The following is a 66,618-nucleotide window of genomic DNA, read 5'->3' as shown; positions in this document are numbered from 1 at the left end:
GATCCCCTAACAAAAGTCAGGAATATTGCTGGAAGAAGGAAGGATTAGGCCAGGCTTGGTGGCTCATGCCTGAAATCCCAGCACTTCGGGAGGCTAAGGCAGAAGGGTTGCATGAGCCCTGGAGTTTGAGAGCAGCCTGGGCAACAAAGCAAGATGCTGTCTCTATAAAAAAAATACAAAAAAATTAGCTGAGCCTGATAGTACACACCTGAAGTCTCAGCTACTCGGGAGGCTACAGTGGGAGGATCTCTTGAGCTCAGGAATTCGAGGCTGCAGTGAGCCATGATTACACCACTACACTCCAATCTGGACGACAGAGTGCAACTTCATTTCAAAAAACAGAAAATTAAAAAGAGGAGCGATTATTGTGAGGAGGCAAACAATAAATTTTTATTGCAGTGGATAAAATTATGTTTTATGCTTAATAACAGTGGCATATATTTATTAAATTATTACTACATTGCTACTAAAGCACTGTTCTAATGCTTTATATTCTTTTTTTTTTTTTTTTTGAGACGGAGTCTCGCTCTGTCCCCGGGCTGGAGTGCAGTGGCCGGATCTCAGCTCACTGCAAGCTCCGCCTCCCGGGTTTACGCCATTCTCCTGCCTCAGCCTCCCGAGTAGCTGCCCGCCACGTCGCCCGGCTAGCTTTTTGTATTTTTAGTAGAGACGGGGTTTCACCCTGTTAGCCAGGATGGTCTCGATCTCCTGACCTAGTGATCCGCCCGTCTCGGCCTCCCAAAGTGCTGGGATTACAGGCTTGAGCCACCGCGCCCGGCCTATATTCTTTAACTTAGTCGTTCATAAGTGAGTCTTTCATTGTGTTCTAATACGTAACGAAAAGTCCTTTTTTTTTTCTGAGATGAATCCACATTGAAGACCTTTGTCAACAAAATACAAAATGCTTGGGTGTAAAATAATGAAAAATGCTGCCGTGAGCTAAATGTGTTTCCTTCCTTTTTTTGAAACAGTGATTCCAGGGCGAATTTCTACTCATTAATAAGATGATTACTTCTGAAAAAAAACTTTCAAATAAAATTAAACACAATTTTTTAGCTTTTGGTAACTTTTTGCTGAGTATTTTTGCTTAATGCCCAGAATTCTGTACGGTTTCCTCCCAAGGAAGGAAGAGGAAATGGTGGGTGGTGTGGTGGTAGCAACTCGACCTCAACTAAGTCAAATTTCATCAGGAGGCTGGAAGTGGTGAAGAGCCCATGTTAGAGATCTTCCAGTTTGACAAGTGGTGGGGAGTTGTGTTTGTGGTTTCGTGGCAACTATGTTTTTTATAAACATCTTTTTAAAAATGTTATATTTTCCCTATGGATGCACCCCAGTCCTCTGAAAGTTGCCCATTTGTGTGTGCACTTATAAGGAGGTGAATCAAAGCTACTTGCTAATACCCTTTTCCTTTCATTCATTCATTTCTCAAATAGTCATTGAGCAGCTCCTACTTGTTCAGGCCTTTGCTGATGACTAGAGATGCTGCAGGAAACACAACAAAGGCTCTGGAGCATGGTGCTTTCTTTCCAGTCGAGGGAGATTTAAAAAACCAGGCAGGAGGTGGAGAGGAGCTCTTCTGGAATGCAAAATGTAAGGCAGTGCCGAAAACACTGTGTATCAAGATAAATAATATTTTGATGCAATTATTTTTAAGAAATAAAAATCAATGCAAAAAACTCCATAGTGAATAAGATGTCCAAATTTATATTTATAACATGATATTTGTGTGACAAATGCAAAGAAGAAAATAAAGCAAGATGGAGGTAGTGTGATGAGAGAGCAGTGCTATTTTGGATGGAGAGGTCAGGGAAGATGGCTCCAAGGAGGGGTCCCAGGAGCAGAGGGCTGGATCCCTTGAGGGGGCCAGCTGGGAACACATGAAGAGAAAGCGCATCCCTGGAGAAGGATCAGCAAGACATGTGCACAGAGGTAGGAGAGGAGGGTGGCCAGTGTGGCTGGAACCTAGTAAGGAAAGGAACAGTGGCCCACATTAGCTGGGAGCGGTGGCCAGGGGCCAGTTCATTCAAAGTTTTGTATATTGCCAGAATATTTTGAATATTTCCCTAAAACTGCCAATGAAAAGTAATTTTTATCTTGAATTATCTCAGGATTTGCCTCAGTTTTCTACTTTGTTTTAACCGTCTTTGGGACTCCTTCCTGTGTATGACCTTGAAGGATGCTTGTAAAGTTCTTCAAACATTTTTCATATCTACTGTCTTAGTCCATTTTGTGCTGCATTAACAGAATAAGAACAGATTTATTTCTTGCAGTTCTGGAGGCTGGGAACTCCAAGGTCAAGGGGCCTGCATCTGGCAAGGGCTTTTGTGCTGCATAGTCCCATGGTGGAAGGTGGAAGGACAAGAGAGCAAGAGAGGGTCGAACTCAATGTTGTAACAAGTCCACTGTCTCATCACTAACCCACTCCCAAGATAACAACATGAATCCAGTCATGAGAGCAGAGCCCTCGGGTCCTAATCACCTCTTATCAGGCCCCAGCTCCCAACGCTGTTGCACTGGGATTAAATTTCCAACACATGAAATTTGGGGGACACATTCAAAGCATAGCATATAGTTTAAAAAATGTTTAATGCCAACTCTTAAAATGAGTTATGCTAAGTGCGGCTATGGAAGAGCACATGAGCAGAGCTATCAGGAAATCAAACTTGCCATGGCTCAGAAGTCTGAAACGGCCCGGGCGCGGTGGCTCATGCCTGTAATCCCAGCACTTTGGGAGGCCGAGGCGGGTGGATCATGAGGTCAGGAGTTCAAGACCAGCCTGGCCAACATGGTGAAACCCCGACTCTACTAAAAATACAAAAAATTGCCTGGGCGTGGTGGTGCATGCCTGTAATCCCAGCACTTTGCGAGGCTAAGGCAGGCAGATCACGAGGTCAGGAGTTCTAGACCAGCCTGACCAATGTGGTGAAACCCCGTCTTTATTAAAAACACAAAAAATTCGCCAGGCATGATGGCACATGCCTGTAATTGCAGCTACTCAGGAGGCTGAGGCAGGAGAATCGCTTGAACATGGGAGGTGGAGGTTGCAGTGAGCTGAGATTGCACCACTGCAGTCTAGCATAGGCAACAGAGCAAGACTCCATCTCAAAAACAACAACAACAAGAAACAAAAAAAAAAAAGAAGTCTGAAATATTTGAGACCTACTATAAGGACTTACTATAACAGCATTTAAAATACTGGTTCTTAGCCTGAGATTCAGAAGGCTGTGAGTAAAATACAAACATGTATACGCTATGTGAAATGTCATATGTGCTAATCAATACTTTTCTGGAGACTTAGTACGAAGTTTTCATCAAATTCTCAAACAGGTCCAATGACTCCCAAAAGGTTAAGAAATACTGGTTTTGCTAAAGAGTAATGATTCTCTTTTTTATCATTTCATTCCTCTGCTTCCCTGAAAATCCATGGCTTGACGAGGACAAAGTTGTCTCCAAAGATGCTTGTAAGGGAATAACCTTTATTAGTTCATTCAACAAGGCACTGGAAGCAGCAGCAGACAATGATGACATCTGCTTCCCAGCAGAGCTGGAAGAATAAATGGCTTAAGTCCAGTAAAGTGCTGAACACAGCACCTGACATGGCAGCCAGCTCTCAACACATATCTGCTACCAATGATCATAAACCTCACAAAAGTTCTAGCTGTGTATAGTCTGAGGCACAGAGCAGCCTAGAGACCAATATTCTAAAAGAGGAAACCAATGAGGAAGAGAAAAATTCCAGCTGCCTGAGCTAGAACACCAGCACAGCCTGTACTGCTGGGTTTTATCAGCAGCATTTGGAGAAGCAGTTAAGTCAGATGGGCCTCATGGGAGACAGCCCCTCATCTTCTACTCCTTCTACTCACCAGCTGTGGGACCCTGAACGAAGACAACTTGGGGTTTTCATTTGTAAAATAGGAGGCATTATACCCTCTAACTTCTAACGTTGTTGTGAGTCCAAAGTGAAAGAATGCCTACAAATCTCTCAGTGCATGCACGGTCATGTCTTAGAGCCGCTATTTTTTATTTTTCTTCCCCAAATGAGAAAAGAACACTGGTTTGAGCCTTTCTAAACTCGCTGGTGTTTCTGCTGTTCTGCATCTGACCTTCTGTCCTTTGCTGTGAGAAAGAACTAATCCCAGCACTCATTCCCGGGTCTCTCACTAGCCACGTGACCTTGAAGGAGTCATTTGATCTTTCCACGCTTCTGCTTCCTCACTAGTAAATGGAATTCTAATAGTATTAACCAGTTTTAGTATCTGCCAAAACTAGGCTTTTGACCCCTTTCTCAATGAATCTGTACTTTCTTTTGGTTTACTGAGGAAATGTACTCATACATTGAGTGTGCCAAAGACTTCTAGGCACTGATGATACAATGTGGAATAAAATGAAGTCCTGGCTGGGCTTGGTGGCTCACGTCTGTAATCCTAGCACTTTGGGAGGCCGAGGCAGGTGGACCACCTGAGGTCAGCCTGGCCATCATGGTGAAGCCCCATCTCTACTAAAAATACAAAAATCAGCCAGGCATGGTAGTGGACACCTGTAATCTCAGCAACTGGGGAGGCTGAAGCAGGAGAATCGCTTGATCCTGGGAGGTTGAGGTTGCAGTGAGCCGAGATCACATCACTGCACTCCAGTCTGGGCAACAGATCGAAACTCTGTCTCAAAAATAAAAAATAAAAAAATAAAATAAAAAATAAAAAATAAATAAGATAAAAACGAAATCCCTACCCTTATAGAGCTTACAGTTATTGTGGTTAGCATAGAAATAAATCATAAATCAATCAGAGACCAACTAATTAAAGGGATTTTTTTAAATTCCCATTAATCACAGTAACAAGTACCCCAAGCTGACATATAGCCCTTTAAGTTTTCACATCCACATATTTTCTGGGCAACTCTTCCCAAGTAAAAAATATTTTCAGCATTTTAGTTTCATGTAGGTCAACAGGGCAACATCCAATCATAAAGATCTGCCTTCTTGGCAATGCAGAAATTTTCCCATCATATATATGTACAAATACATACACACACACATACATACATAATGACAGAGTCATGCTCTGTTGCCTAGGCTGGAGCGCAGTGGCATGATCATAGCTCACTGCAACCTTGAATTCCTGGGCTCAGGCAATCCTTCCTCCCACCTCAGCCTCCGGAGCCACCGGGACTACAAAAGCTTACCACAACGCCCGGCTAATTTTTCTAATTTTTCTTTCAAGATGGGGTCTCACCATGTTGTCCAGGCTGACCTGGAACTCCTGGGCTCAAGTGCTCCTCCCATCTCGGCCTCCCAAAGTGCTGGGATTATAGGCACTTTCCCATAATATTTATAATAATTAAAGGAACTAGATAGGCAATCGCCTAAGAGCCGACAGACAATCATGGATTTTTAGCAAGGGATTTGTGTTCTTATAGATAAAATACAGCCTGTCTCTTGGAACGGGCATAACAACGTCACTGTATGTTTTATAAGAACTATTGTATCGTCTATTAATGATACTTGATTGTTAATAAATTTTTTTTAGCCTGGGCTTCAGGAAACCGTGAATGAAATACACACACGCACAAACTGTATGCAAAATTTCACACACATGCCATCTACAATATGCATGGCAACACCAGAAAGTTCCAGGCCTTAGGGAGGGTCTTACTTCCTAGAATCTGCTGTAACATCACTTCACAGGATTTGCTGTAAGTGCTTGAGTCACAGTTGGCGCTCAATAAAGATGCGTTCTCCTTTTAAACACAAAAATGTCCATTAATACGGCAGATTCCGTTCTTAGGCATCATTAATCGCAGAAACAAGAGGGCGGCCCTTTTTCCCAAGGCGCTCTCAGTCCAGGGATGTGCCCGCTCCGCAGCCACATAAGCTGTCGTGGGATAGGGTCAAAGAGGTCAAAGCGCGGTGGGTGCGCACGGGCCGCCCACGCCCTCGCTGCCCTCCCGGAGCGTGGGCAAGTAATTCCGATTGTGCAGCAGAAACCCAGGGTCTCACGGGAAAAAGGAAACCCGCCGGCGCCCAGCCTCCAAGCGACGCTCTCCATGACAACGGCACTTGGCAACGGCCCCGCCCCACCCCGCTACGTGGGGACTAGCGTGCTGCCCCGCCCCGCTACGTCGCGACCAGCGTTTGCGTCACGGTGGTGCGCCGGAAGTGGCTGAGGATTGCGCCAGAAATCCCGGAAGTGGCAGCTTTAGAATTTTGCTGCTGGCTCTGACTCCCGTCCTGCGATGGGTTGTGACGGGGGAACAATCCCCAAGAGGCATGAACTGGTGAAGGGGCCAAAGAAGGTTGAGAAGGTCAGTGATGTGGGCGGGCTGTTGGGGACCGGGGGTGGTGGGAATTTGACGACCCCAGGAAACGAGAGGAAGTAAGAAGAGGGAGCCAGCGGGATTCCAGACCTAGCTGCGGTCTTTTATTCCATTCACAGGACTCAAAATTAACAACAGTATTAAGAGTGGACATTCAATGAGTGCTGACTATTGCCATTCACTGGACAGTAATCTTAACAGGGGATATCGCATGTAATTATCACAGTAGCCCTGTGGCTACATACTGTCATCTTCATTTTCAGGCATGGAAGTTGAGGCTCAAAAGGAGAAAGTTGCAAAGCTAGTAAATGGCAGAGCTAGGATTTGAACCCTACCTGCGGCTAGTAGCAATAATACAAATACCTAGTGTATATTGAGTTTTGTATACACTAACTTCATTTGCTCAGAGAAGCCTTCCCAAACTGTTCCCTTACCACATCCTTTTATAGACTGTCTTATCACCCTGCACACGGCTGTTCGTGGTTGATTTGTATCAGTCTTCCCCGCTAGACGGTAAGTTCTTGATAGCAGAGGCTGCCCCTTTTTTTCTCTGCAACTAGCATAGTTCCTGGCACAGTAAATATTCTGAATAAATAAATGAGTGAGTAATCCCTAATCTCACAAGCAATGGAGGAAATTATAATCATTTCTTTGCTACTGACAGGGACACTGAGTCCAGGGATATTAAAAAGTGACTAAGATCACACAGCTGGTAGGTAGTGAAGCCAGGATTCCCATCCACTTATTTGGAATTTCAAAGTTAGCACTAGTAATTACTTTTTAATGATAAAATATTTGTAAAGCACCTAGTAGAGTGCCTGGCACACGTGGAGACTTCATGTATTCTGATTCAGGAGCCAGAGAGTTTGTTTTAAAAGGTAAACCCCTTACGTCACAATTGCATTTGAAGCATTCCAGTGACTTCCCATCACATTAAGAATAAAATCTCATCAGGCGCTGTGAGCAGACCCAGCCTGTGTTTCTGACCTCATCTTCTGCCCCTCTCCACCTCTTTCATACTGTTCTAGCTAAACAGGCCTCTTGTTCTTCAACTTGGAGTGTGAATTCATCCATCTGAAATATTCTTCACTGAGACTGTCACATGATGAGTTTCTTTACTTCATTCAGTTCTTTACTCAGATGTTATCTGTCCACTGTAGCTGAAATGTGCCTCACTTCCAATATTGTTTCTTCTCTTCTTTACAGTGCCTACCACTGTGTTATTTGTTTGTTGTCTCTTTCCCACGTAGACAGGAACCTTGGGTGTCCTGTCTGTAACCCCTACCATGTGTCTGCCACGTAATAGACACCTAAAATACATGTGTGAATGTGAGAATGAATGAATACCCAAGAGGATGAAGTGTATCCTCTGATCATACCTACATTTAAACAGGCTAATGCTGGATAATTAGCATTCGTGAGTGCTTTTTTGGCTTTTACCAAAAAAGTGTTCAGCTCAGTTTTGTTTTCTTGTGCCCTGGGCTGAAAAAGAGTAGCTTAATGAAAGGCTTCACAAGAAACAGGTGTCGGAAGAGGGTAGAAAAGAAGGAAGAACGATTCAAAAAAGCCAGAATGCCTAGGCAGGATGGATTTTTGTTGTCACTATTCACACAACAAATGCTTAATAAGTGGTTACCATATATACATTGTTGTAGGCCCCAGGGATATAGCAGTGAACAAGACAGAGTCTAGCCCTGGTGGAGCTTACATTTCAAATCAGTATTGTGAAATCTGCCCTGGTTCCTAACGCAGAGCACCTAAATTCCTTGTAATGTCCTGGGTGACAGAATCATCTTTTGTTCTAATAAGGCAATTCTTGGTGAGCTCCTGGATGGGGACTGGTCACCAGAAACACCAAACCAAGATTAGAAGCGTGGAACTTTCAACCCCACCTCACCCCCATCCTTTAGGGAGGAGAGGAATTGGGCATGGAGTTAATAATCCATCATGCCTACATGGGGGGGTCTCCATAAAGAAGTTGAGGGTTTGGAGATTTTCTGGGTTGCCAACCACATCCACATGCCAGGAGAGTTACTCACCCCAGCTCCATGGGGACAGCCCTGCACTTTGGACCCTTGCAGACTATACCCTATGTGCTTCTTTATCTTGCGATTTATTTGTGTCCTTAAAATGTATTTGTAATAAGTCAGCAATGGTAACTGAACTGTTTTCCCACATCTGTGAGACACTAGCAGATTATCAAACCTGAGTGGGGGATTGTGGTAGCCTTTGATTTATAGACAGAAGCACGGGTGACAACTTTTGAACTTGTGATTAGCATCTAAATTTGGGGTAGGGGACAGTATTATGGGACTGAGCCCTTAACCTTTGGGATTTGAGGCCATATCCAAATAGATGGTATCAGAGTTGAGTTTAATTGTGAGACATCTGGCTGCTATCAGAGAATTGCTTGGTGTGGGGAAAATCCCATACATTTTGTCAGAAGTGTTCTGGAAGTATTGAGTGTTGTGAGTGAAAGTATAGAAAAAACACTTGTCTGGCCGGGCGCGGTGGCTCACGCCTGTAATCCCAGCACTTTGGGAGGCCGAGGTAGGCGGATCACAAGGTCAGGAGATCGAGACCATCCTGGCTAACACAGTGAAACCCTGTCCCCACTACAAATACAAAAAATTAGCTGGGCGTGGTGGCGGGCACCTGTAGTCCCAGCTGCTCAGGAGGCTGAGGCAGGAGAATGGCATGAACCCAGGAGGCGGAGCTTACAGTGAGCCGAGATAGCGCCACTGCACCCCAGCCTGGGCGACAGAGCGAGACTCCGTCTCAAAAAAGAAAAAAAACCAAAAAACACTTGTCTTTTCAGTACAGATATGTAAAAACTTAAAAGATGAAAGACCCTAGAAAAGAAGAGAGACCCTGGTAAAGACATTTTTTACTGCTTTTTGGAGGGAACCAAGTTTTAAAGGCCTGGATAAGGAGTGATTTGTCACTTTTCTCCCTGTCCCCAACTCTCTGAGGTGCTTTTTGAATATAACCTAACCTCTTGGTGCCTCGCTTTCCTTATCTACAAAAGTGAAAATACTAACTCATAGGGTTTTTCTGAGGATTAAAAAGTTAAGTCATGGAAACTGCTTAGCACGGTGCCTGGCACACAGTAAGCGCTTAAGCAGTTTTTACTTTAAAAATGAAATTCAGAGGGCCAGGTGTGTTGGCTTACACCTGTAAACTCAGCACTTGGGGAGAGTGAGGCAGGAGGATCACTTGAGCCCAGCAGTTGGAGAACAGCCTGGGCAACACAGGGAGATCTCTTCAGAAAAATAAAATAAAGTTAGCGGGGAATAGTGGCACTTGCTTGTGGTCCTAGCTACTTTGGAGGCTAAGGAGGAGGATTGCTTGAGCCCAGGAAAATTGAGGCTGCAGTGAGCTGTGATTGTGCCACTGCAGCCCAGCCTGGGCAACAGAGCAAGACCCTGTCTCAAAAAATAAATTAATAAAATAAATTCAGCGGGATTGTTTTTGTTGTCTTTTTTTCTTTTCTCTTCCTATTTTCTTCCAAATGTGCCGTCCTGTTAAATTATTCAGGTTTGGCATTTGAAGACTGGGGAAGAGTGGTGCAGTCTAACAGTGAAGACTGGGGAAGAGTGGTGCAGTCTAACAGTGAAGGGAAAATAGGAATGGGAAGGAGTAGGACATGGAATATGATGTATGTGGAAATGTCATTCGAGGGCCAGGGAGGGTCTTATGTCTGGATTTTCATACTGTAGATAAAGTTTGATGTATCCCTTAGTAAATAAGCCCCAAAACACTTATTTCTGTTAAATTGAACATTTTATGAAGTGTTATGTAGTCTTTGTTCTGAACTTTTTAAAAAAAATGCTTGTCGTCTTAGTTCTTAAGTCTTTAAAATCTGCCATAACTGAGGGGGCTTTCCCATTGTTAGAAATTAACACACTTTGTTTTTCTCTTTTGTACTTTTGTATGGCCTCCCTAATTTATTATGAAGATTCAGATGTTAATATTTGTATGTGGCTTGCATGAATAGTTTAATAATTTTATATAAACTCTTTTTCTTTGTACATGTCATATGTAGATGGGCCTTTATTTGATGTAGTATCAATTACTTGTGACTTTTAAAATCCTGACTTCAGCCAGGCACAGTTGCTCATGCTTGTAATTCCAGCACTTGGGGTGGCTGAGATGGCGGATCAGTGGAGTCCAGGAGTTTGAGAGCAACATGGCAAAACCACGTCTCTACAAAAAATACGGAAATTAACCAGGCGTGGTGGTGTGCACCTATAGTCCCAGCTACTCCGGAGGCTGAGGTGGGAGGATTGCTTGAGTCCGGGAGGTGGAAGCTGCAGTGAGCAAAGATTGTGCCACTACACTCCAGCCTGGGCAACAGAGTGAGACCCCGTCTCAAAAACAAACAAAACCCAACTTCCTATGTCATTTTCATTATCTTTGATTTAAAAAAGAAAAATCATTACAGTGTGGTATTACCGAATATACTTTTATATGTAGAATTGTGAACCATGTGTCTTTCAGAGATGAAAATTAATTGAATTTTTTTGTTTTTTATTAGGTCGACAAAGATGCTGAATTAGTAGCCCAATGGAACTATTGTACTCTAAGTCAGGAAATATTAAGACGACCAATAGTTGCCTGTGAACTTGGCAGGTATGGTTTTTACAGTTAATGAAGATGAGTTTATGAAGTGATTTTGAGGAGAATTTTGATGTGTAAATGCAGTTTTCCCTTCATCAAGCGTGAATTATCCCAAGTAGATTTGTGAGGCATAGGCTATAGTTCCCTGTCTCTGAACATAGTTCTGCACTCTTCTAGTCAGTTTGGTTTATTTAATCCATGGTTTGAAAACTCAGGGGCCGGGCCGGGCCGGGCGCAATGGCTCACGCCTGTAATCCCACCACTTTGGGAGGCTGAGGAGGAAGGGTCACTTAAGTCCAGGAGTTCGAGACTAGTCTGGGCAATATAGTGAAACCACACCTCTACAAAAAAATAAAATTAGCCTGGCATGGTGGCATGTTCCTGTAGTCCCAGCTGTTCAGGAGGCTGAGGCAGGAGGAGCCTGTGAGTCTGGGAGGTTGAGGCTGTAGTAAGCTATAATTCCACCACTGTACCCCAGCCTGTGCAAGAGTGAGACCCTGTCTCAAAAAAAAAAAAAAAAAACAAACTCAGGGGCCAATAGAAGCTAAGTTATAAGCATAAACACATGAAGGAGCCATGCGAGGAACAGGAGGGAATGGCAGGGAATGGAGAATACTGGAGAGTCTGTGTCCTGTCCAAAGCGGGAGCTGCCACTCAGTTCCAGCCAGTTTTTACAGCTCAATGATGTGGGCCTAGTGATTCCACACCTTCTGGTTTTAATTTTTAAAGAAAAATAGGAAATGTGTGCTTATACATTAAATTTCCCAATTAAAAAAATCCTTGTTCAGGTTACATTCAGCCTTCTAACTGCCAGTTTGCCACCTTTGATTTAAACTAATTTCTGGCTGGACACATTGGCTCATGCCTGTAATCCCAGCACTTTGGGAGGCTGAGGTAAGCGAATCACCTGAGGTCAGGAGTTTGAGACCAGCCTGGCCAATATGGTAAAACCCCGTGTCTACTAAAAATACAAAAATCAGCCAGGCATGGTGGTGGGTGCCTGTAATCCCAGCTACTTGGGAGGCTGAGGCAGGAGAATTGCTTGAACCAGGGAGGCGGAGGTTGCAGTGAGCCGAGATTGCACCATTGCACTCCAGTCTGGGCGACAAGAGTGAAACACTGTCTCAAATAAATAAATAAATAATTTCCTTCTTTGTATGCTCGGAAATAGTTGAAACGGTTAAATTTACTTTTTAATAATTCAGGGCATTTCTCTTATCAAATGTAAATGACTTTTGGATTGTGGTCAGTTTATTCTTCCTCCTTTGGTTATTTGAAAGTTGCTTGTTGACATAATATTCTAATACTTACTATTGCAGACTTTATAACAAAGATGCCGTCATTGAGTTTCTCTTGGACAAATCTGCAGAAAAGGCTCTTGGGAAGGCAGCATCTCACATTAAAAGCATTAAGGTAACACTAGTGATTCTGAAGTGCTGTGAGGGTCTGAAAAGTGGCTGAGGTTTATTTTATAGAATTTATACACGTTAAAGACTGAACTCAGAAATTTGGGATTCCATTCCCACCCAGGGTGGGTGGGAATATCTAATACACATATGATCTTGGGAAGTCACGTAAATCTCAAGCCACGAGTTCCACCATGCGTACTTCCTTCATTATAAATCTGTTGTGATTTCACCTGTGTGCTGTGCTGTGAAAATTTTGATGTTCTGTATTAATGTTGGGAGGCATTATTTTTGTAATTAAGATTCACCTTATTGGATTTTGGGTTTGGAAGGTACTTTTGTAGAATTAGAGAATTTTATGGATCACTGTTAAATCATGTGGTTACCATCTGGTGATTAGAGGTTCTGATTGACAGTTAAAGTTCTTCCATAAAAGTTGAAAAAACAAGTTTTTTTGATAAAGGAAGTTTCTTGAGAGGACACAGCTTTTTAAATGTGGTCAGTGGGAGAAAAGAAAGGTAGTGAAGAATTTGAGAACCATGAGGCTAGTCAAACCTTCGTCTCACTGTAAATGACTTACTTGAGGCCACGTGGCTAGTGAAGTACTTAAACCAGAACCAGATCCCTTAACTCCCAGTCTAAGGCTCTAGGTTTTGCCTTCTTTTTCTTTCTTTCGTATTATTATATTAGGCTTTTTGTTCCAATTCTTGGGATTGATTACAGGATATGTTCGTTTCAGGCAAATTTGTAATTCTGAAATGTAGCTAATGATAGTGCTGTAGAAATTATTCTGATTTTAGTGGTCTTTTACCTTGTGAAAGAGAATTTATTCCTGAAGAACCTGTGGTAGTATGAATCGTCTTACATCAAAAATGTGATGGACGATTCTTTAGTAGTTCATAAGTGCTATGATTGGGTTTTCACTTGCATGTGTAAGATGTGCCTCTCTCAAACCTTGTGACATCAGCACATTACCCATCTGATGAGAAAAAAATTGCAGTTATTGAAATTAATTCTTACAGTTCGATACTTAAAATACATGTAATATTCAGTTTTATATGGTTGAATCTTTAATGGAAAAAAATCTCCAAGAAATTACAACGGTAAAGAAAAAAAAGGATACAAATAAAACAATGCTAACACATAGGATTGTCACTACTGTCAATTGATAGTCCACAAATACTTGGAGCGGAGAACTCACTGAGACACGTGCTGATTCTCAGCCAGGAGAATTAGGTTGAATTTGGATGAATGGTGATTTGCCTTTGGAGACACTCAGCTGCTCTCTAGAGTGTTGAAGTCAAAATGGTCTCGTTAAATATGAAGAAGTGCCTTGAATGCGAAAGTAGAGCTATTGTATCAAATTCTTTGTAAAGTTGGAAATTCTTGAAAACCTGAATGGCTGTGTCTTGGAGTATGACAGTATTTTCTGGCTAATATTCTGCCTTAGCTTTTAGGCCATGGCCTCAGATTTTACTGTCTATTCAATGATTTATATATATATATATTTTTTTTTGTTTTGCTTTTTTCAACAATTATATAAATATAGATGGTCGGTAACATGAAGCAGCCTCAGGAGAGAAAGCATTCCGTTCTGGGTGGAAGCCATGCAAAACTTTCTCTTAGTGGAGTAATTTTTTATGTGAGAAGGTACTTTTCCTTAAGTTAAAAAAATTTGTATAGTAGAAATAACTAATTTACTTGCTAGTCAGTGAATTGAAAAGATCTTGTTTTCTGTTTTCTTTTCTTTTCTTTTTTTTTTTTTTTTTGAGATGGAGTTTCTCTCTTGTTGTCCAGGCTCGAGTGCAATGGCATGATCTCAGCTCACTGCACCTCCGCCTCCTGGGTTCAAGTGATTCTTCTGCCTCAGCCTCCTGAGGAGCTGGGATTACAGGCGTGCTCCACCATGCCTGGCTAATTTTGTATTTTTAGTAGAGAGAAGGTTTCTTCATGTTGGTCAGGCTGGTCTTGAACTCCCGATGTCAGGTGTTCTGCCCACCTCGGCCTCCCAAAGTGCTGGGATTACAGGCGTGAGCCACCATGTCCCAGCCTTGTTTTCTGTTTTCTATTTATGGTTTAATATTATATCTGTGTTTCTGGCCGGGTGCAGTGGCTCAAGCCTGTAATCCCAGCACTTTGGGAGGCCGAGACGGGCGGATCACGAGGTCACAAGATCAAGACCATCCTGGCTAACACGGTGAAACCCCGTCTCTACTAAAAAATATAAAAAACTAGCCGGGCAAGGTGGCGGGCGCCTGTAGTCCCAGCTACTCAGGAGGCTGAGGCAGGAGGATGGTGTGAACCTGGGAGGCGGAGCTTGCAGTGAGCTGAGATCAGGCCACTGCAGTCCAGCCTGGGGGACAGAGTGAGACTCCGTCTCAAAAAAAAAAAAAAAAAATTATATCTGTGTTTCTTATGGACCAGAGGAAAGTAACTATGGGGAAGAGATTTTGATGGGAAGGGCTAGAATAACAATTTGTTGACTTAGGTGGTTAAGGCAAAGGATGATCTATTTATCAGATGAATTGTTAAAATATTAATGGTTTTTCCCAGAATGTGACAGAGCTGAAGCTTTCTGATAATCCTGCCTGGGAAGGGGATAAAGGAAACACTAAAGGTGACAAACATGATGACCTCCAGCGGGCACGTTTCATCTGCCCCGTTGTGGGCCTGGAGATGAATGGCCGACACAGGTTAGTGACGCACCTGGGACAGATGATGTGGGAGGCTGGAGGAATAATGCTGGTCTTGGTAGCAGTGGTGCCATAGCTTAGCAATCATGTGGCTTTCTTTCTGGTGTCCTTGGTTTGGTAGCGTCTTAGAGGAAATGGTGCTCAGTCATGAGCACATTCATTTCCATCAGCCATTGCTACAGGACTTCCTGCAAGACCTAGCCTAGTCTGTGGCCTTCTGTTCTTGAGGTAGGGAAACAAAACCTGAAGTGAAGTGGGATTCTGAAAAGTTCTCATGTGACGCTTATGAAACCTGAGTTTAGTTCTTAGATCATCTTTTCCTGTGGGACAGAAAGCAAAGGGCAAATGTTTCCCATCAAGCAAATCCCATTTCCTTCTAGTTACTAATTTTTAATTTTTATTATGTTTTATAGTTTTATTTGTATCCTTTTTTTTGTTTTGTTTTGGTTTGGTTTGGTTTGGTTTTAGTAGAGATGAGATCTCACTTTGTTGCCCAGGCTGGTCTTAAGTTACTGGCCTCAAGTGATCCTCCTGCCCAAGTACCCCAAGTGCTGGGATTGTAGGCATAAGCCATCACGCCCAGCCACTAAGTTTTATTTTTGTAGAGATAGGGTCCCCCTATGTTGGCCAGGCTGGATTCAAATTCCTGGCCTTGAATGATCTTCCCAAAGCGCTGAGATAACATGTGGGAGCCACTGCACTTGGTCACAAATGCTGAAAGTTATGCAGTAGCAGGCAGAGTTATGGAACCTGTGGTTAATCAGTCAACCAAGGCTCAAAAAAATGGTAACCTACCTTGAATATGTAACAGATTCCCTGGCTATAGCACCAGGAATCTCATGGTTGAGATTTTGTGTAGCAAATGTAAGCAACCTGTATATTTTCCTCTTTCAAAAATATGAAGAGTTGAATGGGTTAGTACATGCTTTTTCATAGGATGTCTCACTAAGCAAAAGTGTTAAGCGCTTTCCCCCACATTTGAGAAGTACAGGTATACCTCAGATATTGTGCGTTCTATTCCAGACCACCACAATAAAACAAATATTACTGTAAAGCAAGTCACAGAAAATTTTGGTTTCTTAGTACGTATAAAAGTTATCTTTATCAGGGCACGCTGGCTCCCACCTATAATCCCAGCACTTTGGGAGGCCGAGACAGGAGGATTGCTTGAGGCTAGGAGTTTGAGACCAGCCTGGATAACAAGGTGAGACCCTGTCTTTACAAAACAAAATTTCTTTTCAATTAGCCAGCCGTGGTAGCATGCCCCATAGACCTCGCTACTTGGGAGGCTGAGGCAGGAGAATTGCTTGAGCCCAGGAATTCAAGGCTACAGTGAGGTATGATCATGCCACTGCAGAGCCTGGGTGACAGAGCAAGACCCTGTCTCAAAAAAAAAAAAAAATGTTTATACTCTAATCTTTTAAGTGTGCAATAGCATTATGTCAAAAAAAAAAAGTACCTATCTTGATTAAAAATTATTGCTTAAAGAATGCTAACAATCATCTGAACCTTCAGTGAGTCATCATCTTGGCCGGTGGAGCCTCGATGTTGCCTTGATGTCGATGGCTGCTAACTGATCAGGGTGGTGGTTGCTGAAGGTTAGCGTGGCTGTAGCAGTGTCTTACAGTAGGACAGCAATAGAATTTGCTGCATCGATTGACTCTGACTTTCACGAAAGATTTCTCTGTATGTAGCATGTGATGCTGTTTAATAGCATTTCACCCATAGTAGACCTTTCAAACTTGGAATCAGTTCTCTCAAACGCTGCAACTACTTTATCAATTAAGCTTATGTAATATTTCAGATCTATCATGTCAACAATATTCACAGCATCTTCACCATCAGCAGACTCCATCTCAAGAAACCACTTTCTTTGCTCATCCATAAGAAGCAACTCCTCATCCATTTGGGTTTTATCATGAGATTGCAGCAATTCCATCATCTTCAGGCTCCATTTCTAACTCACTCTCTTGCTATTCTACCACACTTGCATTCTTCCTCTACTAAAGTCTTGAAACCCTCCAAGTCATCCATGGGGTGGAACCAGCTTCTTCCAGACTCCTGTTAATGTTGATATTCTGCCCTCCTGTCATGAATCACAGTTGTTCTTTTTTTTTTTCTTTTTTGAGATGGAGTTCGGCTCTGTTTCCCCATCTGGAGTGCAGTGGCACAATCTCGGCTCACTGCAACCCCCACCTCCTGGGTTCAAGTAGTTCTCCTGCCTCAGCGTCCCAAGTTGCTGGGATTACAGGCACCCGCCACCACGCCCGGCTAATGTTTGTATTTTTGGTAGAGACGGGGTTTCACCATATTGGCCAGGCTGGTCTCAAACTCCTGACCTCAGATGATCTGCCTGCCTCAGCCTCCCAAAGTGCTGGGATTACAGGCATGAGCCACCACAGCCAGCCAAATACAGATGTTTTTAATGACATCTAGAATGGTGAATTCTTTCCAGAAGGTTTTCAATTTACTTTGCCTAGATCCATCAGAGGAATGGCAGAAGAAGGCTATGGCAGCTATAGCCTTATGAAATGTATTTTTAAATAATAAGACTTTAAAGTCAAAATTCCACCTTGATCCATGGGCTGCAGAATGGTGGTTGTATTAGCAGCCATGAAAATAACTTTAATCTCCTTGTGCATCTCCATCAGAGCTTTTATGTGACTTAGGTGCATTATCAATGAGCAGTGACATTTTGAAAGGGATCTTTTTTTTTTTTTTTTTTTTTTTGAGCAGTAAGTCTCAACATTGGGCTTAAAATATTCCGTAAGCCATGTTATAGACAGATGTGCTGTCATTCAGGCTTGGTTCTTCCATTTCGAGAGCACAGGCAGAGTAGACTTAGCATCATCCTTAAGAACCCTAGGGTTTTCAAACGGTAAATGAACGTTGGCTCAACTGAAAGTCACCAGGCACGTTAGACCTTAGCGAGAGTTGGCCTGTCCTTATGCTTTGGAGCCAGGCATTGACTTCTCCTTTTTAGTGGTAGAAGTCCTACGTAGCATCTGCTTTCAATACAGGCTATTTTATCTACTCTGAAAATCTGTTGTCTAATGTACCCATCTTTTTTAATGATCTTAGCTAGATTTTCTGGAGAACTTGCTGCAGCTTCTCCATCAGCACTTGCTGCTTCACCTTGTACTTTTATGTTATGGAGACGGCTTCTTTCCCTAAACCTCATGAACCAACTTCTGCTAGTTTCCAGCTTTTCCTCTGCAGCTTCCTCACCTCTCTCAGCCTTCCTAGAATTGAAGAGAGTTAGGGCCTTGCTCTGGATTAGGCTTTGGCTTGAGGATCTGTCACTGTGGCTAGTTTGATCTTCTGTCCAGGCCACTAAAACTTTCTTCCTATCAGCAATATGGTTGTTTCACTTTCTTACCATTCATGTGTTTATGGAGTGGTACTTTTGATTTCCTTCAAGAACTTTTCCTTTGCATTCACAGCCTAGCTAAGTGTTGGGTTCAAGAGGCTGGCTTTTGGCCTATCTTGGACCTGCCTTCCTCACTAAGCTTAATCATTTCTAGCTTTTGATTTAAAGTGAGATACGTGTAACTCTTCCTCTTATTTGGTCACTTAAAGGCCATGGTAGAGTTCTCAATTGGCCTAATTTCAATATTGTTGTGTCGCAGGGAATAGGGAGAACTGAGAAGGAGAGAGGTGGGGGAATGGCCAGTTCATGGAGCAGTCAGAACACACACATTTATTAATTGAGTTCACCATCTTTTATGGGTGTGGTTCCTGGCACCCCAAACAATTACAAAAGTAACATCAAACGTCACTGAGCACAGATCACCATAGCAGATGTAGTAATCATGAAAACATTTGAAATATTTGAGAATTACCAAAATGTGACCCAGAGGCATGACGTAAGCACATGCTGCTGGGAAGATGCTGACAGACCTGCCGGATGCAGGATTGCCGTGAACCTTCAGTCTGTAAAATAATCACAGTATCTGCAAAGCGCAGTGAAACAAGGTATGCCTGTATCCTTAGTAGCTGGTAGTCCAGACTGCCCTCTGGAATCTTCTATCAAACACATGACATATTGAAAGGTAGCATTTTTTACTACTTTCATTCAGGAAAGGCGTGGGGCAAAGCATCTCGAATAAGTAAGAACGGTTTTATTGAACCAGCAGTATTTAATCTTGAGCATTCTGGCCCATTGGTGTCCGTTTATTTAACAGGGGTACGTGGACACCCTCTCAGTGTGCCAAGGAACGTTGCATGTGGCAGACTCTGCCAGGGCAACTAACTGTCCTGTTCTGAAATGGAACAACTAGGGGCTTCATGAATTTGGAGAGAAGTACAGTTTAGGACCCAGGACCTTTTGCTTTTTTTTTTTTTTTTTTTTTTTTTTTGACGCAGAGTCTTGCTCTGTGCCCCAGGCTGGAGTGCAGTGGCGCGATCTCGGCTCACTGCAAGCTCCGCTCCCCCGGGTTCACGCCATTCTCCTGCCTCAGCCTCCCGAGTAGCTGGGACTACAGGCGCCCGCCACCTCGCCCGGCTAATTTTCTTGTATTTTTAGTAGAGACGGGGTTTCACCGTGTTAGCCAGGATGGTCTCGATCTCCTGACCTCATGATCCGCCCGTCTCGGCCTCCCAAAGTGCTGGGATTACAGGCTTGAGCCACCGCGCCCGGCCGACCTTTTGCTTTTAAATACTACACTCTTCTTCAAATAATCTGAATTTAAACCATTTAGGGCTCTCTTTAAACCACCACTGGGGTCAAGTAGGACATATTCTGGGGAACCAGACTCATTTACCTAACCATGTCCCACTTCTGTGTGTGTGTGTGCGTGTGCACGCGTGCGTGCGTGCATGTATATATATACACACACACATATACGTGTTTGTATTTGAGGCGAAAGTCACATAACATTGGCCATTTTAAAGTCTGTGTTTCAGTGGCATTTAGTGCACTCACAGTGTTGTACAGTCACTGCCACTGTCTGGTTCCAGAACATTTTTATCACCCCAAAAGGAAAACCCTCTGCCCACTACATAGGTACTCCCCATTTCCAGTCTGTTTCTGTCTCAATGGATTTACCTTTCCCGGATATTTCATATGCATAGGATCATACTATATGTAACCTTTCGTGTTTGGCTTCCCACTTGTTTTTAAGAAAACTGTAGCTCACCCCAGAAGAGGAACTGAGCAGAAACGAGCTCCACAGTGGGGTCTCGAGTAGGAGTCCCCTGCAGCCTGCTGCTCTGATTGTGGCTTCCTCTGTTGTTTCTCCTTTGGTTTGCTGGTCAGTCTCTTCTCCTTTTTCTCTTACCCAATGAATTGAGCTTTGCTTATTTTGACTTTGTCCATCTGTTATTGATAAGAGCCTCCACACTTGAAATTGATGATTGGATTAGTTTGTATATGGTCATCCCTTGATATATGTGGGAGACTGGTTCGCAGATCCCCTGTGGATACCAAAATCCATGGATGCTCAGGTCTTTGATATAAAATGGTACAGTATTTGCATATAACCTACACACATCCTCCTGTATACTTCAAGTCAACTCTAGATTACTTATAATACCTAATACAATATAAATGCTGTGTAAATTGTTGTTATACTGCATTGTTCGAGGAATAATGATAAGAAAAAGGTCTGTGCACGTTCAGTACAAATGCATTCATTTTTCCTCCCAAAGATTTTTGATCCGGGTTGGTTGAATTCACAGATGCAGAACGCGTGGGTATAGAGGACCAGCTGTATTTAATAAAGTTTGTATAATGAAGATTTAAATATATAGAAAAGTAGAAATAAACTGTTACTGTAATAAAAACATTGGGCCTTTGTAAAAAGAAAAATAGCTTCCTAATTAATAATTTGTAAGTATCTATAAAATAGGATTTTAAAAATTCTAAACAACATTCAGTGAATTTAGTGCAGCGTTATGAACTGGATTTTGGTTAGGCAAATCTGCGTCTGCTATAATCCCCGGGAAATTAGAGAAAAATTGTCCTGTGGCGTTTTTCAAGGAATGCCTAAAGTGAAATGTGAAAGTGCTTTATGCTGCTCTTCAGCCATGGTGGTGGCATTATTCGTTGTTTGATGTTTAATGCCACCCGCCCCCACCACACACCCACATCCACACTTCTCCACGCCTCTGCATATAGACATAGAAATCAACATATATTCTTCCCAAGCTATCATGGGGTCACATTACATGTTTTCATTTATTTATTTTTTTTTTTTTTTTGAGACGGAGTCTCGCTCTGTCGCCCAGCCCAGGCTGGAGTGCAGTGGCGCGATCTCGGCTCACTGCAAGCTCCGCCTCCCAGGTTCACGCCATTCTCCTGCCTCAGCCTCCCGAGTAGCTGGGACTACAGGCGCCCACAACCGCGCCCGGCTAATTTTTTTTGTATTTTTAGTAGAGACGGGGTTTCACCATGGTCTCGATCTCCTGACCTTGTGATCCGCCCGCCTCGGCCTCCCAAAGTGCTGGGATTACAGGCGTGAGCCACCGCGCCCAGCCATATGTTTTTAATAACATCTTTTTTTCCTTCTACTCTGTCTACCTGGGACATATTTCGCGACCTTGAGTACAGATTTACCTTCTTTTTAATAGCTGTTTGGATGTTTATAATTTATTTGACCATTTCTCTACTGAGGAACATGGAGGTGACTTACTCTTTCCTTTTTACCTTGCTATACTACACAACTTCCTAAACACACATTTGTATGTTTGCACACTTGTGGGCATGTTTCTGTAGGAGAAATTCTTAAAAGTCACACTTTATTTGGTACTGCCAAATTGGCTTCATAAAGTATTGTACTGTGTTGTATCCACCTGACAGCAAATGTGCCTGTGTCCTCAGTTTCCAGCTGGATACTTTCAGTCTCTTTTCTTCTTCTTTTTTTTTTAAAGGGACAGAATCTGTCCCTGTTACCTAGGCTGGAGTGCGGTGGCACTATGATAGCTCAGGCCATCCTCCCACCTCAGCCTCCCTAGTAGCTGGGACTGCAGGAGCCCACCACCACACTTGGCTAAGTTTTTTAAAAGGTTTCTTTTAAAGATAGATTCTCAGTATGTTGCCCAGGCTCATCTCAGACTCCTGGCCTCACGTGATCCTCCCACTTTTGGCCTCCCAAAGCGCTGGAATTTACACGTGTGAGCCACTGTGCCCAGCCCCAATCTCTTGAATTACTGCCCGATAGATAAAAAATTGATGTGTCATGGTTTTAAAAGGCATTTCCTTTAACATTTGAGGTTAAGAATCCTTTGGTCTTTATATATTTTTTGTGTGAACTGCATGTTAGTCCTCTTTGGCCATTTTTCTATTATGATGTTGGCTGTTGCTGTCTAAGACCTTTTTGAATATTCATAAAATAAGCTCTGAATCTTATATTTATTGAAAATATTTCCTCCCTGAGTTCCTGTTCTTTTGACTTTTTATGGTTGTGGTTTCAGTTTTGATCTTTTTTTTATTTTGGATATAACTGATTTCTCTCTTTTTTTTCTGGCCCTTTTCTATGAGAACGTACTGATTTTTTTTAATGGAGTGAAATGTAACTATTTTAATCTTTGTGGGTCGTGGCCTTTGTATCAACCGAATAAATGTGAGTTGATCATGTGATTAATAGTCATTTCCCCACTGGGTTATTTCTCCAGGTTCTGCTTCCTTCGGTGCTGCGGCTGTGTGTTTTCTGAGCGAGCCTTGAAAGAGATAAAAGCGGAAGTTTGCCACACGGTGAGTTCCTGACATATACCATTTGTTCCTTCTCCATAGCTGAGGAATCAGATGGTTTAGGGTTCTTTCCCTCCATTTGTTCTTTCTGAAATCAGCTCTCATAAGTTGCTTTTCTGCTTCCACGGCTCTTGGTTGCTGGAAATACAGACCCCAGTGACCTCTTATCACCTGACCACTGCCTGCCAGTCCGGGTCAGACCACCCGAGGGCTGTTTCCTGAACGTGCCACTGCCTCAGTTTCCTCTAGTGGACCTGCTGTCCTGAAAGGCCTGCTCCCCGTGAGCCTCAGTTCTATAGTTCTTACTTGTTCTGTGACTCCCTGATGCTAAATCTCCTTCCACTCCCCAAGCACCTGGTTATCTCACTCCTCCCATCGTCATGTAGTTGCATATGTGTGTGTCTGTTTCCCCACCGGACTTAGTTTTCGAGGGTAGGAAACAAGGCTTGTTCATCTCTTTATCCGCAGGACTTATTCTCTCCAGGGCATGTAGCGTGCCCTCAGTAAATACTCGCGTGATTGGCAAGTAACTAGACATGAGAGCTAGCCTCAGCTCACGTAGAGGAAATACTGATGCTTTGCTTTAATGGTGCTGCTGCTGCTGAAGCCAGAATGTGTGTGTGTCTTGGGTGTACTGGTTTTTTTTTTTTTTTTTTTTTTGAGACAGAGTCTTGCGCTGTCGCCCAGGCTGGAGTGCAGTGGCGCAATCTCGGCTCACTGCAAGCTCCGCCTCCCGGGTTCACGCCATTCTCCTGCCTCAGCCTCCTGAGTAGCTGGGACTACAGGCGCCCGCCACCGCGCCCGGCTAATTTTTTGTATTTTTAGTAGAAACGGGGTTTCACCGTGGTCTCGATCTCCTGACCTTGTGATCCGCCTGCCTTGGCCTCCCAAAGTGCTGGGATTACAGGCGTGAGCCACCGCACCCGGCTTGGGTGTACTGTTGACCCATCGAAAGCGTGCTGCTTCATTTAATGTCATGGATGCCAGCAGCTTCTGACTGTATTTTGCCTGTATCAACCCTGTTTGTATTTCATTCCCCTCCCCACTGTGTTGTTGCTCCCTGTTGTGAAAGCCAGCAGCTTTCACTAAGTGATGGTTAGGAGCCAGCGCCTCTTCGAGGCACTGATCTGTGGGATAGCATGCTGAAGAAGATCCGTGAAGGCCCTTGCCCTCCTGCATCCCACATCCTGATTGGAGAGAGAGACACTCAGCGAGATGAGCAAGGCAGACTCGATTGTGACCGATGCTAGGAAGGAAAGACATGAGGCCATGTGTCGGAGGGAGAGAGGCTGGCATCGTGGTGGTTGGCAGAGGCATCTCTGGAGGTTTGAGCTGAGACTTGCAGGGCACAAGGGAGCCAGCTGCGCACAGCCTGAGTAGCAGCCTCTTAGGCAGCAGGAACAGCATGTGCAAAAGCTCAGAAGTGATAGAGGACTTTGCGAGTTCAGGGAACAGAAGGTGTGAGAATGGAGGGCCGGCGAGGGGAATAGATGAGATTGAAGAGTTAGGCAGGAGTTATCTCGTGCAGGGCCTGGGGGCCACATTGGGGCTTACAGATTTTATTCTAAGAGCAGCAGGAAGCCAGAAGGCAGCTTTACGCCAGATGGGATGTGCATTAGTTTTATTCTAAAAATCCTAGCCGTGGAGGAGGACACTGGGTGGCTCCCGTTGTCTAGGCCCAGAGGCAGGCAGAGGTGAGTGGGGAAGAGGTCAGTGCGGGCGGTGGGTTGTGTCCACTTTGGGGTGACTGTGAATAAAGGCTTCTTAGAATGAGGAGTCTGTCTTATTAAGCTTTCTTTTAAGAAAAGAAATTCAAAGAAGACATTTGGGAATTGATTGATATTCAGCCAGAAGTATTTATTATGTCTCCCGTATTAAGATGATGACATAGATTCCAAGGGAAAGTAAGATGTGGATGACATGGTTCCTGCGCTCAGGGAGATTGCGGTCCTGCAGGAATCATAAGTTATAGGAAACATCGTGCTCTACTTTGCTTTTTGAGGCCAGGTACCAAATAGATGGTAAAGATACTGGCATTAAGGGGCCAGAGAACCTTCTTTAGTCTGCTGGTGAGAAATTGCTTTATAAAGGGAGGGGCATTTGTTCTGGGCCTCAAAGGAAGAGCATGGTTATTGGTTGCACTCCCAGGGATGGAGAGAGTGCTGGTGGTAGCGGTGCTGCCCTGGGGAGGCGCACAGCCAGGCACTGGGTGTCTCTGTAAGGCGTTGTCTGGCAGGACAGTGACGCCCATTTTGCTATCCTTCAGACCTTCTGCTTGCTTTGAGGAGAAATTCTCCCTTTGATCCTCACATGTCTGTAACACTCTTTTGACTGCCTAAGAAAGTAGACTTTAAGCTCAGAGCTTTAGCAGGCAGGATCTAACAAAACTGTTTGGTATTCTCTGCATTTTTATGGTAACTTTATATTTATGGCAAAGAGTACTGTTTTTATATATTTATCCTAGGAATATAAAGTTAACTGTTAGGTTGGGCACGGTGGCTCACGCCTGTAATCCCAACACTTTGGGAGGCCAAGGTGGGTGAATCACCTGAGGTCAGGAGTTCAAGACCAGCCTGGCCAACATAGCAAAACCCCGTCTCTCCTAAAAATACAAAAATTAGCTGGCTGTGGTAGCACGCGCCTGTAATCCTGGCTGCTTGGGAGGCTGAGGCAGGAGAATTGCTGGAACCTGAGAGGCGGAGGTTACAGTGAGCCAAGATCGTGCCACTGTACTCCAGCCTGGGCGACAGAGTGAGACTCCATCTCAAAAAATAATAATAATAATAAAGTTAATGGTTAAAATTAACTAGAAACAATGGGTAGATTTAAATAAAAAATACTAAGATATTGACAGTACAGTTAGCAGGGGAATGGCTGAAGTTTGCAAAACACTGTTGTAAGTCCTGCTGGGACTGTGATTGGTTAGTGGGGGGAAGAGGGGCAGCAGCAGTATTCATGGGCGGAAGCAGCCGGACAGCCATACTGAGATGAACGGCAGGTGTGATCCAGGCCTAGTCCTGTCAGGACTGGGGTGGGGTACGGGAGGAGGGAGAGAGGCCGAGGTGTGAGTTGGACTGGACTGGGGAAACCTTCGAATACCAGAAGGAGGAGAAGGAGTTCTAGTTCTTAAGAGTTCTCAGAATCATTGTAATGGGTAACCAGGCTTGGGGGACCTACTGATCTAAAGCAATCCAGTTTTTTTCTTACGCCCATAATAGTGCCCATCTCTTAGATGGGTGCACAGTTGTCCTTTGCGTTGGTTGGCCTAAAACATCCATACTAATAACCATGATGACGTGTGCACGGTAAAATCACACTGTCTGCCGAGCTTCACAGAGAAGCTGATTCTGTTCCATGGAAACACAGCGTTACGAGGGAACTCTGACATCACATTGTTGATGCTTGGGAAATTTTACTGAAAGCTAGTAAGCTTTCAACAGTCTGTACCTTGCACTTCAAGGGAAGGGAAGGAGGCAGGAGGAAAGAGGAACAGGGCCGTTTCAGGACTGCACAGCGACAGTAGAGACCAGGTGATGAACAGCATAGGCTCCTCCTGGCTCCTCATGGAGGCCGCCTTGGCTGTTGCAACCTTCTGCAGTTAGGACAGGATACTGGTTGAAATTCAGGAATATCTCAGGAAATTGTCTTAAAAATAAATCCGTTGCCAACAGAGAATGAACGAGATAATGAATGAACGAGATAATGAATGCTTTTTACTTGTATGCTGTACATCAAAGCTGCCTTTGCAGAGCTGTGTTGAATACTCTGCTAGTTTGCTGGGGCTGCTGTAATCAAGTAGCCAAGCTGGATGATTACCGGAAATTCATTGTCTTACAGTTCTGGAGACTAATGTCCAAAATCAAGGTGTCATCAGGGTTAGCTTCTTCTGAGGGAAGGATCTGGTCCAGGCCTCTCGTTGGCTTATAGCCGGCCTTCGCCCTGTTCACATCATCTTCCCTCCGTCATGTCCGTCTTTGTGTCCAAATTTTCCCTGATTAGGACACCAGTCCCAATACTGGATTAGAGCCCGACTTAATGACCTCATCTTAACTCATTACATCTGCAGTGACTGTGTTGCCCAGTAAGGTCACATTTTGAGGTACTAGGACTTGGACTTCAACATATGGATCTTTGCGAGGGGATGTAATTCAACCCGTAATACACAATTTAGAAAATAAAATCAGAGAGCGCGGGGCCGCGTGGTGGTTCACACCTGTAATAAAATCAGAGAGCGCGGGGCCGTGCGGTGGTTCACGCCTGTAATAAAATCAGAGAGCGCGGGGCCGCGCGGTGGTTCACGCCTGTAATAAAATCAGAGAGCGCGGGGCCGCGTGGTGGTTCACACCTGTAATAAAATCAGAGAGCGCGGGGCCGCGCGGTGGTTCACGCCTGTAATAAAATCAGAGAGCGCAGGGCCCGGCGCGGTGGCTCACGCCTGTAATCAGAGAGCGTGGGGTCCGGCACGGTGGCTCACACCTGTAATAAAATCAGAGAGCGCGGGGCCCCGCGCGGTGGTTCACGCCTGTAATAAAATCAGAGCGCGTGGGGCCCGGCGCGGTGGCTCATGCCTGTAATCTCAACACTTTGGGAGGCTGAGGTGGGTGGACCACTTGAGGTCAGGAGTTTGAGACCAACCTGGCCAACATGATGAAACTCCATCTCTACTAAAAATACAAAAATTAGCTGGGTTTGGTGGTGCATGCCTGTAGTCCCAGCTACTTAGGAGACTGAGGCAGGAGAATCGCTTGAACCCGGAAGGTGCGAGTTGCAGTGAACTGAGATCATGCCTCTGCACTTCAGCCTGGATAATGGCAAGGCTCTCTCTCAAAAAAAAAAAAAAGTAGAGAGCATGGGACAGTCAGTGGCACATTAGAGTAGGAATCATTCATTTATGCATGCAACCTTAGTCTGGTCTGTGCTGCCGTAACAGAATACCCAAGAATGGGCAATTTATAAAGAACAGAAATTTATTTCCTCACAGCTCCAAAGTCTGGCAAGTCCAAGATCAAGGCAACAGCGTCTGGTGTGAGCCTTTCTGCTGGGCTGTAACATGATGAATGCATCACACGGAGAAGGAGGGAAGGAGGGAGAGAGAGAACGAGAATAAGAGGGAGCCTGCCTTGTCCTTTAATAAGGACCCCACTCCCACATCCATCCATTCGTGCAGGCAGTGTCCCCATGACCCCAGCTCCTCCCATGATGCCTCGCCTCCCAACACCACAGATTAGGGATCAGGTTTCCAACACATCAACTTTAGTGGACACATCCAAACCATAGCACAACCAGTACAACAGTCTGGACTCACACACCAGCTCTGGCTTTGGGAATATCACTTCACCTCTTTAACCCTCAGATTCTAATATCTAAAACAAAGGAATTACAGTAAATTTTTAGATGCTTTTTATTTAGACCCAAAATTCTAAACAATAACATTATAAAATGAGGAAATGGTGAATTCATATACTTTTATCAAGAATCAAACTCCAATTTCTAATTTCTGAAGTTTAATAATACTAAGTACAGGTTGAGTGTTCCTTGTCTGAAATGCTTGGGACCAGAAGTGTTTTGAATTTCAGATTTATTTGGATTTGGAATATTTATATAAACATAATGAGGCATCTTGGGGATGGGACCCAAGTCTAAACACTGAATTTATTTAAATTTCATATACACCTTATGCATATAGAAGGTAATTTTATACAATATATTTAATAATTTTGTACATTAATGAAAGTTTTGACTATGACCCATCACATGAGATCAGGTGTGGAATTCCCCGTTTGTGACACCAAGTTAGCACTCAGAATGTTTCAGATTTGGAAGCATTTCAGATTTCAGATTTTCCAATAAGGAAAATCTTAACTTTTATTTTGGTCAGGGTTGGCTAACTGCTATAACAAACAACCCCAAAGTTCCAGGGGCTAATCCAGTGGACAGCCTTCTTCCAAAGGTAAAGATTCAGGCTGCTGCTGTCTTGTAGCTCCGACCTCTTGTTTTGGTCAGAAAGAGAAGAGAACATCTCTTTTAGGAGGTTGTTACGGACCAGGCCTGGAAGGGATGCGCTTGGCTTCTACTCACCAGAACTCAGTCACATGGCCACACCTGCAGGGTAGCTTGGGAAATGTAGTCTAGCTGGATGCCCAGTAAGAAGAGGCGAACACTAACCATTCCTGCCAAACTCTGCCAAAAAGAAAAGTGATGGTGCAGTTTCAGGAACTGTAGTGCATCACAAAACATGAATGAAGGGAGTCAGTGTTAAAGTCTAAAACAAATATTTTCACTTTTTAGGTAATGTCTAAAATTCAGAGAAGCCAGTGTTGTAAGAACGTCAGGAACCCCAGTGGTATTTTGGGTATGCATTTTCTCCACTTTTCGGTCTGCAGTTTCACCAACAGTTGGCTTTTCAGTTCACTGGAAGAGACTTGAGGGTTGGAAATGGCTTTGGCGCCATGTTCTAAAACACATGGTATGCACATTGATTTCAGTAAACAGGGTCCAAAGAGACGTTGTTGCTAGGTGTTTTTGTGTTTACTATAAACAAATCACTAGCCAAAACAATTAATTTTATTCCCTACTGTGCTATGCACTTCTTGTAATACGAAGAAATACACTGATTTCAGAGTGATTACAGGCTGCCAAATAAATGATGGGCGTGTTACTCAAAGCATGACCCACACACCTGCAATATTGTCATCACCTGAGAGATTTTTTTTGTTTATTTTTTAAGAAATGCCCGCTCAAGGCCAGGCACAGTGGCTGACACCTGTAATCCCAGCTTTCTGGGAGCTGAGGTGGGAGGATCACTTGAGGCCAGGAGTTCAAGACCAGCCTGGGCAACATAGGGAGACCCTGTTTCTACAACAAATTTTAAAATAGCCGTGGTGGCACACACCTATAGTCCTTAAGAGGCTAGGACAAGTGGGTGGCTTAAACCCAGGAGTTCAAGGCTGCAGTGAGCTGTGATGGTTCCACTGCATTCCAGCCTGGGTGACACAGAGTGAGACCCTGTCTCAAAAAAATAAATAAATAAAATAAAATAAAAAGTTAACAGAGAGAGAGAAGAAAAGAAAAGAAAGACTGACTCTCAGGCCCTACCCCAGACCAGTTGAAATAGAATCTACATTCTAACAAGATCCTTGGATGATTTGTATGCACAGTAAAATTTGAAAAGTGCCGATGTAGGACTGGGCGCAGTGGCTCACACTTGTAATCCTAGCACTTTGGGAGGCTGAGGCGGGCGGATCACAAGGTCAGGAAATCGAGACCATCCTGGCTAACATGGTGAAACCCCGTCTCTACTAAAAATACAAAAATTAGCCGGGCATGGTGGCTCACGCCTGTAATCCCAGCACTTTGGGAGGCTGAGGCAGGTGGATCACCTGAGGTCGGGAGTTCAAGACCAGCCTGACCAACATGGAGAAACCCCATCTCTACTAAAAATACAAAATTAGCCGGGCGTGGTGGCGCATGCCTATAATCCTACCTACTCAGGAGGCCGAGGCAGGAGAATTGCTTGAACCTGGGAGGCGGAGGTTGTGGTGAGCCAAGATTGCGCCATTGTACTCCAGCCTGGGCAACAAGAGCAAAACTCCATCTCAAAAAAAAAAAAAATTAGCTGGTCATGGTGGTGCGCACCTGTAGTCCCAGCTGCTTGGGAGGCTAAGGCGGGAGAATCACTTGAACCCGGGAGGCGGAGGTTGCAGTGAGCTGAGATCGCGCCACTGCACTGCAACCCGGGCAACAGAGCAAGACTCCGTCTCAAAAAAACAAAAAACACTGCAGATGTAGAGTACTGAAGTTGTGATCCGTAGCATTGGACTTGCTACCTCTGTGGCTTCATTTATTTAGGCTTTGTAGATAGGCGAATGGGATGTGTAAATGTTTTAAAGTCAGAAGTCCAAAAATACATGCTCACACTGTCTACCTGCTTGTCATGGAGGAGGTGGAGCAGAAAGAAAAAGTTAAGTTAGGGAAAAGGAGTGTCATCAGAAGTGGTCAGTGCAGCTGATTCTGGTTTTCAGGCTTTGGCCTTCTTCAGATTATCTTAGCCTTCTGCCATCTTTATAGTCTCTGTGACTATTTAGCGTCAAGGAATCACATAAGACACAGAATACGCAGCCTTCAACTTTCACATGTTAATTTTGTTCTTTTACTGTACCCATGAACACACTGAGGGTCTGATCAGGAGAGTGAGCCTAGGCTTCTTGTTTTCATGCTCACGGAGGCTGCTGCTTTCCTTTGGCCTCCCTGGCCTGTTTCATCTGCCTGTCTCTCAGCCTCCCTGTCTCTCAGCCTCCCTGACTCTCGGCCTCCCTGCCTCTCGGCCTCCCTGACTCTTGGCCTCCCCGCCTCTCGGCCTCCCTGCCTCTTGGCCTCCCCACCTCTCTGACTTTTGGCCTTGTTTTCCATTGCTGTCCCCACTCTCCGCTGAAGCCCAGTCTCAGGCTGCTGCATTCCACCGTGCATTTAGTGTACTTTTATTATTCTACTTTATCCCGCTGTTACTGAAATGATTTTTTTTTTTTCTTTGAGACGGAGTCTTGCTCTGTTGCACAGGCTGGGGTGCAGTGGCGTGATCTCAGCTCACCATAACCTCCGCCTCCCGGGTTCAAGTGAATCTTCTGCTCAGCTGCCCGAGTAGCTGAGACTACAGGCGCCCACCACCATGCCTAGTTAATTTTTTTTCTTTTTTTTTTTTTTGTACGTTTAGTAGAGACAGGGTTTCACCATATTGACCAGGCTGGTCTCAAACTCCTGCCCACCTTGGCCTCCTAAAGTGCTGGGATTACAGGCGTGAGCCACCACGCCTGGCCGTACTGAAATGATTTGTTCAGGACACGTCTTCATTATGGCATTTAAGCCTGTTGGGGGCAGGTGTTTGTTTCAGTTTGTGCTTCTTTGTGTAAGGTAAGGCGGTGTAGCTTCCTGGGACTCAGCAGGCACACTGCAGAGTGTAGCTGCCTGGTCCAAATACCAGCCCCACCTTCCCAGCTGTGTGGTCCCAGGAACATCCCATCGTCCCCCTGTGCCTCGATTTTCTCATCCATTAAAAGTGTTAGACATTCCTCTGAGCGCTTCCCCACCCAGGAGTACCCATGCCCTCCCAACAGTGCTGGTGGGCGGGTGCTCTTACGGGCCCCTTCACGGTATGTGACTGGGTGTGCCACGGGTTGACATTGGAATGAAGTGAAGGCAGGCTGGTATTTTAAGTAACTTGAAAGATGTAAGCTTTTTTATTGTTCCTTTAATGGGGTTTACATTCAGTTGCTGTTGAGTTATAAATTACCAGGGACATAATCATGGCTAATCTGAGCTTTCTGAATGAACAGCCCATCAGCATGTAGCCAGCTATCACCTTTGGAGGTGCTGTGTTTGCCTGTAAAAATGTGTAGGAAGGCGGTGGCGTGCTGTCATGGGGCTCTTGTGTTCTTTTTGAAGGTCTTAATAGTTTCTATATGTGCTTTCCTTGGATTAGATATCCAAGGGGAAGAAAGGTTTGTTTAAACAAAGGTGTTAATTTTCTGTGGTTCCTTGATGTTTGATGTGTGGGATCTGCCTTCCAAATCCCTTTTCCTTCTGTCTAGCTGTGATGTTTTCCCAGGGCTATTTCACACAGTGACTAGACTTCATTTCTATGCATGGGAAGCTTCCATTTACTGAGGTGCTTCCACTTTGCGTTGGAATTATCTTTCTTAAATTTCCTCTCCTCTGGTTCCTGTGTTCCCTTTTTTAAATCTCTTGTATGTTGTGCTATTTAACAGTCACACACTTGTTTCATATGATGCTGTATGAACTGTTTTAGAGAAAGAGGATATATATAAAGTTCTCCACAACAGCAGCAGTAGCATCAAAGTTGTGGACTTTCTAAGGGAGGAGACCCAGATCTGTGAATAGAGATAATCACGGCCATTCATGTCTCAGATCTGTGCTGTTCAGCATGGTACCATTAGCCACACATGCCCATTTATAGGGAACTTAAGGCCAGGTGCAGTGGCTCATACCTGTAAACCCAGCACTTTGGGAGGCCAAGGCGGGCAGATCCCCTGAGGTCGAGAGTTCGAGATCAGCCTGACCAACATGGAGAAACCCCGTCTCTACTAAAAATACAAAACATTAGCCGGGCGTGGTGGCACATGCCTGTAATTCCAGCTATTCAGGAGGCTGAGGCAGGAGAATCGCTTGAACCCAGGAGGCGGAGGTTGCGGTGAGCCGAGATTGTGCCATTGCACTCCAGCCTGGGCAACAAGAGCAAAACTCCGTCTTAAAAATAAATAAATAAATAAATGTAACTTAATTTTTTAAAATGAAATAAAAGTAAAGATTCACGGGCCGGGCGCGGTGGCTCACGCCTGTAATCCCAGCACTGTGGGAGGCTGAGGTGGGTGGATCAACAGATCAGGAGATTGAGACCATCTTGGCTAACATGGTGAAACCCCGTCTCTACTAAAAATACAAAAAAAATTAGCCGGGCGCGGAGGCAGGCACCTGTAGTCCCAGCTACTCAGGAGGCTGAGGCAGGGGAATGGTGTGAACCCCGGAGGCGGAGCTTGCAGTGAGCAGAGATCGTGCCACTGCACTCCAGCCTGGGCGACAGAGTGAGACTCCATATCCAAAAAAAAAAAAAAGGATTCACTTTTGTAGTCGCTGTAACCATGTCTGCAATGCCCAGGAGCCCCTGTGGCTGTGGTGAGCGTTGGACAGCTCAGCTGTGGAATGTCCACCATCACAGAAGGTGCTAGGAGACGACACGTCAAGACCGCAGACACTTGGGGCACCCTTTTTAACAAGGTGTGTTTTCTACTCAGATGAGTTCCGTTTTACCCAAAGAAATACGCTCGTCATTATTTTTCTAGGACCGCCAGAACAGAGTTACATGGCTCGCAGCCAGTGAGGACTGTTTGAGATAAGCATATTTTCATTTTCACTGGGAGTTTGTTCTTTCTTAGTGTCTCATACACAGTAATATCTGAGTCTTCAAAACAGGCTGTGTCGTTCCTATTTCAGCTTCAGCCTCCAGGTGTTTGGAGAATTGGGGTTTTCAGCAGCTTTTCACTGAAGCAGTTGGCCTTCTAAGTGCATTGCTGTATGTCACCAGTGGTAGCTTGAGTTTTTTTGGTCTTGTGATTTCTTTCCCAAAGCTATAAAAGTGGGCTGTAATCAATAGTAAAGTCTCGTCAATAGCATATTTCCGAATTCACTTTAGGAATAATTTGAATCAAGGAATCATCTTCCCACTTTCTTTGGTTCGATGTTCTCTTGTTTCAAGTCAAGGAAACAGAATGATACCACTCAGTAAGAAAGCAAACAGTCCCCTAGTGGTTCAGTCTCATGTTGAAATGACTCTGCTGGTGAAAATGCCAGTGTGGCTCTATGGGAACTTCTGCCTGCCTCAGCACTTGAAGTCTGCGCCGCCGCTCTAAGCAGGTAACTACAAGCGGGTCTGTCGAGGGTTCGAATTTGTAGGCAAACAGAGAAGACGACTGAATGAGCCATGGCAGGTCTCCTGGTCCATATACACAGATGTCTTGGACGTAGCGGCCTGCAGAAAGAAACACAAAAACCTAGCTGCCTTTGTTTCCTCACCCATTTTATTCACACGCAGAAAGTGGCGCGTGCTCTGTCCAGTGTCACTGGTGAGCCTCGGCTTCACCAGAGTTCACATCGAACAGCATTTCCATGAGCGCCTTGACAGGGGCTTTTATGGTGAATTTTGAACTTACGGTGGAAAGGGACGCTTTCATTCTTTTAGTGATTTCTAACGTCTTTGTTAGTTACTGCTTTGGGCGAATATCGTGGAATTTTAGCTCACCAAGGGCACAAGGGAGATGAGCTAGCACTCATGTACCTGGTAAAATCTCAGTTCCCATAGATTCTGAGTTCCATGAACTTCTAAGTCTTTTCATTGGTTGTTAGTAGTTCATAAGAATGGTATGGATTTTAAATAAGTCATTGCTTCTATATTTTTGGGGGACCCCAGGCATGCACCACGATGCCCAGCAAATTTTTGTATTTTTTATAGAATCAGGGTTTCGCCGTGTTGGTCAGGCTGGTCTCAAACTCTGGGGCTCAAGTGACCCGCCCACCTCAGCCTCCCAAAGTGCTGGGATTACAGGTGTGATCCACTGTGCCTGGCACTGCTTTTTATTTGTTTTTCAGAGTGAACATTTGATACAAACATTGAAGTGGGAATTACAGGCCAGGCATGGTGGCTCACTCCTGTAATCCCAGCACTTGGGAGGCCGAGGCAGGAGAATGACTTGAGCCCAGAAGTCTGATACCAGCCTGGGCAATAGAGTGAGACCTCGTCTCTAATTTAAAAAAAAAAAATTTTTTTTAAGTGGGAATTAGAGTTGGAATCCAGTGGTGACTGGATTCCTTGGAGACTCAGTGACACTTTTTATGTGCTTTTGACAACCATGTCTGGCTCTTTCTGCTCTCCCCTTTAATTCTCACAGTAACACTCTGAAGTGGATTCCATCATCACTCCCATTTTGCAGGTGAGGAAACAGAGAAGTGAGGCCTCAGTGTGTGTGTGAGAGGGAAGGTCTGTTTATTTCAGAAACCTTGCTCTTTCTCTGCCCAGCTCCTTCCTGCTCTCTTTCCCCACACCAGCCCAGTAATCCTACTTTTAAAAAACCTATCTTGGCTGGGCACGGTGGCTTACGCCTGTAATCCCATCACTTTGGGAGGCCGAGGTGGGTGGATCATGAGGGCAGGAGATCGAGACCAGCCTGGCCAACATGGTGAAACCCCGTCTCTACTAAAAATACAAAAATTAGCTGGGCGTGGCGGCGTGTGCCTGTTATCCCAGCTACTCGGGAGGCTGAGGCAGGAGAATCGCTTGAACCAGGCAGTCAAAGGTTGCAGTGAGCTGAGATCACACCACTGCCCTCCAGCCTGGCGACAGAGCGAGACTCCATCATCTCAAACAAAACAAAACCTATCTTAAGGAAATACTGTTTTTAAAAGGGCAGGGGGATGTATGCACAAAATGTCCAGTGTTGTTTGTAAGACTATATAAGCGGCAGCTGTTACCATGATTTTAAGAAGTTTACCTGATAGACATATTTGCTACAATGTGATAGAATCTCAGTAGAGTTACATTTAACTGCTTTAAAATTATAAATATGGGCCAGATGCAGTGGTTCATGTGTGTAATCTCAGCACTTTGGGAGGCCATGGCAGCAAGATCACTTGAGTCCAGGAGTTCAGGGCCAGCCTGGGCAGCATAGTGAGACCCCATCTCTATAAAAATAAAAAATTAGCTGGGCTTGGTGGTTGACACCTGTAGTCCCAGCTACTTGGGAGACTGAGGTGGGAATATCACTTGAGTGCAGCAAGTAGAGGCTGCGGTGAGCTGTGATCATGCCACCTGCACTCCAGCCTGGGTGACAGAGCAAGACCCTGTCTCCAAAAAAAAAAAAAAAAAAAAAAAAAAGGATTACAAATGTGAAGACTATCAGTGGGAGAAACTTAGGACGTAAGTGAAAAGCAGCTCAGCTATACCTTGATTATAACGATATAGCTGTGCCATTTAGACACAGATGAAGTTGAACTGGAAGGGAATACAAATAAATGGACCATTTTCAGAGCTGTGTTACTGCTATTTGGGTGATTAAAAATAAACTCCTTGTTGCTGGTTCTAATGGGATAGCCGTCCCTCTGCACGCACAGTCGCAGAGTCGGGCTGGGAGCTCGCCCATTGTAGTAGCGGCAGGTGGTTGCTCCCAGTCTGATCCCCAGCCCTGCCCCTCCTCCCTCTGCCTGTGGGATTGACTTCGTTTACCTGAGCCTTGGGCTCCACATCAGTAGGAAGGTTGAATAATAATTGTTTCTACCTGAGAATTGCTGTGAGGATTGAGGGCAGGCCCAACGCCGGGACCCTGGAAGATTTACCACTTCCCTACACACCAGGGCTTGGCCTACTTTGGGTGCTGACTCTGAATGCTGGCCACGGATGGCCACGCTACTGCCTAACTGTGAGAACCGTTTTCGTACTGAAGCTAGTGTGAACTAGTAAGCCAGTAAGAACTTTCTGAAGTGTTTACTTTTAGGGAATGAGGACTTTGTTAGGATTTATACTAACTAGGGTTTTTTTCAGACATTGTTGAAACATTCCGATTTCATTCAGAATTCTGAATCATTAAGGTATTATTGATAGTGTCAACCCGTCATGACTTCTTATGCCATGTGCACACCTGAGGGGCTCCTGTTTTCAGGAAGAATCCGAGCCCCCTGCTTTTTCTGAGCATTTACTGACTAGTCCTGACAAACCCCCGTGTGTAATGACAGGGAATCGCTGCTTTCTAAAGAAAGGGCAGAGCTCGTTAACCTGTTGTTTACCTGTCGCTTTTCTACTGTGTGAATGGATCCCTAATTGAATCATATCTACTTTTGAAAAAACCACTTCACTAGGAAATGGTTCCAGCCCTTTAACCTGGCACCTCTGCGTCAGGAGGGTGGCTGTGCACGTTGGCAGTGGGACTTACTTGTCTTTGAACTAGTCTGGTATTTGATTTACATTTTTTGTTTGTCTCCAATCTATTTTAGGCCAGTCTTTTAAATAGCTGAAAAACTGGGTAAACCTAGTTTATTTTTAATATCTAGTCTACTATATTCAAACCCGAGGTCCCTACCCAAAAGCACTGTTAAAATCAGTTACTGTAGCTCTGTGCATTAGTTGCTGCCGCTGGGTAGGAAGCTGTGTGGAGACACACGCAGGGCCTAGCTATTGCCGCAGAGGGTATATTCACTTTAGGAAATTTTATCAACCTATACTTTTTGTGATTTGTGTACTTTTCTGTATGAATCTTATATAAAATTTTTTTTAAAAAATTGACTCAACCTATGCTGATTGGATCATCACTAATTCCAGATTACTTTAAACATGGTCCTCAGTCTTTCCCACTAGAATTGAGGCAGCAGTTTTATAGTTGTACAATTTCAAGCCTTTTTTGTTTTGTTTTGTTTTTCTTTTTACCTTTACATCCATCGTGAACATTTCCTTCCTCACTTTTCCATTTAATGGCTCGAACATTTCCTTCCCAGCCAGCGTCTAGTGTAGCACCTGGAGCATCTAAGAGGCAAACAAAACCAGCATACAGTGTGGAATCTGCTTCCCAGTTCTTTTAGTACAAGTTCTTCTGTGCTGTCATTTCCATTTCCTCTAGATGAGGTAGTCAATGAGAAAAGTAGAAGGAAAAGTCCAACCTTCCTTGAAATGTTTCACTTGTGACATTTGATCAAAGGCTAGTGCTTTTGGGGGTGGGAGCGTGTATTACACTGGCGGTAGCATCCGGGTGGACCAAGGTTGGGGATCGCCATCTTTGTACTTGGATTTCATTTTTCGGCCCTTTCTCCATCCCTTGTTACTCCCTTGTATGCAGAGTGCTGTTTGTGATTCTCTTGGGGTTCTTTGGATTGTGTTTTCTCTGTAACAGCCTTTGGAGATTATTTGAAAATAGAACTTGCAATGGATATGAGATTATGTTAAAAAATCCTAACCAACATCTACTGGATTCATCGTGCACCACTCTCTAGGCTGATGAGCTTAGTTGTTCAGGCTTGAAGCCACACTCCCTGTAGGAGCCAGTCCACCTTTTACAAAGAAAATACTGAAGTCCACTTAAAGCATAGTATCTTAGCCGGGCACGGTGGCTCAAGCCTGTAATCCCAGCACTTTGGGAGGCTGAGACGGGCGGATCACAAGGTCAGGAGATCGAGACCATCCTGGCTAACACGGTGAAACCCCGTCTCTACTAAAAAATACAAAAAACTAGCGGGCGAGGTGGCGGGCGCCTGTGGTCCCAGCTACTCCGGAGGCTGAGGCAGGAGAATGGCGTAAACCCGGGAGGCGGAGCTTGCAGTGAGCTGAGATCCGGCCACTGCACTCCAGCCTGGGCGACAGAGCCAGACTCAGTCTCAAAAAAAAAAAAAAAAAAAAAAAAAGCATAGTATCTGATTTCCCTCTGCCTCTCAGACAACCCATCTGAAGTATCAAATTTGCCACAAAATCATTACTAGCTTTAATATTTTCCATCTTACAGAGCCCTTAGCACAATGCCTGGCACTAGTAGTTATCCAGTAGTATTTATCAAATAAATGAAGAACTTTCTAAAGATTTATGCCCAGAATTTTCCAAAGTCTCAGGAAATGCAAAATGCCAGTACTTCTTTCTAGAGAGGGAACAAAAGATAAGTTATCTTTCAGCTAACTTCAGACCCCTAAAATCAGAGAACTTCCTGTCTCACTAAGTGGAAGGTCTGGCAAAATGTGAAACATTTACAAAGCCAAAAAAAACATAGCTGAATTGAAAAAATCTTCAGTTAAGAATAAATCTTATGGCCAGGTGAGGTCACTCACACCTGTAATCCCAGCATTTTGGGAGGCCGAGGCAGGCGGATCACCTGAGATCAGGAGTTCGAGACCAGCCTCACCAACATAGAGAAACCCCGTCTCTACCAAAAATACAAGAATTAGCTGGGCGTGGCGGCGGGCGCCTGTAATCCCAGCTACTTGGGAGGCTGAGGCAGGAGAATGGCGTGAACCCGGGAGGCGGAGCTTGCAGTGAGCTGAGGTTGCGCCACTGTACTCCAGCCTGGGTGACAGTGTGAGACTCCGTCTGAAAATAAATAAGTAAATCTTCTGCTGTTGCTGCTGACTGCACAGACATCCATATCGGTGGGTCTTTCTTACCTTTTAGTTGGTTCAGGGTCACCCAGTAGTGTTGCTCTGGGCTGCGGATGTCTTTGGACCACTGAAGCATGTCTTTTGCACGGATGTCAGTCAGTATGAACTCTACGAACTTCCTTGTAAGTACATAGTAAGCACTTCCAAAATAAATGGTTAAGTTATGGGGTGGTTTGTCTTTGAATCTGTTGTTAATGTGTGGTGGTTGGATTGCTCCAGGAGTGATATTTTTATCATTCCATTTACTTCTGATGTAGTGTATGATTTCTCTGTTGGTTTTGATGGGAAAATCCTGTCCACAAAGATTGATGACATAGTTCCATTGAAATTTAGAATGCACTAGATCTTTCATACAATTAATATCTGCCTGTAGTCTTGTAAGGCCAGCATAAGCCATCTTCTCTCTCTTGGAGGAAATAAAAACATTTTCAAAACAGTTAACCAAGGTTTGCACAGCAGTCTTATACTTCTTTGGGGCCTTTTCATCAACATGAATACAATAAACATTTTGAGGTACATAAATAGCTCTGAGAAGCTGCACAAACATGGCCAGCTCCTTATGAATAGTTATAATATATGCCAAAGAGAAATCACCCTCTTCTGTAGACAGGGGTCTGGTTATGAAATGCAGCCCCCGAGAAATCCTGGAGCAGTTTCCTGGTGTGTGTAAATGAGCATGTATTTCAGATTTATGAGGGGTTTTGCAAAATTTTGCAATTTGGGGGGCCGCCCCTTTCCCTTCAAATAAAGCGGAGCACAGTTCATCTGGGTAAAAGCCACATTCTACTACTTCTGAATGGACAGGTTCCTCCTCTGGTTCCGCAGGAGTTGGATTCCTTAAGTAAAGAAAAATGAAGATGCAAATGACTGCGCTCACGACAAGTCCAGACTTTGTGACTCGAAGCTGGCTCATATCTTGAGCTCCAAGGGCATTCTTATTACCATAATTTGAGTATTTTTCCTTTAAGCTTCCTAAAAGAACAACAGAGACAATTTAGGGTGTTGTAACTCTCCCCCCCAACTTATTGAAGTACACTAAACTACATATACACACCCATGAAACCATCACAGCAATGAAGATAACAAGCATTTCCCTTACCCCTCAAAGTGTTCTTACGCTCCTTTTCATCCGTTCTTTCCATCTCTGGCAATTGCCAGTATGCCTTCTGTCACTATAGTTTGTCAGGGTGTGTTTAACTCTTTAAGAAACTGCCAAACTGTTTTTCCAAAGTGGTTATACCAGCAATGTATGATAGTTCCATTTATTATATAGCCTCATGCATACTTGCTGTGGTCAAATGTTTTAATTTTTACCTTTTAATGAGTGTGTAATGTTAGTTTCCTGTAGTTTTACTTTGCATTTCCCTAATGACTAATGATGTTGAGCATATTTTCATGTTATTGCCCTTATTTAGGGAGATGAAAAATCTCAAATATTTATTTTAGACATAGACGTTGTCCTGTTCTGCATTATTCAAAGTTCATTTTATGCCATTATTCTGCATATAAGACTAAATATTTCCAACAAAAGAAGTGACAAATTAAGAGGAATTTTATGATTATACACTTAAACCTGTCAAAGTGAGTTTCTGGGCCAGGCATAGTGGCTCGTGCCTGTGATCTCAGCACTTTGCGAGGCCAAGGCAGAGGATCACTTGAGCCCAGGAGTTCAAGACTAGCCTGGGCAACATAGTAAGATCCCACCTCTATAAAAAATTTGAAAATTAGCCAGATGTGGTGGTGCCCTGATTATCCCATTGCACTCCAGCCTGGGCGACAGAGTGAGACCCTATCTCCCAAAAGAAAGAAAAGAGTTTCTGAATTATTTTTAGGAAAGATGTCATAGATTTTAAAAAAGATATCTTTAATAACATTTGACAATCATGTAGTTGTCTGTCTTGAGTCTACAGAGGTACATGAATAGGTGTAGCAGTAGCAAAAAGTGACCAAAAAGTTTCAGTTAAGTAATTATTACATGCAAGGATCATTCTTTGGAATTTAGGGAAGAAGATTGATTAGGTAACATGTCAAGCTTTATATTGTTAGAAAGTATTTGTTTTTCTTGTTTATGAATCTTGATTTGGTTTCCATTAAAAGTTGCATGTTGACCAGCATGGTGGCTCACGCCTGTAATCCCAACACTTTGGGAGGTCAAGGCAGGCGGATCACAAAGTCAGGAGATCGAGACCATCCTGGCTAACACAGTGAAACCCCATCTCCACTAAAAACACAAAAAATTAGCCGGGCATGGTAGCGGGTGCCTGTAGTCCCAGCTACTCAGGAGGCTGAGACAGGAGAATGGCGTGAACCCGGGAGGCAGAGCTTACAGTGAGCCGAGATTGCACCACTGCACTCCAGCCTGGGTGACAGAGCAAGACTCCCTCTCAAAAAAACAAAACAACAACAAAAAAAAGTTGCATGTTATTCCTATTTCCTATTTTTCAAAAGCCCATATACATGTGACTGGTGTTTGAGCTCAGGTTGGACACTGGTTCCTTGCCTTTCCACATCATTTTTACAAATGCTGTTTGGATAACACCTCAACCAGGCAGCATTTTTAGTTATCCTTGTGTTCTTAAACTCTGAGCCAACAAAAACTACTAACATTGACCGTGGATTTTTAAAGCTGTTGTATTTATTTTCATTGTACAGTTTATTTCTACCCATCATGCTTCCAAAATAAAAAGCACCACTGCCGAGGTATGTCAGACTGCAGTGTGTTCCACTGGATCAGTAAATGGTTTCTGTGCCAAACATGAAACCTTATAGCCTAATTTAAAGACATTCTTATAAATTATGTAATACTTATCTTTATAAACATGAAACCATCATAATTTATACATTTTATATGAGATTTCTAAAATAAATTAAACCTGATTATAGAAACTGAATAGGAAAGAAAAATGTTCTTGAAAGTAAAGCTTTTTACTACTTCTGTAAGAATTTTGATTAAAGATAAACCATGTGCCGTAGTTCGTCATATCTTCCTCTGTATTATGACTTTAGTATAGGAAGAAGGGTTTGGTTTTGTTTTTGTTTTTTGTCTGTTGTCCTTTTATTTTGTTTTTTGTTTGTTTGTTTTTTGAGACAGAGTCTCTGTCGCCCAGGCTGGAGTGCAGTGGTGTGGTCTCGGCTCACTGCAACCTCTGCCTCCCCAGTTCAAGTGATTCTCCTGCCTCAACCTCCTGAGTAGCTGGGATTATAGGCATGTGCCACCATGCTAGCTAATTTCTATATTTTTAGTAGAGGTGGGGTTTCACCATGTTGGCCAGGCTGGTCTCGAACTCCTGACCTCAAGTGATCCACCCTCGACCTCCCAAAGTGCTGGGATTATAGGCGTGAACCACTGCACCCGGCCTATTTTGGGTTTTTGTTGTTGTTGTTTTGTTTTGTTTTTTTTTAGAGGAGTTTCGCTCTTGAGGCGGAGGTTTGGCCTCAAGACAAAACCTTGGCCTTTGAGACAAAAACATAACAATGGTACCAAAAACATAATAATGCATGCCTTCTGTGTATATAGTGTACAGTGGAACAAAACCGCTTCCAACCTCAGAGGCCAAGGTTTTGTCTTGAGGCCAAGGTTAAAGCACTTCCAGGGAGTTGTTGCAGAACGCATTGCTCTTCTCATTAGAGCCAGTGCCTGTGTTCTTCTTTTCTTGTAATTCTTCCACAGTCTTCCTCTCCCGACTCCCAGCAAGCCGTCACAGCCAATAGCAAAAGTCAGCAATATGGGTTTGATATCACATTGCCTCCACAACAGTTCGTTGAAGGATATAGTCTCTGAGAATTTGTTAGGATGGGATTTCATTTGTGGTAGAGACTTTTTAGGGTGAGTTGGCAGCATCCCATATATACTCTTTTGCTGAATTTTTTATATGTATATATTTTAAAGGAAACTCCTCTGAGTAAATAGATAATGGATGGGAACCTTTAAAGGTGAACTCAAAATCTTTTGCCATATATTCTAGAATATTATTGTTTTAAAGTATTAACATTAATTTAACCAGCAGAAGCAGTTGATTTTTAGCACCCAAAGAAAGTTTCTGAGAGCTTTACTTTTAAAAAAGGGTGGGGGTTGAGGGAAGCTCAATATTGCATTTACCTTATTAGGAACCTCATATTTAGCTTCAGGAAATGGGTTTTGAATCAGGGCCCCAGTGTTAGGCTCACAGCCCTAGTGCTTAAGAATCTGTCAGGCAAGTAACGGAAGCTCCCTGAGTGTCCATGTTCTTGACTGTGGACGTGGTGTATGGTAGTGTCTGCCTCACAGGGACACTGGGAGGAGGTGCAGGAGTGAAGGATGTGAGTTTCACACTGAGCCTGGCCCTAGGAGCTGCTCCATGTTCACTGGTGCTCACCCTTGGAGTAATGCGGCCCCGAAACCGTAACTGCAGGTGCTCTCTTCCCTTGTCTTAACCCTGTAGCCGCACAACGAAAATGTGGTGTCTCTCTCTCTCGGAGCTTAGAATGCTGTCCAGAGCAGCCTCAACGTTAGTACAGTGTTTTCCTGAGTTATTTGAGATGATAATATGAGTTGGATGAATTTTGCATTCAAAAGCTAGCTAGCCGTCTGGTAAAATGGATGCCTTTTACAAAAAGCTTATTCCTAAAACATGTATAAATTATTTTAGCCATTTTGATGGAAAGAAGAAAACTTTAAGATATCCACTCAAAACAACCACAAGAAATAGAACATTTTATTTTACAAAATGAGAGCTGAGGATTTGAACATGATCTTGAATCTGCCTCTCATGTAAGGAGTTAACAAATGGTAGCATTTTATATTTAAAGATCTAGTTGATGCCATACTGGGAAAATATTCTACTTTTATTTTTTTTGGCTTAAACAAAAAGTGGGGGCTATTTTTGAGAGAAAAAGACACCTGCAACACCTACATTTCAAATATTACTCATATTCTAATATTTTAAAAACATAGAGCCAAGAAAAACATTATTTACTTCAAAAAGTGCAGCTGTGGCCAGGCGTGGTGGCTCACACCTGTAATCCTAGCACTTTGGGAGGCTGAGGCGGGCGGATCGCTTGAGGTCAGGAGTTTGAGACCAGCCTGGCCCAACATGGTGAAACCCCATCTCTACCAAAAATACAAAAATCAGCTGGGCATGGTGACGTGTGCCTGTAATCCCAGCTACTCTGGAGCCTGAGGCAGGAAAATCACTGGAAACCAGGAGGCAGAGGTTGCAGTGAGCTGAGATTGCACTACTGCACTCCAGCCTGGGTGACAAAGAAGTGAGACCCTGCCACACACACACACACACACGCACATGCACACACACACACGCACACACACACCTATCTGCTTAACCTTTGCCATTGGTGGGTCTTGCATAGCTACTGAGACGCTTACCAGGAGAAGCCCCCTGGTTCCTGGAGTAGGAGTCCTGGTGGTGTCAGGGCGCAGCCTGGCCTTTCTCTCCCATCGGTTCCTCCCCAGCAGCAGCGCCTGCTTCAGTCACTTGAGTAGAGTTGCCTGGCAGGTTTTGTTGCCGTCTGTCCCTGGAGAGTTTAATTCCTGTTAGTTCTGACCTGCAGATTGAAAAGTCGTTGCTGCTTTTGCTTCTCTGAGTATTTCCTTGGGACCGGATCCCTCTTGAAAAACAAAATGAGACAACAGAAGACGCCTGACCCAGATGAAGGGCGCACAGCCACTCACATTCAGAAAACTGCAAGGATGAAATCGTGGTATTCATGGGTCAGAGTCTTGAGATGATTTTAAATACAGGAGGCATGATTTAGTTACCAGACCCTCTCTCATGAAGGGAATAAATAAAAGTCACTTAAAAATCCTGTTTCTCCATAAATAGCATTCAGAAAGATCCAGACATTTCACAACGCAGGGCCTGAGCCTTCTCTGTGCTCTGTAGCGTCCCCAAGGGTGAGTCTGCGCCATAGCACGTGGTGAAGGTGGGGTCTGACACGCCTTCACTAGGCTTTCCTCTTCCCTTCTTTCTCCACCTCTGGGTACTTTTCTTCTTAACATCCTTTCCTTTTCTGGTTTTAAAGGTTCTCTGCTTGCTGGTACTCTCTGCAGGCTTGCCACAGACAGCTCTATTAAGAATATCGGCACCAAGAGACATAGATCACACACCGTAGAGATTTCTTATCTTCTGTGTGCCTTGACGCCTAAGCGCGATGTGTGGTCAGATGAATACAGATTCTCCTCGCCTGCTCGTGGGCTGCCTCTGAGATACGTGCTGCTGTTTTGCAGAACAGATGTTGTTGCCATAGCACAGAGTATTAGAAACATTGAACAGACAGAATGTGGTCCCCATAATCTTCAGGGGTTGCGGCATTCATGTGGCCTTCCAGTGGGGAGACCCCATACGTTTTATTTGTGTGATGTTCAGAGTCTGTGAGTTAAGGTTCTGATTTTATCTAGCAAGAATCAGAAAAGGTCAGGTCCTTTTATGTGTGGAAAAGTCACATTGCCAGCTTGTGAGGTCTTGCTGTGCCATCTCTTCCTGCATCTTGTGAATGCTTGTTTTGAAACATGTCCTTGCTGGGTGCAGTGGCTCGTATCTATAATCCCAGCACTTTGAGAGGCTGAGGTGGAAAGATTGCTTGAGGCCGGGAGTTTGAGACCAGCCTAGAAACATAGCAAGACCCTGTCTCCACAAAAAATTCTTTAAAATCAGTCAGATAAGGTGGTGCGCACCTGTAGTCCCAGCTACTTAGGAGGCTAAGGTGGGAGGATTGCTTGAGCCCAGGAATTTGAGGTTACAGTGAGCTAGGATCGTGCCGCTGCACTGCAGTCTGGGCAACAGAGTGAGGTGACATCTCATAATAATAATAATAACAATAATATTTGTCCTGTGGGCGCACCTGGACTAGACGCCTGATCTGTTCATACTGGCCCATTCCTGGGGGTCGAGGGTTGGTGCTGGGTTTCACCTTGTCTCACATTCTACATCTGGAAGGAGGAAGCCGTTCTAAGCCAAACAGCAGTGGAAGAAGCAGCTAAGGAAATGCTGGGGAGTGTTGCCCACATTAAATGTTACACTTCCACATTGCTGCGGGAAATGCCAGCACAAGAAGCAAATGTACTAGAGGAGCTGTGCCACCCATTTCTATTGGTAATAAATGGACAAAGGGTAAATCAGTTTGATGTATAAACCTCTTATACAGATTGACTAAAGTAAAACAATTAAAAAATGAAATCCCTAATAAACAAAAGGACATAGGGATAATTTACAAAACAGGTATTGTGAATGCAGTGGGGTTTTTTTATGTTTCTTAATCCGAGCCAAAAAGGAGCTGTTTCCCTTGCCATTCAGATTAGCATAAGTTTTTCTTCAAAACATACGGTGTGATGGGGACGCTCATTGATGGGGATGTATATTTTCATGCAAGGTTTTGGGAGAATTGCTTGGCTTTAAAATCTCATCTCTGTTTATCCTACTTTGAAATACTTCCTTAGGCTCTGTTCTTATTCGTTCATTCAGCAGTTGTTCACTGTATCCATTGTGGGCAGAACCTTAGGCTCCCACCATGGAACATGAAGACAAAATGCCTCCTGCTTGGGGCTAACAGTGTAGTGGAGGAAACACACTGTTTTAAAAGTCAGTACAAACATGCAGACATACACTCATTTACTCTAAGCCATAGGGTACTGCACAGGAAACCAAAACAGGATCCCGTGATAGAGAATGACCACGTCTCGGAAGTGGAATTCCTAGGTCAGAGATGCATGCAGTCAGCTGTTCATTGCTCATATTATTGGTAAGGACAAAGATTGGGAAGCCACTGTTCCATTTGTTAAAGTGATATAAATATCTAGATGCATTAGCATATTGCTCCTAATTTGACCACTGTTCCCCTCTTGGCATTTTCCCTACTGGCCTTTTTAAAAATACTTTTAAAAAGCATCCAGAGAGGGCATATGAATATAAATATACAATTACTAGTTTACTTTTTCCTTTAACTTATGATAAGCATTTTCCACGTTGCCCCAAACTCTAACAATATAATCTTCCTTTTTGGGAATGTATTTCATGATTTTTTTAACCATTTCCCCCATTCTTTGGACATCTGAGTTACAAGCGATAAAAAGAATGAAGATAAAATTTTAAATGGATATATAATTTCTACTGTACCATAACAATACTCAAGAAAAATGCATTAGCAGGAAGATATGGGTGTTTTTTCTGTTGGTATAATACATGTTATTTACCAAAGAGGTGGGGAGCGGGTCCCTGTGGACCAGCTGTGACTTTGCGGCAGCCCCCTGCCCTTGTTTTCCCTCATCCTTCAGGGATGAACCATTGCACTCAGGTTTCTCGGGTCAAGCACCTACCCAGAACAAGTGATGGGGCCCCTAGCGGTTGGGAGGACTCTACCCAGTCTCCAGGGGCAGTTCCTACCAAGGTCCAAGCCACTGAGGCCCTTGAGGGTGTGGGTTTGGGATTAATGGATCTTTTGAATTTTTGAGAGAAAGAGCAAGATTACTCAATTTCTAATGTGAGGGGTTCCTAACTTCTTATTGTCAGTGGCCGATTCAACTTTAAAAGTACAATAAGTCTGGGCACAACACAGCACACCTGTGTGCAGAATAAGGTCCATGGCCTCTGAACAGCCTGGTCTAGAGGAAGGAGACCGCTCACCCCGACACTGTCGGAAGGAGGGGCAGCAAGGAGTGATAGAAAGCAGCAGCAGCACAAACCCGGGAGGAGAGAAAAAGAGAGGTGGGGGCAGCACCCACAGGGAGCAGACGCTGGGCTCCTCCTCACCCCTTGGCCCTTTATGCCATAGCTGTGGCTCCAGGCCCCACTGGGCCTTAACTACCACCTGGTTCTGTTCCTGCAGATTCTTTTTCATTCCAAGGAAGAGACCATCTTCCAGAGCCACGGGAAAGCTCTACTCAGACCTCCCATAGCGTGAGATGAGACTTCCCAGGGGACCTCCTGTAGCAGAGCAGGCTGTTACTCCTGTAGGCCCAGCTCTCTACAATGATGGCTAAAAACAAGCTCCTTTTCTTCAAGGGCTGTACCAGTTAAATGCTAGATTGGGCACCTGCTTCAGTCATTCATGTAACTTCTCTGTGGCATACCCTCAGGGATTTGTGGGTCAAAAAGGTGTCTTCAGTCATGAAAATTTACCAGACCCACCCTAGAAAAAAAGCTGATCCTAACCTGAAAATCACTTTTGGAGACAAGAACTGCATTAAATAACCCAGCTAAGGCACGGGCTGAGGAGGGTCAGCAAATGGCTGTTGGTATCTTCTGTGCATTTGGGAGATGCTGGAAAATCCTTGGCACCTTCAGGAAAAAATACTTTTATGGCTTTTCTTGTGCTGATAATGTTTTCTACAAAAGAGATTCCGGGCATAGTATATCTGTTATTGCTCTGGGCACAGTAGGTCTGTGAAAATTACTGTTCCAGTTATTTAAAGAATTTTGTTGATTATTTGGTTGCCTACCTTGATGTTTTTCAAAGGCAGTGTCTTATTGAGTAACTAAATATTTTAGTTAATAACAGACCTTATCTGGCATACTTTCAAATATCTGTGACTACAACATTTAATAAGAGTTTTTCATAGATACTAGAAGTCACGTTACCTACACGAATCAAGATAGTGTGGTGCTGGCATGAGGATGGGCATATACATCAATGGAATAAAATGGGGAGTCCGGAAATAAACTCTCACATGTATGGTCGTTGATTTTTGACAAAAGGGCCAAGACAATTCAATGGTGGAAAGAATAGTTTTTTCAACAAATAGTGCTGGGGTAACTGGATATCCACATGCAGAAGAATGAATTTGGACCCTTACCTTACACTGAATGTGAAAATAAACTCAAAGTGATCACAGACCTAAATCTGTAACTTAGGAGAAACACAGGAGTAAATCACAATCTTGGGTTAGACTATGACTTATTAAATATGACACCAAAAACGTAGCAATAAGAGAGAAAATTGGTAAGTCCAATTTCATCAAACCAAAAAACTTTATCCAGTGTAAGATATTTTGTCGTAACAGTCTTGGACTAAGACAGAACTTATATCCAGAATATGCCGTATAAAGACCTCTTAGAATGCAACATCGAAGAGCCAAATAATACAAGTAAGAAATGGACCGGGGATTTAAGCAGACATTGCTCCAGAGAAGGTATACAGATGGCCAGTTAGCACACGAAAAGATGCTCAACATCACTGGTCATTTGGGAAATGCACATTAAACCACAATGAGACAACACTTCACACCCATTAGGATGGTTATAACTAAAAAGAAAAACGGCCAGTTGCAGTGGCTCACACCTATAATCCCAGCACTTTGGGAGGTAGGTGGATCACCTGAGGTCAGGAGTTCGAGACCAGCCTGGCCAACATGGTGAAGCGCCATCTCTACTAAAAATACAAAAATTAGCCGGGCATGGTGGTGGGTGCCTGTAATCCCAGCTACTCGGGAGGCTGAAGCTGGAGAATTGCTTGAACCCAGGAGGTGGAGGTTGCATTGAGCCAAGACCAGGTTGCATTGAGCCAAGACCATACCACTGGACTCTAGCCTGGGGGCAGAGTGAGATTCCATCTCAAATTTAAAAAAAAGAAAAGAAAAGAAAAACAATGACAGGTGTTGGTAAGGATGTGGAGAAATGAGAACCCTCAGATGCAGCTGGTGGTAATGTAAAATGGCACAGCCGCTTTGGAAATTCATCATTTGAGGAAAGGCATTTCCTCCAAAGGTTAAACATAAAGTTAACTTATGACCAGTCATCCCAACCCTAGGTATCTACCCAACAGAACTGAAAACAATTGTCCACAAAAGACTTCCATGCGAATTTCTTAGTCTGAAAGTGGAAACAACTCTTGTCAGCTGATTCGTAGATGAAACTTTATTTGGCAATAAGAAGAAATGTAGTTCTGATCCATACTATAACATGGATAAATCTTTAAAACATTATGCTAAAGTCCAGTCACACACACAAAAAAACACGGATATTGTATGATTTCATTTATAGAAATGTCCAGAAGAAGCAGATTTGTAGGATGGAAAGTAGATTAATGGTTGCCTAAGACTGAGGAAAGGGGAATGGAGTGGGCCCCAGTGGGTATGGGATTTCTTTTGGAAGGGATAAAAATACTCTAAAATTAGATTATGGTGATGGTTGCACAACTCTATAGTAAAAGCCACTGAACTGTACACTTCATGATGTTATGTAAATGAGATTTCAGAAAGCCTGTTTTTTGAAAAGGTGAGTTAGGTAACAGATGCACGTGGTGCTGAAGCTGTTCCTCTTAGAGCCGGCTCTTAGCGTTCTATGTCCTGAGCATTGTACTGTGAGCTAAGAGACAGAACATGATTTCTGCTTCCCCCACGCCTAAGAAAAGGTTTGGGAGATCAGAAGATGTAAAACAGAAACCCAGAATGCTCTTCTAAGAGTTAGCTACAGAGTAAATAAAAGTTTGAAGAGACTTCCTCAGGTAGGGGAGAACAGAAGTTTCATAGACAAGATGGTAATGGTAAGCTCACTGCTTCTCCATTTTTTTATCTTTAAAAACTGGCCACCCAACTCATAGAGGGCAGAGGACTGTGTCTTAAATAACACAGGGCCTACCAGCTTCAGGGTAAAATCAATGAAATCTTTAAACCGAGGCTAGGTGTGGTGGCTCACGCCTTTAATCCTAGCACTTTGGAAGGTTGAGGCAGGTAGATTACCTGAGCCCAGAAGTTCGAGACCAGCCTTGACAACATGGCAAAACCCCGTCTGTACAAAAAGTACAAAAATTAACCAGGCATGGTGGCACACACCTATAGCCCCAGCTACTCAGGAGGATGAGGTGGGAGGATGGCTTGAGCCTGGGAGGTGGAGGCTGCAGTGAGCCATGATGGCACCACTGCACTCCAGCCTGGGTGACTGAGTGAGACCCTGTCTCAAAAAAAAAAAAAGTTACGTGACTATGAGTATGTTCCGTAAATTAATCCTTTGAATGTTACATATGCTACGAATATTTCGCTTAGCCTTTGGCTTATGTTTTTGTTGTTATTGTGACATTGTCATGTAAAAGTTTGTAATTTTTTTACATAGTAAAACTTATTAACTGTACTAGCTTTAGATCAGAGTTCCCCAGCCCCCATACCGGCGACGGTCCGTGGCCTCTTAGGAGCCGGGCCGCGCAGCAGGAGGTGAGCTGCGGGCGAGGGAACATTAGTGCCGGGGCTCCACCAGCGGCATTAGATTTTCACAGAAGCACAAACCCTGTTGTGAACTGCGCACTTGAGGGATCTAGGTTGCGTGCTGCTTATGAGAATCGAATGCCTGATGATCTGAGGTGGAACAGTTTCATCCCAAAACCTTCCCTGCCACTACCCACCATCTGTGGAAAGATTGCCTTCCATGAGACTGGCCCCTGGTGCAAAAACGGTTGGGATTTCCTACCCTAGTTATAAAACACGTGTTCCTATAAATTCTTCTTCTTTCCTTTTTTACATTTAGGTGTTTATAACCCTAGTCCAGGGCTTCTCAGCCTCAGCACAGGGCCATCTTGGCTGGGTAACTCTCTGTTGGGGGCCGTCCTGTGCACGGTATGATGCTTACTGCATCCCTGGCCTCTACCCACAAGATGCCAGTAGCACCTGCACCCCAGATGTGACAGCTAAAAATGTCTCCAGACATCGCCAAATGTCCACTAGGGAGCAGGATCACCACTGCACTTGGGTTAGACCCCCCCCTTTTTTTTTTTTTTTTTTTTTTTTTTGAGACGGAATCTCGCTCTGTCGCCCAGGCTGGAGTGTAGTGGCACAATCTCTGCTCACCACAACCCCTGCCTCCCAGGTTCAAGCAAATCTCTCACTTCAGCCTCCCAAGTAGCTGGCACTAGAGGCATGCACACCACACCCAGCACCACCACACACAGTTTTTGTATTTTTAGTAGAGACAGGGTTTCACCCTGTTGATTAGGCTGGTCTCAGACGATGATCCACCCACCTCGGCCTCCCTAAGTGCTGGGATTACAGGCATAAGCCACCACACCTAGTCTTAGACCCCCTCATTTTTGCAGCTGAGGAAACAGGCCCAGAGAGGTGGTGTGGCCTGAGCAAGTTGGCCTAGACAGATGGTGGCAGAAATCTCGATTCAAAATGCACGACTGGGAACCTCCACTCCTGGTTCTCGTTTTTTCCCATTTTTCCTGTCCCCAGCCCTGAGTACCTCTGCTGTGCCAGGCACTGGGTAGCTGCTGGGGCCACAGCAGGGAAGACGACCACATAGACAAAGTGATGAAGACGAGACTCCAGGTCATGATTAGTGCCATGGAGCAAACAGAAAGAGTGCTGGGATCCCACCAGTGACGGCTTGGTCACAGGGAGCCTCTGCCGAGGTGGCTCGCTCACTGACAGTTGTGTGAGTGTGGGCATGCCTTTGAGTGTGTGCGGTGTGCGTTTCTACCACCACGATGCTGTCAGGGTGGCCTGGGCCCTGCTCGCAGTCTTGTTCTGCCGGAGTGTGTTGAGGACCCCCAAGGCTGCCGTCATGCCTGGGGGTTTTCTAGAAAGACTCGAGACTTAGCATATGGTTATACTCACCTAAGATTCACTGCAGCAGTGTGGTATGGATACGGAGCTGGTGTTAAGGGAAAGGCGCAGGTAGCAGAGTCTGGAAGGATCCACGTGGGGCTTCCTTATGCGCACTCCCTCCCTCAAGGGGTTGCACGAAGTGAATACTTTCCCCCCGCAACGAAACTGCAACACGTGTGATGTTTTCGCCCAGGGAAGCAAATGAGAGACTCAGTACCCAGTGTTCTGGCTGAGAGCCGGCTTTATACCCTTGGCCTAGCATGTTCCAGAATTCCACACTCCCATAAGGAGGGCAGGTGTCAGCAGAGACCACATTGTTCACAGAAACGGTCTGGGCACGTGAGCCAAGCTACTCTTGTCAGTTAAAAAACGGTGGGAACCCTCCCAAAATCCAAGTTCCCAGACACCAGCCTTGCAAGTGAAAGCACTCTTAACCTGCTGTGCTGACCCTTTGCTGTGTGCAGGAACTTTCCAAACCAAGGCTTTGACCAGAAAGCCAGTAATAGGAGTCTGGGGGCCACTGCTTGGGGCTGAGAGTGGGGAACTGAAGCGTGACCTCCCCACTGAGTGGTGATGGAATCTGCCCTCTCTTGTTTGCCCTCTCCAGTGTGGGGCTGCCTTCCAGGAGGATGATGTCATCGTGCTCAATGGCACCAAGGAGGATGTGGATGTGCTGAAGGCCAGGATGGAGGAGAGAAGGCTGAGAGCGAAGCTGGAAAAGGTAATGGGAGTCTTCAGGTTCTGCCCAGCACCCATCTCTGCTCCAGAGCCAACTGCAAACCACTGAACTGAGCTGGCAGCTACTTAGGGGTTTGCATGATCAAGGCAATTTTTACAACCTAGAAGGGCCTGGACTGTAGAAGCAGATTCCAGCTGTGGCTCAGGCACTGCCTGGCTGTGGTGGGCACAACGGCTCTGCTCTTCCCCGCCCAGTTTCCTCATCAGTGAGGTGGGGTAGTGATAGCATGTGAGGGCATGGAGCTGTCAGCAAGCTCCAGAGACCATGGCCGTAAAGCACTGACAGTGACACGGCCCCAGCAAGCCCTTGGGGAAAGGCAGCTACACCATTGCTGCTGCTGTCACTTACCGTTGCTGTTGATTTATACTCGGGTCTCATAGCTTGCAAAACAAAGGAAAAATGAAAAGTTACCATCATTCCAGCAAATGTAAGGCTCCCCTGCTGCCCAGATTGGAATGTGCTTGGGAGTGCCCTGGCAGTCTGGGCTCCAGTAGGCCTGGGTGGGCCTGGGTGCCTGTGCGTCTCACCCACTCCCAGGGCATGTGGATGCAACTCCTCAGGGTCGCACTTTGAATAGCAAGGAGCTAATGAGTAGCCTTCCCAAAAATGGGGGCCAAATCCTTCACCTTCCTGAGCCCTCTCATGGGGAGAGGGAGGGTCTTTTATGGAGCGTGGAGCTTCAGCGTCCGGGAGGGAGCCTGGCACCCAGAAACAGGGAAGCCATTGCTGAGTAACGTGGCAGAGCGAGCAGGCCCCAGACAGCGCATCCGCCAGGAGCTCTTCCGTGCGCTGGCGATTCCCCGTCTAGCAGTGCGTGTTCATGTTTACAGATGATAGCTGTGGAATACACGCCTTTGGTGAGTGGCAAGTTTCTTATTCTTTAAAAAAAAAAAAAGTTAGGTTCAGGATAAGCTAGGGAGAAAACTTTATGTGATCAGAACTAAGGCAAAAGAATGCTTGAAGTACTAGAAAATGAGCTCCAGTAGGCTGAGGACATAAAATTATGAAACAAATCGCCTGCCCTCACGTGGGCGTGCGTTTTACCAGTGCCAGTCTGAGGCGAGAATGATGGAGTACCTGAAGATTTTTCAGAGGTTTGGGGTTTTTAAAAAATCATAACAGGCCAGGTGCAGTGGCTCCCGCCTATAATCCCAGCACTTTGGAAGGCCGAGGTGGGTGGATCATGAGGTCAGGAGACCTAGACTATCTTGGCTAACACGGTGAAGCCCCGTCTCTACTAAAAAATACAAAAAATTAGCCAAGTGTGGTGGCGTGCACATGTAGTCTCAGCTACTCGGGAGGCTGAGGCAGGAGAATGGTGTGAACCCGGGAGGCGGAGCTTGCAGTGAGCCGAGAACACGCAAGTGTACTCCAGCCTGGGCGACAGAGCAAGACTCCATCTCAAAAAAAAAAAAAAATAATAACAGATAAGACAGGACCGTATCACCCTGGAATAATGTGTAATTCATGGTTGTAAGGCTTAAAGAAGCCGAGGCTTGAGCACATGGTAGCAGTATTATCATTACGCATGGATCCAGAATGATCAGAAAGAGCCAAAAGCGTTTGTATTTTCTCCTTTCATCATTTTACTTTACATAGAAAATAATGTCTGAAAATGGCTCTGTAGTTCAAGGAATTGTGCCCAAACTTTGAATTCAGATGCCAGTAGAAATACTGCATGGAGCAATATTATAAGATGTTAATACAGCATTCATAAGAACTATTTAAAGAGCCACTTGGTAGGCAGGTGCAGTGGCATGTGCCTGTAATCCCAGTTACTGGGGAGACTGAGGCAGAGGAATCACTTGAACCCTGAAGGCGGAGGTTGCAGAGAGCTGAGATCGCACTTCTGTACTCCAGCCTGACAGACTCTCAAAAAAAAAAAAAAAAAAAAAAGCCACTTGGCCGTTTAAATGCTGTGTTAAGGTTGAAAAGTAAATACATGTATATCTTATATAAAATGTGTTAATTCTAAGTTGGTTTTCTTTTTTTTTTTTTTTTTTTTTTTTTTTTTTTTTGAGACGGAGTCTCCCTCTGTCGCCCAGGCTGGAGTGCAGTGGCCAGATCTCAGCTCACTGCAAGCTCCGCCTCCCGGGTTCCCGCCATTCTCCTGCCTCAGCCTCCCGAGTAGCTGGGACCACAGGCGCCGCCACCTCGCCCGGCTAATTTTTTGTGTTTTTAGTAGAGACGGGGTTTCGCCGTGTTAGCCAGGATGGTCTCGATCTCCTGACCTTGTGATCCGCCCGTCTCGGCCTCCCAAAGTGCTGGGATTACAGGCTTGAGCCACCGCGCCCGGCCTAAGTTGGTTTTCTAAATTACTATGATTTCATTATTGTAAGAGGGAAAAAAAGGGGGAAACTAAGTTTGAGGAGTTTTTAACTAAGCACAGTTGCCAAAAGCCATCTCCCTGTTCTTCACTGCTACCATTGATCAAGCTCAGTTTTGAAAAACACAGAAGGGCGGCTGGGTGCCGTGGCTCACACCAGTCATCCCAGCACTTTGGGAGGCCGAGGCAAGCAGATCACTTGAGGTCAGGAGTTCGAGACCAGCCTGGCCAACATGGTGAAACCTCATCTCTGCTAAAAATACAAAAAAATAGCTGGATGTGGTGGGGCACGCCGGTAATCCCATCTACTCTGGAGGCTGCGGCAGGAGAATTGTTTGAACCTGGGAGGCGGAGGTTGCAGTGAGCCAAGATCGCAACACTGCACTCCAGCCTGGGCAACAGAGTGAGATTCTGTCTCAAACACACACACACAACGGGGAAAGAATGCATTTTAAAGGAAGCTACTAGAAATATTCATGTTCCCTTTGACCATTTTGCTTTCGTGAGTTTTCTGTCACAGGTTTCCTACCAAGTTAATTGAAAGAACAGTGGGACTAGCATGCCCTTCTCTGCAAAATATTCTCCAGAGCTTCTGGGAATACCTCACAGCTACTGCTGCCAGGATACCACAATATTTCCCAAATACACTTGCAGCTGGAAGCAAGATATAACATTTCCTCTCTAACTCCTTCTTGCCTGTGCTTTTTCAAATAACCTCAGCCATGAATGGAGGGCTTAGAAATAAACAGTGGTCTCTTACTTGTTTGAAGGCCCGAGTATCAGTTTTCACAGATGTGAGTGCTCGCATTGCAGGTGTGAGATGCGCAGAATGTCTTTATGTTCTGTTATAAATCACATTGCATGTATGTGTTACAGATTCAAGGCCTGAGAGGTCTGTCTTTAATGCTCGGTGCTGGGGGGTTGGCTGAAGTAATCAGGCTGCTTATCTTTAGTGCCACCTTTTGGATGCTTAGGAAATTGCATTTTAAAGTAAATTGAATGACCATAGTCCTACGTGTCATTTCTACGATTAAATCAGTTCCAACACAGCTGTGTAACTGTAGAATGGTTTATTTTATTATTGCTGATCAAAATAACTATTATGAGTAACAGCATTCTAGTGTCTGGAAATCTAAAAGGAGTAGTTTTGAGTTTAGAAGAATTAGCTCAACTGTCTTTAATGTAAACTTCAAGGCCTTATACTTGAATAACAAATACCAAAGCAGTTTGACAACTCTGAAAAAAAGTTAGTGGAATGTGCAAGATTTAGTTCGTGTTTATGCTGGCTGGACTTCACATACCCATATATACTCTATGTTATTCATTTAAGTGTGCTTTTGTATACAATTGTCACCATCAACCTTGGCCCTTATTACTGAAATCTGTCAGCCTCATTTGAAATTTTTGCAAATGTGATTTGGGAGATGTAAATATAAAAGTGAGCAGCTCTGTGCAGATACATTTTTGTGTGAGGCAGAAGTACACGACTGGAGTCACATGCAGAGGATGAACGCTCAGGAGTTACAGGACCTCAAAAGCCTTCTTCAGGTGACTGTCTGTCTCATGTGACTGGCATCGGCCGGTCAGACAGGGCCCCCGGGACAATGGGCAGCCATACTGACGATGAAATGGAGTGAATCTGAGCACGTCCTCCAACATTCTTTCTTTTTATAGAAAACAAAGAAACCCAAGGCAGCAGAGTCTGTTTCAAAACCAGATGTCAGTGAAGGTAAGATCCTTCAGGCGATCCTTGTTTTAGCAAAATAGGACTCTAAGGCCATCTGCTAATATGTTCATGCTTTGTTTTGCATTGTTTTCGCTTTGCCTACTTTGTTTCTTTTACAGAAGCCCCAGGGCCATCAAAAGTTAAGACAGGGAAGCCTGAAGAAACCAGCCTTGATTCTAGAGAGAAGAAAAACAACTTGGCTCCCAAAAGTGCAGGTGGGTCCTGTGGTAGCTACAGGGAGCTGTTTCGAGAAGGCTGGAAACCCAGGTGGCTGAGTCCAGGTTTCACGGGAGTGGGCGGATGGGAAATCCAAGCCTGTCCTGTGTCATGTCTCCAGAGAGCGCACTGAACTCTCTTTAGGGGGGTAACTAAGAAATATTGAACACACCCTCATCAGGAGCCCTGGCAGGATTGATGGGGTCTGGGCACAAATGCTAGTTGTTTAGATTCCTTTGAGTAAGCAAGCGCCTGGTGCCAAGCAAAAAAGGCTGTGCTGAGAACTGGCTCAGATGTTACAGAGACTGTCAGAGGGACTGTGGCTCAGGGCCTGCGGGGAATGCTCCCAGTTTCTTTACCCCTGGGGCTTTCGTGGGCTCCACGTGTGGCTCTCAGAGTCCCCTCTCTGCTGCCTCTTGACCAAGGATCAAAGTTTCTCCTAAAACTCACTCTCTTTAACTCAAAGAAAATAGCATTTATTTCACAAAAAGAAAAATACAGATTGATTGTTAAGAGTGTGTGATCTTGTGCTCTAAGTAGCATCCAGGGAGGCTGACAGGCTCCTATCCCAGCTCTACATGGGATGGCCACTCAGGTTCCTGTGCCCGTTTCCTCCCCTGGAACGCAGGCCCTGCCTCATTGGGACAACCTAAGTCATTCGTGGGGCTGGGACCAGTGTCTGCGACAGAGCAAGTAGTTGGTGGGACAGTAAATGATAGATGTGTCGTGCTGTGTCTGCTTTGCTGGAGTTGGCAATTTCGATGATGTCCATCAGCACTCACACAGCCAGCAAGAGAACGTCTGGGACAGAGTGACTGACACGCTTCCCTTCTGAGGATGCGAAGTTTAGAGTCATCTTTATCGCAACCCTGACAGTTTTGACTCTGACTCTTCATTTTTCTAGCAACAAATGAGAGCTTTTCTGGAAAAGCTGGGAAGCCTCTGTGTGGAGCCACAAAGAGGTCCATCGCTGACAGTGAAGAATCCGAGGCCTACAAGTCCCTCTTTACCACTCACAGCTCCGCCAAGCGCTCCAAGGAGGAGTCCGCCCACTGGGTCACCCACACGTCCTACTGCTTCTGAAGCCCACAATGCCACCGCTCCTGCCCCCGAAGGTTGTTTAATTTCCACGTAGGCAGGTCGCTGTGCACCTCTGAGTGCACTGCTGTGTGTTCTCTCTAGCTCTGTGTCATAAAGCTGTCCTGGCCAGCCTTCGAGATGGTGTGGTCACTCTTGCTGTGAGGCGTGTGGGTTCCAGGGGGGACATGGGAGGGGCTGCACAGTGGCCCGAGGTCACGCTTGCTTCCACCTGCAGGTGCATTTGGTCCTTTCCACGGCCAGGAAGCCCTGTGGGCTGCACTTTTTATGCTTGCAGTAACAAGAGACTCCAGAGTCCTCACTGGTGCAGAGTTGGCAAGTATTAACTACAATTCTAATGATTTTGCTACCAGCAATAAATTAAGTAGGCCAAGTGAAACTGGGCTTTAGAAAGGATGGATTTCAAATACACTGTGCCCACTAGAAGCTTTGAAGAGCGCCGTCCCTCTGCTACAGCCCTGGGAGGAGCCAGGATCCTTGTTGGTCTAGCTAAACACTATTAGGGGAGTCTGCCCCATCTCATCATTTTGAAGATAGCAGAGTCTTAGTTGGGCACCCAGTGATTGGGTTCAAAAATAAAGCTGGTCTGCCTCTTCTCTCCTATGTGTTTTTATCTTTTCTACCTTCTGCTCATGCTTGGGTAAGAACGTTGCAGCCACTGCATTGGTGATTATAGAAGTCATTCCATGAAGTCAGAGGAGCCCACCCTTCTCTCCTCGAGCAGATGGTAAAGGGAGAATTGTACCCAAAAAGAGGTGCATTTTATCTGCCTATAATGTGTGTTGACGTCAGTAGTTAGTGGAACGTCTCATGAGACTCCTAATGAAGAACCAAGAGCCCCAGGCCTCTGCGTGGCTTTCTGCACACGGTGGTATGACTGAGATAGTGACTGGTTCTCTAAACCAGACCCCGGGGCCCTGGGTTTCCTTCAGAAGCAGGAGAAGGACCTGTGGGAGGTGAATGGTGGGAGGTGAGCAGGCAGCTTCTGTGGGAGACAGACACGTCGGGAGAACTCCAGGGAGAGGTCAGCAAGGGAGAACCATGTGTGGCCCTGCTTTTTCTCAAACCCTGTGTGGTTCCCGGCTTCACAGTGATGGGAAAGTTTGGCCCCAAGGATATTTTGACATTGTGAGTATAGAGCATTTTAATAAAAATTACATTAAGTGATGAATTTTTGTCATGGACTTTTCCAGAACAAACCTGAATTAGCCATTTAATTTCCCCAATTTTCTATACAGCCGAATTCAACCATTTTCATATTGTTTTTATTTCCCTTTTTCTTTTTTTTTTTTTTTTTTTAATTTTGAAACAGGGTCTCACTCTGTCATCCAGGCTGCAGTGCAGTGGCATGACCATGGCTCACCATAGCCTTGACCTTCTGGACTCAGGTGATCCACCCACCTCAGCTTCCCGAGTAGCTGGGATTATAGGTGCACACTACCACACCCGGCTAATTTTTCTATTTTTTGTAGAGATGGGGTTTTGCCATGTTGCCCAGGCTGGTCTTAAACTCCTGGGCTCAAGCACTTTGCCCACCTCGGCCTTCCAAAGTGCTAGGATTACAGGTGTGAGCTACCCCGCCTGTTGTGTTATTTTCACAACAATCAGTTCCTTCTTCAATTGGATAACACTATTTTCTATCACTATCTCTTCTTCCCTATTTTAATTTTACTGAGAAAACTTAATCCTTTTAGTCACATTTTACTAATTATAGCTTCTACCATCGTGAGGCATTTTTTTCTTTTAATGACCATTATTTTTACCAGGTTCAGTTTTCTTAATGTTAGCCTGAATCAGTTTTATTTTGCATTGAGTTTATTTACTGTGTCCAGTTTTTTCTGGTAACTGAGTCACAGCATCCTCAACACACAAACTTCAGCATCTCAAAGTCCTCTGCTTTGGGCCTCTCTGAAATAAACAGGCTGTGGGCTTCCCTCCAGCTGCCCTCAGGACTGTCCACACAGGAGGGATCAGTGCTTCCTTGGAGATTTCTAGCCAGCCTTTAATATTTTGCTAAGGCACCACTCTTCAAGGCTCCTGGCCAGCCTGAGGGAAGAAGGTGTCCATGGTCTGTGCTCCTGCTGGGCATGAGGCCTCAGCACACCAGCGGCTGGGGAGGGCTGATCGTTCGCATGGCTTTTAGGGCTCACTGAACAGCCAAGCCCTTGACAGGCTTCTCCCCCTGGGACTCCCCAGCCACCCAGTGTGATGGGAAGATGGCCATCCCCCACTTTATAGGTGAGGTGCCTGAGGCCCAAAGCCGCAAGGTGAATCGCAGTTCTGCCTGGCCACGCCGCACCTTCTCCCCATTCAGTCCTTACCAAATGAAGGAATCAGTGGCAGCTCCGGCAGGCTCCCACCCAGGGCGCCGAGACCACGGGTTCAGGTGCTGTGCCCAAGAGGAAAGTGGAGCATCTCCTAGCTCTCCCTCCTCCCCTGTCCACCCGCAGGACCCAAGCTGCTTTCCACCAAGGAGGGAGCTGGGAGGAGAAAATTGAAAAGATGTTGAAATTCTCCAAAATAGCATCTATTCAATTTCCCACAGTACCAGGGGAACCAGCCCCCAATATTTCAACATAGGTTCTTTTCTATTTTCGCTACGTGTCGGCCGGTCTGAGAAATAAAGAGTACAAAAGAGAGAAATTTTACAGCTGGGTTTCCAGGGGTGACATCACCTCAGCAGGTTTCGTGATGCCCCCGAGCTGCAAAACCTGCAAGTTTTTATTAGCGATTTTGAAAGGGGAGGGAGTGTACGAATAGGGTGTGGGTCACAGAGATCATATGCTTCAAAGGCAACAAAATATCACAAGGCACATGGGGGCAGAGCGAGATCACAAGTCCAGGGTGAAATTAGAATTGCTGGCCGGGCGCGGTGGCTCAAGCCTGTAATCCCAGCACTCTGGGAGGCCGAGGCGGGCGGATCACGAGGTCAGGAGATCGAGACCATCCTGGCTAACACGGTGAAACCCCGTCTCTACTAAAAAAAAATACAAAAAACTAGCCGGATGAGGTGGCAGGCGCCTGTAGTCCCAGCTATTCGGGAGGCTGAGGCAGGAGAATGGCGTAAACCCGGGAGGCGGAGCTTGCAGTGAGCTGAGATCCGGCCACTGCACTCCAGCCTGGGCGACAGAGCGAGACTCCGTCTCAAAAAAAAAAAAAAAAAAAAATTAGAATTGCTGATGAGGTTTCATGTCCCACTGTGCACACATTGTCATTGATAAACATCTTAACAGGAAACAGGGTTCGAGAGCAGACAACTGGTCTGACTAGAATTTCGGTCTGACTAGAATTTCACCAGGCTGGAATTTCCCAATCCTAGCAAGCCGGGGGGCACTACAGGAGACCAGGGCATATTTCATCCCTTATCTATGACGGCATGAGACACACACTCCCAGAGTGGCCATTTTAGAGACCTCCCCCCAGGAATGCATTCTTTTCCCAGGGCTGTTCCTTGCTAAGAAAAAGAATTCAGGCCAGGAGCGGTGGCTCAAGCCTGTAATCCCAGCACTTTGGGAGGCCGAGACGGGCGGATCACAAGGTCAGGAGATCGAGACCATCCTGGCTAACACTGTGAAACCCCGTCTCTACTAAGAAATACAAAAAACTAGCCAGGCAAGGTGGCGGGCGCCCGTAGTCCCAGCTACTCCGGAGGCTGAGGCAGGAGAATGGCGTAAACCCGGGAGGCGGAGCTTACAGTGAGCTGAGATCCGGCCACTGCACTCCAGCTGGGGCGACAGAGCGAGACTCCGCCTCAAAAAAAAAAAAAAAAAAAAAAAGAATTCAGCGATATTTCTCCTATTCGCTTTTGCAAGAAGAGAAATATGACTCTGTTCTGCTCGGCCTTGCAGGCAGTCAGTCCTTATGGTTATCTCCCTTGTTCCCTGAAAATCACTCTTATCCTGTTATTTTAGGATGCCCAGATTTCATATTGTTCAAACACACATTTTATGATTTGTACAGATAATGCAATCATCACAGGGTCCTGAGGCGACATACATCCTCAGCTTACAAAGATGATGGGATTAAGAGATTAAAGACAGGCATAGGAAATTATAAGAGTATTGACTGGGGAAGTGATAAATGTCCATGAAATCTTCACAATTTATGTTCTTCTGCCATGGCTTCAGCCGGTCCCTCCGTTCGGGGCCCCTGACTTCCCACCACACCACAGCACTTCAGTTCCAACAAATGAAATGAAAGCCATGCCAAAATGAATGAAAGGAATGCCACCCCACCCCACAGTCCAGACAGAAGTTTGGCTCAAAGATCTGATCTGCTTTCCCACTGGTTCTGCTCTATTGGAGAGTGCTCTAGACTTTTGAATACATATAGGAAAAAGTGATTCCCCATTAAAGATGTGAACATTTCCAAATAACAAAATCACGTGGCAAAACTGAGCATTTCTGTTGTTTGGGGCCATTCCTGTAAACCACCTCTGTTTGCCCCTTACTGCTCCATTGCTCCACAGCCACCAAACTTCCCAGCCGACTTGAGACACAGGCTGGCTGAGTGCTGTGGCTCCTGCCTGCAGTCCCAGCACTTTGGGAGGCTGAGGCAGGAGGACTGCTTGAGCCCAGGAGTTTGAGACTAGCCTGGGCAACACAGAGAGACCCTTGTCTCTATCAAAAACTAAATAAAAATTATCCAGACCCTGTCTCTACCAAAAAACAAAAACTAAAAATTATTGAGGCTGCAGTGAGCCAAGATCATTCCACTGCACTCCAGTCTGGGTGACACAGCAAGATCCTATCTCTAAAAAAATGACACAGGGGGCCCCTGAAAATAATTAGCCATCCCTCAAAGCTGCTGGAATGGGGAAGACTGGGGACAGGGAGCAGCGTGATGCCAAGGACAGACCTCCAAACTGAGGCCACAGGGTGGCCCAAGGCCCTGGTCATCAGGGCAGCTGCCTCTACAGTGGGCATAATTCCAGGCAGTAGCTGCCGAGCTGAGTGGGCACTTGTAAGCAGAGAAGTGCCCATCTTCTGATCAACCCGGAGATTTGCATCTCTCCGTCCTGCCCAGATAGTCTCTGGCAGGAACCCCCAAGCCCCAGCCGACACTGTACCACGCTCGGGGGAAGAAACTGTGCAGCACAGCCCAACACCATTTTCCCCTTTTGGTTTTCTAGAATAGTCTTGCAGAACTATTTTTTGGTTTTTCTTGAGAGAGAGTCGCACTCTGTTGCCCAGGCTGGAGGGCAGTGGCATCATCTCAGCTCACTGCAACCACTGCCTCCTGGATTCAAGCGATTCTCCTGCCTCAGCCTCCCGAGTAGCTCAGATTACAGGTGTGCACCAAAACACCTGGCTAATTTGTTTTTATTTGTAGTGGAGACAGGGTTTCACCATGTTGGTCAGGCTGGCCTCAAACTCCTTGACCTCAGGTGATCTGCATGCCTTGGCCTCCCAAAGTGCTGGGATTCCGGGCGTGAGCCACCGCCCCGGCCATAGCCTTGCAGAACTACTTTGTCGCTCCACAGAGCTCAGTACTTTAAGCCACAGCGAAGGTGCCCAGCAGACCTTTGATTATTTCCTATGCAGCATAAAGTTCTGCTCCTCGGGAGTAAATCTGCGAATCAGAGCCTTCCTCAGGAAGACAGCTCTACAGATGACCCAGGGGAACAAGTACAAGCCGTGCGTTCCAGCACCCAGGATTTCTTGTTTCATGTCGTTTTAAAGAACTCATGGGTTCTGGTATACTGTGGAGTCCTAGGTTTATTCCCAGCCTTGGCCTCAGTTGTCAAGCCAGCTGTTCCTTCTCACTTGGGGGATTCAGCCCCTTCCCATTTTACCCACCAACTCCTAATCATCTCCCCCACTCTACTCAACCATCTTTTTCTGGAAATTCTTCCTGAATAACCTAGTTTAGAGCAGTCCCCTCGTGCTAGTCTCTAAACCTTCCTGTTCTTATCACAATTTTAATCAAAGTATACCCTTGTTTTTTTCCTCCTGAGATGGAGTCTCACTCTGTTGCCCGGGCTAGAGTGCAGTGGTGCGATCTCAGTTCACTGCAATCTCTGCCTCCCAGGTAAGAGTGATTCTCCTGCCTCAGCTTCCCAAGTAGCTGGGCCTACAGGCATATGCCACCATGCTGGGCTAATTTTTGTATTTTTAGTAGACATGGGGTTTCACCATGTTGGCCAGGCTATTCCCGAACTCCTGACCTCAGGTGATCCACCTGCCTTGGCCTCCCAGAGTGCTGGGATTACAGGTGTGAGCCACCACACCCGGCCCAAAGTATACTCTTAACCCAGGGTGGGCACACACTGCTACGATCAATGATGGTGTGAGGTAATAGTGAGTGGTGGGGACTGTGGAGGGAATATGGCCACAGACAGGATGGCTTCACTTGGCTGCAGCAGAGACACTGGTTCTATGAGGGTGTGGACCCAGTGTTTCTGGACCTCCCATATTTTCAAAAGAAGCCAGAATTTGGAGTTTTAAAGTGAAATGCCCCCCAATATTTAAGTACTGACAATTTTTAAAAACAATGTAGGCCAAACAAAACACATAGGTGGGCTGGGCGCGGTGGCTCACACCTGTAATCCCAGCACTTTAGGAGGCTGAGGCAGGTGGATCACCTGAGGTCGAAAGTTCGAGACCAGCCTGACCAACATGGAGAAACCCCATCTCTACTAACAAAATTAGCCAAGCGTGGTGGCACATGCCTGTAATCCCAGCTACGTGTGAGACTGAGGCAGGAGAATGGCTTGAACCCGGGAGGCGGAGGTTGTGGTGAGCTGAGATCACGCCATTGCACTCCCGTCTGGGCAACAAGAGCAAAACTCCGTCTCAAAAAAACCAAAACCAAAAAACCACATAGGTGGCTCTGAGTTTGTAGGTAGCCTGTGGTTTAATACCTTTCTCTCCCATTTAATTCAGCTCCACAGGGCACATGGCATCTCCCTCTGCTCATCACAATGTCTGCATCAAACAAATGAAAAACAAAAACATGATGGGCTCTCCCAGCAAAGCTCCAGGGTTGGAAAGAGCCCCCTGGCAGGGAATTGGCACCCCGTCATGCCCATCCTCTCTCTCTCACTGCCTGCTGGAAATGCCCCCATCTCCCTTTGAGTCCTCCTCCTGGGTGACCCCTGTGAGCCCCATTAACCTCTGTCCTGAAATCATCACAATGGCCAGGGTGGCCTCAGCTCAGGGCCTCTGTGACATCACCAAGGGCCTGGCACCAGGTGCCCAGTCTCCCAGTTGCGAGGGCAAGCAAACCCATCATGAGCATCTCCCTTCCCCATCTCTGCTCACCATGTGGACGCTGAAATGGTTCCTGGTCCTGCTTCTGTGCCTCACCTGCAGCTATGCCTCTATGTTCTCTTCTCGGAGAGAGAAAACTAGCGAACCCCAGGGGAAGGTGCCGTACGGAGGGCACTTTCGGATTCAGCAGAATCAACCAGAGCACGCCCAAGGCTGGCTTGGGAGCAAATGGCTCTGGCTTTTGTTTGTTGTTGTGCTGTTTGTGATACTTAAGTTTCAAAGAGACAATGAGAAGAATAAGGTAAGCATGGCTCCATTTTTTTTTTACACCATATTGATTCAATCTCAGGAGTCTCAGGGAAACGGA

At 45.1% G+C, this 66,618-nt stretch overlaps 3 protein-coding genes, 1 long non-coding RNA gene and 1 other non-coding gene across 6 annotated transcripts in view; 3 read left to right on the top strand and 2 right to left on the bottom strand.

The window, feature by feature from the left end:
• Positions 1-6,145: 6,145 nt before the first annotated feature.
• RTF2 (replication termination factor 2) lies at positions 6,146-59,636 on the top strand. Its single transcript, XM_050745300.1, has 9 exons — positions 6,146-6,300; positions 10,850-10,944; positions 12,252-12,345; positions 14,892-15,031; positions 22,646-22,724; positions 53,543-53,656; positions 57,675-57,729; positions 57,846-57,941; positions 58,847-59,636. The coding sequence occupies exons 1-9, from the start codon at positions 6,232-6,234 to the stop codon at positions 59,023-59,025; spliced, it is 921 nt and encodes a 306-aa protein (XP_050601257.1). The 5' UTR covers positions 6,146-6,231; the 3' UTR covers positions 59,026-59,636.
• LOC126929944 (small nucleolar RNA U13) lies at positions 13,223-13,323 on the top strand. The gene has a single exon (XR_007717375.1). It is a non-coding gene; the product is annotated as a small nucleolar RNA U13 (small nucleolar RNA).
• Positions 33,368-40,325, bottom strand: LOC126929168 (beta-1,3-galactosyl-O-glycosyl-glycoprotein beta-1,6-N-acetylglucosaminyltransferase 7). Its single transcript, XM_050745312.1, has 3 exons — positions 39,417-40,325; positions 37,702-37,797; positions 33,368-34,260 (listed from the first exon to the last, which is right to left on the bottom strand). The coding sequence occupies exons 1-3, from the start codon at positions 40,321-40,323 to the stop codon at positions 34,034-34,036; spliced, it is 1,230 nt and encodes a 409-aa protein (XP_050601269.1). The 5' UTR covers positions 40,324-40,325; the 3' UTR covers positions 33,368-34,033.
• A 4,573-nt stretch (positions 59,637-64,209) lies between the features above and the next one.
• Positions 64,210-66,618, bottom strand: part of LOC126929173 (uncharacterized) — a 16,262-nt gene continuing 13,853 nt past the window's right edge. Inside the window, exon 2 of the long non-coding RNA XR_007717087.1 lies at positions 64,210-64,562. This is a non-coding gene — a long non-coding RNA (uncharacterized LOC126929173). The remainder of the gene's footprint in view (positions 64,563-66,618) is intronic.
• LOC126929158 (protein FAM209A-like) overlaps positions 65,224-66,618 on the top strand; it is a 2,428-nt gene continuing 1,033 nt past the window's right edge. The window contains exon 1 of one of the 2 annotated variants that reach the window (XM_050745302.1): positions 65,224-66,552. In XM_050745302.1, the coding sequence (XP_050601259.1) occupies positions 65,938-66,552 (615 nt within the window). In that variant the 5' untranslated portion in view covers positions 65,224-65,937. The remainder of the gene's footprint in view (positions 66,553-66,618) is intronic. The other variant, XM_050745301.1, reaches the window with a different exon arrangement.

Source organism: Macaca thibetana, chromosome 10 (genome assembly GCF_024542745.1).
Source record: "Macaca thibetana thibetana isolate TM-01 chromosome 10, ASM2454274v1, whole genome shotgun sequence".
Lineage (NCBI taxonomy): Eukaryota > Metazoa > Chordata > Mammalia > Primates > Cercopithecidae > Macaca > Macaca thibetana.
This window is presented reverse-complemented; position numbering and strand designations above follow the sequence as displayed.

Excerpts from the sequence above, each read along its gene's own strand:
- RTF2 (XM_050745300.1), top strand. The coding sequence starts at position 6,232 with ATGGGTTGTGACGGGGGAACAATCCCCAAGAGGCATGAACTGGTGAAG. Across the intron at positions 12,346-14,891 it reads CTCACATTAAAAGCATTAAG|AATGTGACAGAGCTGAAGCT; the intron begins GTAACACTAGTG and ends GGTTTTTCCCAG. Across the intron at positions 57,730-57,845 it reads AAAACCAGATGTCAGTGAAG|AAGCCCCAGGGCCATCAAAA; the intron begins GTAAGATCCTTC and ends TTTCTTTTACAG.
- LOC126929168 (XM_050745312.1), bottom strand. The coding sequence starts at position 40,323 with ATGAGCCAGCTTCGAGTCACAAAGTCTGGACTTGTCGTGAGCGCAGTC. Across the intron at positions 37,798-39,416 it reads GACCCTGAACCAACTAAAAG|ATGCTCCAGGTGCTACACTA; the intron begins GTAAGAAAGACC and ends TTTGCCTCTTAG. Across the intron at positions 34,261-37,701 it reads TGTTCACGATGGATGTAAAG|GCCGCTACGTCCAAGACATC; the intron begins GTAAAAAGAAAA and ends TTCTTTCTGCAG.